Here is a 71,056-nt window from a genome sequence, read left to right as displayed (position 1 = left end):
GGTTTCTGCTCCACCGCTGCAATTTGGTGGCAGCTTGTTCGATATTTCCTCCAAATTCAGAGGAGCGAGGACATCATCTATTACAGCCCTAGCAAGGAAAAGAGCTAGTTCATTGGAAGCATCTAAAATGTCAAGTGCTGTATCTTCTGAAGATTCCAGTAGCATCACAAATCCATTCACTATGTCTTCAGTTGAAAAAATCTCAATATGAAGTGCAGAAAGCAAAACAGATGCCATTTCCTTTTCCTTGTTTTTCCTGTCCATGGCAAGGGTGATTAGCTTCTTCAGAAAAACGGGGTTAAACTCAGGTTGCCCCAAATCTTCCAAACTTTGGATTAGTTCTGGAATGTCATCCGAGAGAAAATATTCGTGGATTATGCTTACAATTTGTTTCTTGTATTGCTTCAATTTTTCATCATCTGGACCATTTGCTTGCCCATTTTCCCCTGTGGCTTTCAGAGAAGATGAATCAAGCCATCCCTCAGAGATTGCCTGAGGAACAATTGACTGGAATGACGTTTTTGCAGAAGGAATATCCAGAGAAAGATCATCGATACTCTCAGCCATCCTAGAAAATCCCTTCACCATTTGACTGGAACTTATAAGACCCTCTTCTGCGGCCTCCTTTAAGAGTTTCAGGATAAGTGGTTCAGCAGACTGCATCTCCATGGCTAAAACTAAAGCTCTCTTGACAACTTCATGATAGAAAAAAGGAACTTCCAACTGTCTTATGCATCTGCATGCCTCAACAGTATCTCCACTCTCAACATATTCCCTCAATAGATCAGCAATCCTTTTCTTGACCTTCTCAACAGTGAATTGGGTGCTTCCCCCCCAGCGCCTCTCGACAAGTTCTGCATGGTGTGGAGCTGAGAGATAGCGCTTCTCAGCAGTTTGCAACACCTGAAACCCCTTAGAGGATTTTGGTACCATTTTTCCGACTCTAGCGATAAAGGCTGGTGGAAGAATGTCATCAACCACAGCACGTGCGACGAATAAAGCAAGGATATCAACAGTATCTGGTATGTCCACTGCCAAGTCATCAGCAGACTCCACAAGCATGTAAAACCCCTGCCTGATCTGGGAAGGGTTGATGACATCGGCATAAAGAGCAGAAAGAAGAACTGAAGCCATTTCCTTCTCCTTGTCATGCCTATCCATGGCCATAGAAACAAGCCTCTTAATAATATATGGATGATACTCAGTCGAACCTAATTCCTTGAGATCAGACGCAGCCAGTTCCACGTTAGCAGTGCTGAAGTATTCCTCTATAATTGATACTACAGATTTCTTGTAATCATCTAATGGATCAGAGACAGCAGTTCCTACAAGCTCATATGGCTCCTGTTCATTTAGAGCAACGTGGAGACAGCATTAATATTAAACCCTGATAAAAAATTACTGAGCCAGTATCCTACTACACTAATTAATCTAGCAATTACAGGTAAAACAGACTAGATCGGGAATCAATCGGTTCAGGAAAAATGGAATTGCCAGATAGAAAAGTAAAAATTTCTTTAAAAAAGATATGTATTTTGTGTTCTCTTCCCTTCACATGGCATTATAACTCCAAGGATTTAAAGTCAAAATACTGTTCATAACCAGTAATATTCTTAGCCCATTTTACTTGTCACGGTGATGGATGAACTGACGTGGCATATCCATGGGGAGGTACTAGGAGATAAACGTAAGAACGAAGATATTCAACACAAGGTGGGACTGGCCTCTATGGTGGACAAGAAGAGGAAAGCAAGGTTGAGATGATTCGGACATGTGAAGAGAAGATTCAGAAATGCCCAGTGAAGAGGTGTGAAAGGTTGACCATGGTGGGTCTAAGGAGAGGTAGAGGTACGCCAAATAAATATTAGGGAGAGGTGATTAGACATGACAGACCTGCAGCTTAAGGCCGAGAATTAGGGAAGAAGGTTAGTAAGTAGTAGAGCGTTGTCTAGTTTCCTTACAAGTATTATTACATTACTCTCCTATTGTCTTATTCTTTGATAGTAATTATTACATGTGTTTCCTTTGTTTTGGTTATCATATTATTTGTTGTTGCTACTATTTTTTCTCCATTATTTGCATCATGGTTTATTCACTATTGTATTCCCTTTCCATATCTGCTTTGAAATGCTTCACTTGAGCCGGGAATTTATCGAAAACCTCACTACTTTCATAAGGTAGGGGGTAAAGTTTGCATACACACCATCCTATTCAAACTCTACTTGTGGAATTACACTGATACATTGCTGATATTGCCCACTGCTCACTACCATTAAAATTTAATTTAAACAGACAAAGAAAAATGTTGATTATATACTTCAAGGGAAATATTGGAGCCTTGGCCTAGCGGTCAAGTAGGTTCCTTAGTGGAAAATGTGTTTAGAGTCTTTAGGATTCACAATATTTTGGTATTTTACTTATCAGTAAAAAGCACATTTGAGAGCCACAAAAATCAGTAGTTGGGGAGACGGATGTATATAAACAGGAAAGAAAGCAAAAACAAATTAATAATGGTGCATTGGGTATATATTATGTAGCACTTGGAAAAATAACTCTGCGATCATGACATAAGACAAATTGTTTTTCCTTTGCATTATCTTTCTCATCGCCGATTCCCTTCCCTCCTTTTAAATTCCTTTCTAAAATTCTAATCCACAAGTGCATAGTGTATATATTCTGAATGGTTTTAGAACTTGAGGGATGGTTGTATTCTATTGTACAATTGTAATATTACCAAAAAGATATTTAAGTACTCCAATAAAGAAGGATGTCACGTGCAATTTAACCCAAGTAACTTTCATTACCTAAGAAGTATGTTTAAATTAAGTGGCAAGACTCACCTCACCACTATCATAGTTGGGATCATTTCTATCAAGATGAGATTCAACACCAGTATCGAGCAATTTTCCCCAAGTGCCTTTACCACCAGCACCATCTGTTTCTCACCATCAAATAAGGAGAAGCCTTCAGTATATGGACGAAGAAAAAAAAAGAAAAGAACATACAAGTTGCATACTTCCGCATTCAAGAACACTGATTAAGTATGCAAGAGAAATTAAAGACATTATATTAGTCAGTTTCCAGGCTTCCATTATTGTAAAATTAGTAAGGATTCCAGAGGATGAGGCAAGACAAGAGGGATTACCAAAACCTAGGCTAGTACCTCACAAGTCTCTCAGCGAGAGCTGCACACCTGTCAACAAACATGAGAGAGAGAGGGAGAGAGATTGGGGAACATGGAGAGAACCACAAAGAAAAACTCATGCACCTGAAAAACCTAATGTCAGAAAAATGTTTGTACTATCTCTCATGTGCCCTTGGGCAAGGATGTACTAACAAACTTCAGCTCTTATTAGCTGGATCTTTGCGTGATGAACATAAACAGTTTTTTGGCATCAACAGAACACACTGCTCACATATCCATGAAAATTCATAAGTGGTGTCTCCCACGCCCTCACCCAAAAGTATATACACTACTCCGTCTGCCCTACTTCATTTCAATGCCATTTGACTCAGCAAAGGTGATAGAGCTCTACTTCCCTTCTCCCTCCCTCATGTTCTGGGTATTCAACCCACTTACAAGTAATTAACTTGATGTGATTTATATTAGTAATAAAAGAAGTGAATGTTGAACGACTAACTGAGCCGAGGGTTTATCAGAAACAACCTCCCTCCCTCATGTTCTGGGTATTCCACCCACTTACAAGTAATTAACTTGATGTGTATTATATTAGTAATAAAAGAAGTGAATGTTGAACGACTAACACCCACCCCTCCCTAGAGGCTCAGACTCCACTTTGTGGGATTACACTGGATATATTGTTGTTGTTATTGAAGGACTAACTGAAAACTTGACAAGATAAGGAAAACATCACATTCAGTTCTAAAAATGACTTGTCAAATGAATTAAAATCCTTGAAACTAGTGAACATTATTGCTAGGGCAATGGTGTCAAAATAGATTGGAGATGTTTTGAACTTAGCCAAATAAGAAAAAAATACTCGGTATTTTTAAAGCTCGGCTTGAGTTTGAAGTACTTTGAGCCTTGATCTCCAAGTAATTTTCCACTTCATTGATCCCTGGGCCACAGTCTTTGAGCAAGTGAGTACTCTCCTGAATTATTGGTATTGTGTGGACTTTGGAGTACAAATATAGGTGTTCACCGAGAACAAAGGCAGAATTGAGCATGAGTTCAACTGAAGTCATACAACAGAACTTACAGGAGAGGGCAGAATGGAGCATGAGTTCAACTAAACTCAGCATTTTTGACATGCAATGAAAATGTACACCAAGTGAAAACTGAAAAGTACCAACATTTCAACAACTATTAGATTCAACGGGCTAAGTGGTAAAACCTTACAGGTTGAACTCATCAAAATTAAATCCTTAATCAACCTCTTACAGGGAAGTCTTGGAGTATTCAAGTGACATGAAAAATAAGTGTTGCGTTATGTGCAATTCACTGCACTGTGGCCTCTTTTCCAACTATAATAGCCTACCCCAAGTGTGATTAGTTCACACCTTAGAGCAAATTAAGTCCATTTTCAAAGTACATTAATCCAGAAATAATGTGAAAAAGTTCAAATTTGCCGTACGCCTGCCTTCAAAAAGGCATTTCTATTTCGATAATTCGATTACTAAGGGCAAATTTTAATCCGTTAGACACAATAAATTCTTTCATCTTAAGCTCAATAAGAAGCACATGATGTAGTCTATTGACTGGGTATTAAAAATTCATAGCCAGGATTCAATACAAAAACTTAAGAAACACTAAAACATCGTCATGATTGATCAATCCAAAAAGTAATACTACTCACCCTTCTTAACCCGTATATGTTTCCCTGAGTGCGTACGCCGCACATGTCGTACAGCAATCCCAGCCCCACCGCCTGGTGCCTTCACATGATGTTCCGACAAGAGAACGGAAGAAGATTTAGCACCTGGAGATTTCAACGTCGGAGACTTTGGAGAAGATGACAAAACCTCCACATTCACCGGTGCTATATCCAGCATCTCCCTCTGTTGTTCAGTCAAAAATCCCTCACTTGACTCCATTTCAATTCCCAAAACCTGCACATATCAAAACCATCAACTCTCCACTTAACAAAATCAACACAACTGTTTTGATTCTGATTCCTGTTTTTTTCACCTCTCAATTCCTCTGGCTCCTGATCGGTGAGCCAAGAGAGGAGGAGGATACAAAATCGAGAATCAGATCGTCAAAACAAGCTTCAAGTATATTGCTGAAACCCTAGATCAGTGAAGCAGAAGAATAAAAAATGTATATAAATTATATATGTATTAATAGATTTTGTGGATTTACAGATTGAGAAAGTGAGTTGAAATGGATGAGAATGTAAATAAAGAGTAGTATATAAATAGGGAGGAAGATTAAAGGTACACGTCAGCAACAAATGTCGCTATCCACGTGGCATTAGTCTTGTGTCGTTTCTGTTTGTGAAGCTCCATTTCATCGTGGTTCGGGTTAGGGTTTGGTTATTAGGAAGTTACATTGATTGCCCTAATTACTTGCGGACAAAAGTTTACGTGTTTAACTGGCTAATTGTTTTTTGGATTTGATTTGCACTATAACCACTTTTAGAAGAGTTGCTTTAGAAAAATACTTTCCAGTTGTTCTCTTGTCTTTTGATTAGGAAAGCGTCATATATTAAGGGTTTATTAATAATATAAGACTCTGCTAAGTGGTAATACGATGCATAGAGTTTGACACATGTCCGATGTTGAAAGATCGAAAATAGAAGTGTTATAATCTTTGAATGGAAGCCTCGATAAACGGCAATAGTAACCCTAACTGTCCTAAGGTAGCGAAATTTCATGTCGCATAATTATTGATCTGCACGAATGGTGCAATGGCTGCTCCGCTGTCTCCGACATGGACCTGGTGAAATTGAATTCTCCGTAAAGATGTGGGAAATCAACGGCTAGACGGTAAGACTTTTGTAAAGTATTTAGTAGGCATTTAGATTTTGAACATGCGATTTAGCCATTCATCGAAGCTTCGATCACTGACTTTTTTATTAAGTCAACAGTTTTCTTAACCTTACAACACTGGACAAGTGTCAACCCTTATACATGGTTTTACGACTTTGTGGAGACTAGGAGTGTGTATCAATCGGTTCGGTTTAGTTTTAGTATTATCGATTTAGTTTATTGGTTTTTGGTTTTTAAATATGCTAAATCGATGACCAAACCAATAAGATATTTGTTATTGGTTTTTGGTTTATCGGTTTTGATCTTTAACGGTTCGATTTTCGGTTTAACCAATAAGAAAATGATTTCAAAACAAATATATGACTTGTCCAACAATTTAACGCGAAATAAAAAAGAGAGAAATCTAATTACTCATTGAGTGCAAAAAATTCTGCTTAGTGTACTAGGTCGTTTGGTAGAATGTATTAGAGAATATAATGCATGCATTAGCTGTGTGTATTAGTAGTACCTTGTTTGGTACATTTTTTCATGCCATGTATAACTAATGCAAGCACTAGTTATACACTCTATTGTGTATTAACTTGTGTATTACTAATACCAAGGAATTCTAGGTATTAGTAATACATAACATTTTAACACTTACATTATATTAAATAATTACAAAACTACCCTTAAAGCCTTTTCATTTTCTTTGTTGTCTTAAGTTTTTGTTTTTATTTTGATTTGCTTTTCGGTATTTTTTAATTTTTTGGTGTCTTAATAGGCTTTATGACCCTTAAGTATCTTATTTTTTTTAAAAAAAAAACAATTTCAATATAATTTAATAAAAAAATTTACTATTGTGACGATAAATTTGATAAAAAAAATTATTTGCCAACTTTCCACAAAAATATTTTGACGCAATAGTACAACTATTTAATATTATTTTTGAAAAAAAAAAAGAGTTAATGATGTTTTAGCAGAGAATTTTTTTTGATGTTTTAGCAAAGAACTTTTTTGCAAAGGAAGTGTACAAATAAATAAAGTGTGAAGGGTATATTTGTAAACATATATTTTTTAATAGAAATTATGCAAGATTTGTTATTTCTAATACATCAAACCAAACAATGTATAAGAAATAATGCTTGCATAACTAATGCAAGCATTACTAATGCACTCTATTTTGCATTATTCTTATACACTCTACCAAACGACCCTAAGTATAGCAAATACTCATAATTCACAACCTTAGTTGTTGCCTAACCTTTGTCGTCGTCGTTCTTAGTTCTTTAGGTGTTTGACGTTGCGAACCTAAAGACTAAAGTAATACTAAAACCTAAAGGATAAATGCAGAGAGCAGAGTTAATTAAGTAATATTAATTATGTAGAGTCCTTATAGTTATAGTCTAATATAGTGATTATATTAATATTTTTTGTTTGATATTTATGTATGACTAAGAATTAAAATAGTAAATTATTATATTCTTAATGGGTTATCGATTAACTCAATAACCCAATATTAAAAAATCAATATTGAACCGATAATCCAATAATTTTTTTTTTTATAAAACCATTAAATAACTGTTAACCCAAAAACCCAATAACACTTTTTTCGGTTTGATTTATCAGTCGATTTGTTTTTTGCACACCCTTAGACTGGAGACCTATGACCCCTCTTATTTGAGATGAGAGCTTGATTAAAGTAAGAACAAAAAATTGCGGCTAAGTACTTTCTCCGTTCATTTTTACTTCTCCACTATACTAAAAATAAATATCCACTATTATTTATTCATTTAGAAAAATTAAGAAAATAATTCATTACTTAGTTCCTAATTTGTCTTTATTATTAATATAGTTACTTTTTAACATTGAATTTACTATATTCAAAGATGATATAGTATACTTACTGTTTTATTAATTATTTTTAGAAAAGTATGTTAAGTTAAATTATATGAACAAATAAAAATAAACGGAGGGTGTATAAATTTTTTGGTAAAAAAACAAATGGATGAGTTAAAGAAGAGGGAGGGTAAGATTTACGTGTGCTATATGGTATCTTACAACAGCTTTCTCCTGAGGACAATGTTCTTCTTCGTAGTTTGACAAGTCTCAGTCATTGTCCATGTTCCATTTTTTCTCTCATTCCTTGCTGTGGCAACTGAACTCAATTCTATGTATATTTTATCACAATGTCAACAGTCTTCTAGATTCGAACTCTCTAATCTAGCGTCATCATTAATATTTTAAACTTATTAAATCCAAATCCTGAGTATTGCTTTCTTCAGTTCACTAAAGCAATTCACTTTTATTTATTTATCCAACAGTAAAACATGAACTCATATTAGCACGCTCTTGATGCAAACACACATTTTCGAAAAAACATAACACTTATTCTTCCATAAGCATTTATGTTTAACAAAATAAATCGATTGAAAAAACTGTTGTCACTCAGACCTTCACTTCGTTTTTCACCTTCTACCATTTACTCAAGAAGCAAATGACATCATGCATCTTAATTACGTAATGACTCAACAACAAAAAATTAAGCTAGGATTATGTAAATGATATGTACAAACATAATTCTAGAAAACAGTAAAGATTATGATAATGCGGTTTGTGTTCACGGAACACGAGAGCACCAACTTTACATCAACATCCATCGTTTTAAAACTTCTAATGAAAGAGAACTCTGAAAGGATTGGGTCCATCTACTCCCAAGTAAAAAGGTACGAGCTACACTAGCAGAAGACAACAACGAACACCATACAGATGTATATGATTCTACTCCTCAAGATGCATCTGATGACCCAAAGGAAGGTAACAGCCAGCCATTCCCTTTGGCATGCTCCACATAGAATGTAAACTTATCCTTTGCATTCGGAATGTCAAGAGCCAGATCATCAAGCCCATCCTTGATCCTCCCAAAGCCTTTTGTCATTTGGTTAATGGTGATAAGCCCCTCATTGAAGCACTCTTGCAGCAAATCCAGCATCCTATCATTCTTCTTCTCCATTGCCATAACCAAAGCTTTCTTCACTACCTCATGATTGAAGAATGGCATCCCCATATCTCGTATGCATTGGCAAGCTTCACTGATAACACCACCACTTTCAAATTCCTCAAGAAGCTTTTGAATTTTATCCTTTGCATCCTCCACAGCCCAGCCAGTCCCACCACCCCAACACCTAAGGATCCTCTCACCAGCATGGCGTGCGGATAGAAGTGATTGAGCCATGCACACAGTCTCAGCACCACTGCTGCAATTTGGTGGCAACCTGTTCGTTATCTCCTCCAAATTCAGTGGAGCAAGGACATCATCTATTACAGCCCTAGCAACGAAAAGAGCTAGTTCATTGGAAGCATCCAAAACGTCAAGTGCTGTATCTTCTGCAGATTCCAGTAGCATCACAAATCCATTCACTATGTCTTCGGTGGAAAAAATCTCTATATGAAGTGCAGAAAGCAAAACAGATGCCATTTCCTTTTCCTTATTTTTCCTGTCCATAGCAAGGGTGATTAGCTTCTTCAGGAAAATGGGATTATACTCTGGGGCCCCCAAATCTTCCAAACTCCGGATTAGCTCCGGAATGTCATCAGACAGGAAATATTCATGGATTATATTAACGATCTGTTTTTTGTACTGCTTCACTTTTTCATCATCTGGACCATTTGCTGGTCCATCTTCACCTGAGGCTTTCAGGGAAGATGCATCAAGCCATCCCTCAGAGATTGCCCGAGGAACAATTAACTGGAATGACGTTTTTGCAGAAGGAATATCCAGAGAAAGATCATCGATACTCTCAGCCATCCTAGAAAAGCCCTTCACCATTTGACTGGAACTTATAAGACCCTCTTCTGCGGCCTCCTTTAAAAGTTTCAGAATAAGCGGTTCAGCAGACTGCATCTCCATGGCTAAAACTAAAGCTCTCTTGACAACTTCATGATAGAAAAAAGAAACTTCCAATTTTCTTATGCATCTACAGGCCTCAGCAGTGTCTCCACTCTCCACATACTCCCTCAATAGATCAGCAATTCTTTTCTTGACTTCCTCAACAGTGAAATGGGTGCTGCCACCCCAGCGCCTCTCAACAAGTTCTGCATGATGAGGAGCTGATAGATAGCTCTTCTCGGCAGTTTGCAGCACCTGTATCCCCTTGGAAGATTCTGGGAGCATTTTTCTGGCTCTTGCGATAAAAGCAGGTGGAAGAATGTCATCGACAACAGCCCGTGCGATGAACAAAGCGAGGATATCAACAGTATCTGGTATGTCCACTGCCAAGTCATCAGCAGACTCCACAAGCATGAAAAATCCCCGACTAATCTGGGTAGGGTTGATAACATTAGCATAAAGTGCAGAAAGAAGAACAGAAGTCATTTCCTTCTCCTTGTCATGCCTATCCATTGACATAGAAACAAGCCTCTTAATAAAATATGGGTGATACTCAGTTGAACCTAATTCCCTGAGATCAGACGTAGCCACTTCAACGTCACCAGTGCTGAAGTATTCCTCAATAATTGATGCTACAGATTTCTTGTAGTCGTCTAATGGATCAGAGACAGCAGTTCCAACAAGCTCATATGGCTCCTGTTCAGTCAAGGAGGAGGAAAACAACAATAATATAACAACTTTCATGAGAATTATTGAGGCAGTTTCCCCAATAAATCAAACAGCCATAAAATGAATCAATTAGTTCAGGAAAAATGGAGTTAGCATATGGAAACTCAGGGGGGTATGTATTTTGTGACATCCCTTCCTCCGTGTATCTCTATAATAATACCTAATTTTGAAGTCAAAATACTCCTCAAAACATTAATTTTGTTAACAACCACTGCTTAACCAATAAATTTGATTAGATATAATATGAAGATAAACGTGGACTACGACAAAGAAACAATTGTGGGCGCACTCCAGTAGGTTCCTTAGTGGAAAGGTTCATGTGTTCGAGTCTTAGTACAACTTCTTTGTTAAATTACTAAAAAAAGAAGAACAAAAAGACGTCATAACAAACTATTCGCTGAGGAGGCAGATGTAAGCTGACAGGAAAAAGAAAGCAAATAAAGCAACCATGGTGTAAAAATTAGACAACTAGGGAAAATAACTTTGCACTGCTTTCGGCAGAAATATAGGATTGTTGTGAACCTTCACATTGGCTCTTCCCTATACAATCATGATATTTAGATTGAACTTTAATCTTCCTTCACACTGTTTCTTTCTCACCAATGATTCCCTTAATCATTCTTTAAATTGCCTTTTCTCCGTTATAACCCACAATTGTGTAATGAAGGCATTATGGGAGCATTCTGGTGTATCATACAATGGTACATTGCCAATAAATGAATTTATTTGATCAATTATTCCAAAAGAGATATATGATGGACGATAGTACTCCAATAAAGAATAATGTAACGTGCAACATATAAGTATATAACCAAATCTAAAGTTATTTTATCACCAAGACCAGTCTAGTTTCTGTAGGACTCACCTCACCACTATCATAGTTGGGATCATTCTTATCGATCTGAGATTCACCATCAGTATCTAGCCATCTTCCCCAGGTGCCTTTACCACCAGCTCCATCTGTTTTAGACCATCAAATGCAGGAAAGCCTTCAGTATATGTGCAGAGAAAGAAATGAAAAGGAGAAAACATTTACAAGCTGCATGATACTTGCAATTGAGAACGCTGAAGGCAATATCAGAAGGAAGGAAGAAAGCAAAATTATACCAAGGAGGCAACTTGAACTACAAATAAAAAAAAACAAAAAACATGATACAGATGCATCTAGCTCTAATAAATGTAACTTCAGGCTTTAATAGAAAGGGGAAATAAACAAATCATACCCACGATCCTAACAGGCAAAACCAAATTAACACTACAGTTGCACCTGACAAATAAACTCAAGTTTTTGCATTCCCTGTATATTAGCACTGGTTTAGATTATCATTTGATGCTTCACAATGAGCTTCGACACTTCAACTTCTAATTAGTTAAAACAAAATTGGATATTTACTTGTTGGCTTCTATCTACCAACAACCATTGGATTTCCACGGCTCAAATGTTGATATACTTGTCAGACTAATCTTTACAACCTATAAAAGTGAAAAGAGATCTACCGAATACTTCTTCCTGAAAACATTCAGTGTTCAAGGCACACCTATTAAAGCTATAAAACAGCTATATCCTCTTAAATGTGTGTGAATAATTTGCACAGACAGCGTCACAAAAATTGTATGTAGCCCAAAAGCAGTGGTATTGGCATCAAAGTATAGAGCCACCAGATTCACAAGGATATCAAGACATTTCTAATTTAAAATGATAAAAAGTAACAACTATGCAGCAGTAAAGGATACATTGAAACATTTTGAAAGAATGTTGTAAATGGAGAACTCCTGCAGTCAATATGACTAGAACTAAAGTAGGAAGAGTTACTCTAGACATATTTCACTTATCATCCAGTTTTATGAAAAAACACTGACTTGAAGAAGTACTGACAAATAAATGAAAGCAAAAATATATCCGCAAATAAGGATTAATGTTTGATTAATATTCTCCTTTTCTAACAAAATACAAAAGAAAAGACCTAACCTACTTCTTGATATAGTCTACTTTATATATATGTGTGTGTGTGTGTGCGCGCGCGCGCGCACGCGCTTACCAAGAACTCTCAGAGCATCAAATTAAGATGAGAAAGAAGCATTGTTTTATACATAGTAAATGAGACCAAATCAATAAATTATGTAACATCATATGATAAAGCAACAAAATGCAAATAAAACACAAATTGTGTACATCATACTAACTCTTCTGATGAGTTTTGGTTTCTTAAAATGTATTCAAAATTAAATAACCTCATTAAAAGTGATAGGAAACAATTTTTCTAATAAAGGGTACCAAACGATTACTAAACAAGTCATTATTCATTAGATTCTGCAAATCGTTCTTAATCAATTTCATTGGAGAGTAAGAAGATGAAAGGATAGAAAAACAAACATAGCACAACAACTAATTAGGGAAAAGCCAGATCCTTCTCAATACATCCAAATAGATTTTGTCGCAAATTTTACTGATACGATTTTGGAGTAATTGGTTCAACATTTTGTTAAGTGTTGTCCACCAAGAGGTCAGCGGTTCAAACCTGGATGGTGTATCATTTTGTAGATTGAATCGCAAAAACTTTAAAACAATAATAAATGTGGCCACCACAATTAGAACTCGCAACATCTGTATCGGAAACTACGACACCAGACCACATGAGCTGTGTAGCTACTTGTGTCAAGGAGTGTCATTGTACTCAATATACCCTCTATTTTTCTCTCTCTTCATTATATATATACATATTCAGTAAAATATTCCGTCGAAGCAGTGCAACGTGACACTGCTTGCCTTAAGGTAAAGCTGCCCCTGGCTAGGACATTTCTTTTCTTTTCTTTTTTGGTCACTTTTAAAGCCTATCCCTTTGTCGCCAAAATTACTAATACGATTTTGGAGTACTTGGTTCAACATTTGGTTAAGCATTAACTACCAAGAGGCCAGCAGTTCGAACCTAAATGGTGTATCATTGTGTAGATTGAAGCGCAAAAACTTCAAAACAATAATAAATGTGGCCACCACCATTAGAACTCGCGACATCTATATTGAAAGCTACGGCGACAGACCATATGAGCTGTGTCGCTCCTTGTGTCAGGGAGTGTCATTTTACTCAATATACAGTGGCGGACCTATGCTATGTATTATGGATGCTTAAGCACCCATTGACTTTTGTGACAAACACTACTATTTATGTGCAAAATCTAGTATTTCATTGAAATAAATTAACTGAGCACCCACTCTATGTAGCAATTTCCAAATTAAAAATAGTTGAGCACCCGTGATACAATATTTCTGGATCTACCAATGTCAATATACCCTCTATTTTTTCTCTCTTAATTATATATACATATTCAGTAAAAAATTCTGTCGAAACAGTGCAACGTAACACCGCTTGCCTTAAGGTAAAGCCTCCCCTGGCTACAACATTTCTTTTTTTCTTCTTTTATGGTCATTATTAAAGCCTATCCCTTTGTTGACAAAATTACTGATATGATTTTGGAGTAATTGGTTCAACATTTTGTTAAGCATTAACTACCAAGAGGTCAGCAGTTCAAACCTGGATGGTGTATCATTTTGTAGATTGAAGCACAAAAACTTCAAAACAATAATAAATGTGGCCACCACGATTAGAACTCGCGACATCTATACTTAAAACTTAGGCACCTAACCATATGACTTGTGTGGCTCCTTGTGTCAAGGAGTGTTATTTTACATATTGTACCCTCTATTTTTGTTCTGTCTATAATTATATAGACATAATCCGTAAAAAAAGTCAATGAAGCAATGTCTCGTGACACAGCTTGGTCTAAGGTGAATCTGCCCCAGCTACAACATTTTTTTTATTTTTTTTTAAAACTTTTTGGGTCACTATTAAACCCTATCCATGACACGATTGTTTTGAAACTAAGTTCATCTAGAAAGTACAGCAATCCACATTCAAAGTATGAAGTAAGTAAATATTAGCCCACTGCCCCCCTTCATAAAGGATTTACAATGCCATTAGCGGTTCAACTACTCACACTAGATTAGAATCACTTCAACAATTAAATTACAATAAAAGTAGGTCATAATTCAGAACTTCAAACACCGAATTGAAACTTAAGAAGAACTACAATGTCATCACGATTCAGCATAGAACACTCACCCTTCTTAACACGGATATGCTTCCCTGAGTGCGTCCGGCGTACATGTCTCCCAGCAATCCCAGCTGTGGATGCCTTTCCACCGCCTGGTGCCTTGACGAGATGTTCCGTCAAGAGCACAGACGCAGACTTAGCAGCAGCACCTGGAGACTTCAGAGTCGGTGACTTTGGAGAAGATGACAAAACATCCTCATTCGGCGGTGCAAATTTCAGCATCTCCCTCTGTCCTTCAGTCAAAAATCCCTCATTCGACGCCATTCCACAGAACCTACACATATCAAAACAATCAGTAACAACACGAAACGGTTACAAAAAAAAAAATCACAAAATAAATCAAGTTGTGATTACCTCTCTGCACCGAGTGGCAACAGTGAAGAGAGAGATACCAGTTCGAAACGCTTGAAAATCTCCCTCTAGCAAATGAATTCCTCCGTCCTTGGCTCGGATCTCGAGCCAAGAGAGGATTAGAAAAATCGAGAATCGGATCCTCAAATAGTTGAAATCGATACAAACTCCAGTGAAACCCTAGATCAATGGAAGACGATGAGTATAAATATATGAATTTGTATGTATAGGTGTTATGGATTTATAGATTGAGATTTGCTTGAAACAAGCGTGAAGAGAGTGAGTGGAAATGGATGAGAACGAAGAGCATAAATAGGGAGGCTACGGTTACATTTACACGTCAGCGAACAACATGAGCCTATCCACGTGTCCTTCACATTTAAGCTGCGACTCTAGTCGTGGGGCTCCATTCAGAGTGCCCCGATTAGGGTTTTTCTTATTTTCGAAGTTACAATAATACCCCTCACTTGCATACTACTATTGCCAAACGTGACAAAAAAATCATGTCTAGCCAAATTCTTTTTTATTATCGGGGGTATTTCTGAACTAATAAGTAATAAAGAATAAAGATAATATTCGGATCAATTTAAGCGCTTTAATACTATTTGATAAAACATATATGTATAGAAATTAGTTACATGACGATTTTGTTTGTACTATAGTTTAACCTCTACTCTATCATGATTATCTGTTGTTAAATCACACCATTTAATTGGGAAAATGGTTTAAATAGATAGAATTTATTGTAACATATTTATAATTTACGGATATTCTATTAATCTTAGATATATTTTAAAGCATTATTTTGATATTTATCGGGTGATTAGGGTAAGAAACTAAACACATGTTCACAACGCGCGTATAACATTAATTGAAATTCTGTCCACAAATATGATTTATCCACGTGGGGGAAAATAATGGTAATTTTTCATTTTGTCTGAAATACATCATTCCTGACCTGGTATTTATCGAATAAGAAAATAACAAATCAGATCTTATTATTTTGTTTGCACACATACACTGAATGAAAAGTCTAAAAAAATATTGTCGTTATCAATATATTTCGCTTTGAAACGAACTAAAATTAAAACGCTATCCTTCACGCTCTTGAAACAACCTAAAAATTGAAACCCTATCCTTCGCACTCTTGAAGCAAACTAAAAATTGAAACTCTATCATTCGCGCTCTTGAGCCAAACTAAAAATTGAAACCCTATCATTTATTCTTCAACTTTTTTCATGAAAAATTTAGTTGAATATTTTCAAATTTAATCTCGTGAATTATTATATTCTTTCGCAAATGAGTTTTGAAGTGTGTTTCATAAGATTTTGGTTCAATTTTTTGAAAGATTTGAATAATTTCGTTGAAGCTTACCTCTTCAAAATAACTTCTAAACCCAGAATAGAAAGTGATTTTTTTTAGCTTCAATCTCGAAAAGGAAATGGATCTACAAATTAGAGACGATGTACTTAAAGAAAAAAATAGTGAAAAGTTGCAATTATTTCTCTTTTACATGACTAAAATACATTGTCAACACAATTCTAATTAATTCCTTACATGCTTTGTACACGTGTATTAAATTTCTTATCCTAGCTACTTTATAAATGTCAACAAAATATTTTAAAAATACATTCAATTGGTTATATAATTTGAATTTAAACGTTATTTTAGACACTCTCGCACCACCCTCCTTTGATTCACAAGCTTAAACGAGTATTTGAAGAAAAAAAAGACTTTAATCCTTATTGTATTAAGACAATAAATATATTGGACACCCGCACGCAGGGAAGATCCCCTCACTACAAACTCCATAAGCCCACAAGTGTTATACTGGTCACATATGTTCTTATTCAATGTCTTTACTTCCTCCCAGCAATTGATAGAATTAGTCCATCTCAAGAACTGTATTTTCTCTCTGGGTTCAGTAAAATTATCAAACTCAAGTTGTTCTTGGCTTTGAATATGAAATAAATTGTGTCCATACCGACATTGAATATTGGTTTGAATTCCTAGTTATCCATGAAGGCAGAACTACCACTGAATCTTTGTCCATCTCCACTGGTAAAGACGTGTTTGTGAAGAATGTTGATAGGTTTGAATACAAATTCCTTAACTCTCTTTAATTAGAATTTGAAATTGATGAAGTTAAGCATGATTTTGGGGAAATTAAACGATATGGGTGGAGAGTTTGAGGAATGTATCGGAGATTAATTAGGAGAGAGAGTGAGGGAAATAAGAATTTTTGTGATTTTTTTAAAGGGTAGGAAATTTTAGAAAATATGATAAATTAAATTGAGTATTTAAGTAATTTTTTCATAAATACATTGTCTTAAGATGGAGATACTAAATAATTAAGAACGCTTGCCCCCTCCTCCCCCTCCACTTTTTCATGACTATTCGTAATTAAATCACACCATTTAATTGGAGAAATGGTTAAAATAGATTGAATTTATAGTGACATATTTATAATTTACGAAAAATCTGTTAATCTTAGATATATTTTAAAGCATTCTTTTGATATTTATCGAGTGAATAGGGTAAGAAATTAAACGCACGTACTCAAAGCACATATAGTATTAGCTAAAACTCTGGCCCACCAATAACTAGTATGGTTTAGTCACATGGAAGAAAAATAATGGTAATTTTTATTTTACCTAAAGTACATTATTCCTAACTTGGTATTTATCAGGTGAGAAAATAACATATCATATCTTTTTCTTTTATTTGCACACGCACATTGAATAAAAAGTCAAAACGATATTGTCATAATCGGTCCATTTCGCTTTTGAGAAAAATAAAAATTGAAACTCTGTCCTTCACTCTTCAATTGTCTATGGAAAAATTAGTTGTATCTCTTCAAATTTTATTTCGTGAATCATAATATTATTTCACAAACATATTTTAACGCGTGTTGCATAAGATTTTGGTTAAATTTTTTCTAAAAAAAATTGAATAGTTTTGTTAGAGCTTACCTCTTCGAGACAACTGCTAAATTTAGAGTGAAAATAATTTTTTCAAACTTCAATCTGAATAAGGATTAAATTTACGAAATAAAAATATTGTACTAAAAGGAGAAAACGAAAAGTTACAATTATTACATTTAAATTACAATTATTTCTTTCTTTGTGTACATGTGTTCAATTTCTTGCCCTCTCATTCCATAAATGTCCAAAAAGTATTTCAAAAACATATTCAATAAGTTATATAATTTAAACGGCAAAGGGCCAAATATACCCCTGTACTATATGAAATAGTTTAAATATACCCCTAGTTATACTTTTGGGCCAAATGTACCCCTCACATTATACTTTCGGGATAAATATACCCTTATGACTAACATATGACACGTGGACGACTGAGATTAAGTGAACTATTCAATTTAAAATAAAGCAAATTCGGATATAACCCACCCTGCCCCAATAACTTGACCAGACCTAATATGTAAAATTAACCCACCCAATTTGTCTTTCAAACAAAAAAAACTAATGGGCGATTGAGTTCTTGCTCTCCAGCAACGTCTGCAACTTGGAGCCTTTTCATCGCAAAGATTTTTGCTCAAAGGTATGATTTCTTTTCTTCTTCAAACTTTATAGCCTAAGATTTTGAGTATGATTGAAACTTTATAGTCTAGGGTTGTTTTTTTTGTATAATTTCTTTCATTGTTTGAAGTTTCATAGTCTAGGATTTTGGGTATGATTTCTTTTCTTGCTTTAAATTTCATAGCCTAAGGTTTTGGATATGGTTTCTTTTCTTGCTTAAAGCTTCATATATAGCCTAGGTTTTTGGGTATTGATTCAAATTCGACATAACATGTTTATATATATTATGTTGGTTACTGTCTTGATTTGGTGTCGAATTTATTTGCACGAGTACTCTTGATTTGTAATCCCGGATAATTTAGAAATTATTTTTATTTGTGTATGAAAATATGTTAAATTTTTATCTTCTTTATTCTTCAACATTTAGTCACTTTCATATATTATATTCTTCTACAATCATGAAATGTGGTCCCTTTTGTATTTTTTTTATTCTTCATCAGTCATAAAATATGGTATTTTTTACGTTTTCTATTCTTTTACAATCACGAAATAGGTCCCTTTTTAATTTTTAATTCTATAATTTTAAAGTATCTTTTTTTTTAGGTCAGTTTCTTTAATCTGTTGTGGGGATGATTAAATATTAAGTATTTGCACTAGAGTCTGCTCTGTTGAAATGCTTTATACATAGCCATGAACTTTTGTGGTTTAATTTTACATAAAAATTTGACCTTTTCAGATGGTATATCAATATTATATCAGAAACTATTGTTCCTGTTGATGTTTGAACCAAAAAAAAATGCTTCCTACTTTTGTGTCTTAATTGAGGCTAAATATGTTAACTAAATACAAGTATTTATGAAATAACATTGGTTCTTTTTAGAGTGACAAAAGTTTGGATGTTTAAGAGTAATAGTTTATTCAAGACAAAGTGAGTTTGTGATTAAATTAATGCAAACAAGTTAATTATGGGACAGAAGTTGTACCATTATTAATTCCTATTGATTCCCCTAACTTCACAACTGTTCTCTTTCTTTTGAAAATTATGTTGCTTCTTTTGTTTTACCAAATATTTTCAGGCACTAAAATGGTTAATGTTGACATATATTTCAACTATGGAGGTGAATGGATTAGAGAGCCTATTGTCTTGTACAAGAAAAAGTCGTACAACCTATGGAGAGGGTATGATTCAGACCTTCCTTTTTTTATTGATATCGTCAATGAGTACACTACTCGATTTGAATTTGTAGGTGTGCAACAATTAATTGTAAAGGGTCCTTGTGGAAGATATTATGAAATAGAAGGAGACATTGGAATTGGGAGACTACTATCTCTTGTGTCCAATGAGTTCTTTATAATAAATATGTTTGATGTAATAGAGTGTGAACTATTTGTATTTGTTCCTAATATTGTTCAATATGGTGAATCACTTTTCTCATTAGTTACTAAAATTGGTACTGATTGTAGTGAGACTGAAAGTGAAGCTGTGAATGATTCTGAAGAATTAGAGGCTTTTGCTACTGAAAAAAAAAGAGATATATCTGAGGACTTGCATGATTATTTAGAGTTGTATAAGGGTATGTCCTTCAAGGATATACCAGAAGCAAGACAACGCATCAGACTTTATGCATTAGGCAAGAAGACAAAGTTAACAGTAGTTAAAAGTGACAGGTCCAAATTGAGGTTTACATGTAGTGAAGGGGCATGCCCATTTGTATGTCATATTTCTGGGGATGCTCATACTCCTGGGGTGAGAATTAAGACTCTAAATGATAATCATACATGTTGGCCAACATTTGATAATCATGTGGTTGATTACTCTATCATAGCTTAATATTTTAAGAAAAAATTACAAGAAAATCCAAAATTTAAGATCAAGGAAATGAGGGTTGGTTTGCACAATGCTTTTAAGTTAAAAGCTAGCCAATGAAAGTGCAAAAGAGCTAAAAGAATGGTTTTGGAAACGTTAGAAGGTGGTTTTACTAATGGTTATAACAAACTTGAGGCTTATGCCATTGAACTGAAAGAATCTAATACAGGAAGTGATGTTGTGATTAATTTATCTAAGGAAGCACTTGCTCAAGGCAAAAGAAAATTTCTTAGAAGGAATTTGCACTTGTAGGGCATGGGATCTTGAAGGAATTCCATGTCCTCATACAATTAAAGCCTTGTTGCATGAAAGAATCAATCCTTTAACTGAAATGAATTGGTATCACAGCAAGGAGGCATTTTTACTAACTTACAAGCATAAGTTGCAACCTGTGAGGGGAGAGTTTTTTTGAAAAATTGACCCTCTTCAAGCAATGGAGCCACCAAAGTTTGTCAAGCTTGCTGGCAGGCCTAGAACTAAGAGTGTTAGACAGAAAGATGAAACACTTAAGAGGCAAAGTGAGTGGGCTATGTCAAGAAAAGGTAGAGTAATGACATGTAGCAATTGAGGAGAGCCAAATCATAACGTTAAGGGTTGTGACAAGGTATTTTATTAAATAGTTTAATTAATAGTTGTATGGAGTATTTATATTTTTTAACTTTTTGCTTGTCACAGTCAAAAAATGAAAAAATGCTTGCTACGAAAAATGGAAAGAAAAAGCAACGTAAAAAAGGTTTAGTTGATAAGGGAGAACCTTCTCAAATTGAAGAGAGCATCAACCTAACAGCCCCTCAAGAAACACAAACAATCAAAGTAACATGTTCTCTGACTATGAATATGATGAAGATTCTTGTCTACATCCTACAATTATTTTTGAGACTCTTACTAGGCTTCAAATGAGACAACAACAATATATACCAGCAGGGAGAAGGGTAATAAGCTTCAAAGGTGATCACAATGGTATAAGTGATCCAACAAATCTTCCAATACAACTAAAAAGCTTAACTTGGAAAGGTAAAGATGCAATTACGACCAATCAACTGGAAGTTCAAAGTCAAAGAAAGAATTGCAAAGTTGAAGCCAAAAAAGGGACATTATCAGTTTGGTTAAGTTTTGTTAAGTTTGTGGACAATTTAATTTGATGATGTAACTACTGTTTAAACAGTACTTTTGGAAAAATAGCTTTAGCAAAGTTGGGAATGTCGCATCAGAACTTAGGTTGTATAAGTTTTTGGGGTTATATTGTGACATCTAAACGATATTTGATGATTTCATGTTATTATGTGTTGCATTGGCAGTTTAGTATGTTGAATATTATGTTAAATTTTCTAAAATTTTGATTGAAATCTACAGTATTTCGTGTTGAATCATGCAGTCTAATTTGTTGAAATATTATGTTTAGTTTTCTGAATTTTGGTCGAGATTGACAATTTGTGCAGTTTTACTTGATTTGTTATACTTGGCAGTTGCACTCTTATAAGAAATGTTGCTGCACTTTGAGGCTAATTGTTGTTGCATTTTGATGCCAGCATTGTTGCACTTTTGAGGCAAATCACTGCTACATCTTAAATCAAATTTGTGGCTATATTCTGAGACTAAATTTGTGACTATATTTTGAGATAGTGTGCTGCCACATATGGATGAAACTACATTTTTTTTTAGCCAAACTCTTGCTACATTTTTTACCATTTCTTGCTATATTTTGAGGTGAAATGTTGTTGTGCTAGTTAGTTAGCATATGGATGGAACTAAGCTGATATTTTTGGGCTAATGTGTGGCTTCATGTTGATGAAAATAGTTGCTGTACCTTAGCTATTAAACAAATGTTGCTAACTTAGCTGCTTCATGCTGATCAATATCTTCTTTAAAGGAAAATCGAGGTATTTTATTTGAAATTGTTATCATGAGATATAAAAATAATTAATATAGCAGCAACACAACTATATAGCAGCTATATAATTGAACTATTTGAACTCATATTATTGAGTTATAAAGACCAACTAACTAATATGTTTTCCTAATATGTTTTATATGAGTTGACAAGCTATAAAATGTTCTTACAGAAAATGACGATCTTTATGCTCTGAAAGCAGAAATCTTCAATACCAAGTTTCGAACTTTTCAAGTGGCACAAGCAGAGGAAATTTTGATGGAGTTAGTTGATCGAGTTAGGCTGATTTTAACATTGACCAGTGTATCTATTTTCACATATTATACCTTCTGGGTCATCATTCTGCCTCTTGTTGACAGCGATCATTTCGTGCATAAGTATTTTCTACCTTAAGAATACGCAATTCTCATTTCTGTATATGCTGCAGTGGCACTAATTTGCTTCTTGAGCATCTGTATTGGATACGTCATGCTCGAGTTCAAGAAGAAGAAGGCATGATAAAGCTATGGCAAGTCCTTTTTTTGCTCTATCGAATTCATGATAATTGATAATTTTTTCTTAATATCTTTTTAGTGCTTCTCGTTTTAAATATCCCATGTCATAGATCACATAGATTTTTCTATATTCTTGAGTTCCTATGAGTTTCCTAGCTGAAATTTTTTATAAAATTTTCAAAGAACACTTGGTGTACAGCAAGCTTGTCAATGATAATAATATTTTTGAAATTACATAACCAACATAACAGGGGAACATTACCATGAGTTGAGCTTGATTATCAACAAATATTACAAGAAAATCAAGAAAATTTCCATGAGTTGAGCTTGATTATCAACTGTACATTACAAAAAAAAATCAAGAGACTTAATCTAACATTACACAAGTTCACTCATTCATCACTTCATCACCCGCAAGGCAACATACCCAATAACAAGAGCACACAAAATCATAATTAACGTTTTCATCTTCTTCACTTTGTCTTCCAATAACCTTGATTTGTTTACTTCCAAATTGGTTGAAGCGTTCATTGCATCCACTTTTTCCTTCAAGTTATTTCTTTCAATCTTAATTGCGTCCAACGTCATGTTCAAGTATCAACTTTAATCGTAGCCGCATTCAATTGAGTCTTTAAATTATTTATTAGGACCACTGCTCTATCTGAAAACAAGCTGTCATGCCACTCCCAGTAGCCACATGAATTTTTCTGTGAAGCGTAATCAAAACAACTTCAATTTATCAGAAAAATAAAGCAAAGGTTTAAACTCAATAATTGAACTTACTTCAGGTTTAGGACATTGATAAAAATTTCAGATTTAGGACACTGATAAAGTTTGAATCATACTCAAGGCTATAAAGTTTGAAGAAGAAAATAAATCATACCTTTGAGCAAAAAATTTTGCGATGAAGAGGCTCCAAGTTATAGAAGTTGCTGGAGAGCAAGAACTCAATCACCCATTAGGTTTTTTCTTTTGAAAGACAAATTGGGTGGGTTAATTTTACATATTAGGTCGGGTCAAGGTATTGGGGCGGGGCGGGTTATATCTAAATTTGATTTATTTTAAATTGAATAGTTCACTTAATCTGAGTCGTCCACGTGTCATCTATTAGTCATAAGGATATATTTAGCCCGAAAGTATAACTAGGGATATATTTAAACTATTTCATATAGTACATGGGTATATTTAGCCCTTTGCCGTAATTTAAATGTAGGCGTCATTTTATACATTATCCCCACCTTTTATTTATAAAGATAGGAGATTGTATTAAGATGGAAATACTAAATAAACACCTTTTTCTTTAATATTTTAATATATAATTAATGATTTTATTTAAAAGTTAAAAACCATAAAAATAAAATAAATTACTAATATAACGTAATACATTACATCAATAGATATTTTTTAGAAAATTATGTAGCGATTGGTGGTGCTTATATGTGATGATTGAGATTATGTAGGTTGATGATGATAGTTGCAAGTAGTCGCTAGTAATGGTGGTAATTATAAATAGTGATTAACAATAGCTATAAATCATGGTAGTTGATGATAGGCTTAAGTCATTGATTGCCCTTTAAAGTTGTTCGCATAATTTACTTAGACACCTTAACTACGACTTGTACCTATTGAACACCTAAATTGTTCAACATGTACCTATTAAACATAAAACGTTGATATGACAAAAATTGTGTTTTGCACTTTCCTGAAGCGCGTTAAAAAATTCAAAATAGTATTTTTTTGATTTTTTTTTTCTTGTTTTATTGACACTTGGCACTATAATTAACTTATAAGAATTTTTTCTTTTTTCAAAAAAGAAAAGCACCCCACCCCTACTAATCATCTTCTTCATAATTTAGTTTGCAAAACTTTCTCCATTTTAGCTCCAACGTTGTTTTTCTTTTTTCTTTTTTCTTTTTTATAAAAAAATATATTATTTCTTTCAAAGCTGAAGATAAATGAAAATCAATTATGAAGAAACCATACGATTCAGATTTNCCCCCCCCCCCCCCCCCCCCCCTCCATTTTTTCATGACTATTCGTAATTAAATCACACCATTTAATTGAAGAAATGGTTAAAATAGATTGAATTTATAGTGACATAGTTATAATTTACGAAAAATCTATTAATCGTAGATATATTTTAAAGCATTCTTTTGATATTTATCGAGTGAATAGGGTAAGAAATTAAACGCACGTACTCAAAGCACATATAGTATTAGCTAAAACTCTGGCCCACCAATAACTAGTATGGTTTAGTCACATGGAAGAAAAATAATGGTAATTTTTATTTTACCTAAAGTACATTATTCCTAACTTGGTATTTATCAGGTGAGAAAATAACATATCATATCTTTTTCTTTTATTTGCACACGCACATTGAATAAAAAGTCAAAACGATATTGTCATAATCGGTCCATTTCGCTTTTGAGAAAAATAAAAATTGAAACTCTGTCCTTCACTCTTCAATTGTCTATGGAAAAATTAGTTGTATCTCTTCAAATTTTATTTCGTGAATCATAATATTATTTCACAAACATATTTTAACGCGTGTTGCATAAGATTTTGGTTAAATTTTTTCTAAAAAAAATTGAATAGTTTTGTTGGAGCTTACCTCTTCGAGACAACTGCTAAATTTAGAGTGAAAATAATTTTTTCAAACTTCAATCTGAATAAGGATTAAATTTACGAAATAAAAATATTTTACTAAAAGGAGAAAACAAAAAGTTGCAATTATTACATTTAAATTACAATTATTTCTTTCTTTGTGTACATGTGTTCAATTTCTTGCCCTACTCATTCCATAAATGTCCAAAAAGTATTTCAAAAACATATTCAATAAGTTATATAATTTAAATGGCAAAGGGCCAAATATACCCCTGTACTATATGAAATAGTTTAAATATACTCCTAGTTATACTTTTGGGCCAAATGTACCCCTCACGTTATACTTTTAGGATAAATATACCCTTATGACTAACATATGACACGTGGACAACTGAGATTAAGTGAACTATTCAATTTAAAATAAAGCAAATTCGGATATAACCCTCCCCGCCCCAATAACTTGACCCGACCTAATATGTAAAATTAACCCACCCAATTTGTCTTTCAAACAAAAAACCTAATGGGCGATTGAGTTCTTGCTCTCCAGCAACGTCTGCAACTTGGTGCCTCTTCATCGCAAAGATTTTTGCTCAAAGGTATGATTTCTTTTCTTCTTCAAACTTTATAGCCTAAGATTTTGAGTATGATTGAAACTTTATAGTCTAGGGTTGTTTTTTTTGTATAATTTCTTTCATTGTTTGGAGTTTCATAGTCTAGGATTTTGGGTATGATTTCTTTTCTTGCTTCAAATTTCATAGCCTAAGGTTTTGGATATGGTTTCTTTTCTTTCTTCAAGCTTCATATATAGCCTAGGTTTTTGGGTATTGATTCAAATTCAACATAATATGTTTATATATATTATGTTGGTTACTGTCTTGATTTGGTGTCGCATTTATTTGCACGAGTACTCTTGATTTGTGATCCCGAATAATTTAGAAATTATTTTTATTTGTGTATGAAAATATGTTAAATTTTTATCTTCTTTATTCTTCAACAGTTAGTCACTTTCATATATTATATTCTTCTACAATCATGAAATGTGGTCCCTTTTGTATTTTTTTATTCTTCATCAGTCATAAAATATGGTATCTTTCACGTTTTCTATTCTTTTACAATCACGAAATGGATCCCTTTTTAATTTTTAATTCTATAATTTTAAAGTATCTTTTTTTTTTTGTTTTTTAGTTAGTTTCTTTAATCTGTTGTGAGGATGATTAAATATTAAGTATTTACACCAGAGTCTGCTCTGTTGAAATGCTTTATACATAGCCATGAACCTTTGTGGTTTAATTTTACATAAAAATTTGACCTTTTCAGATGGTATATCAATATTATAGAAACTATTGTTCATGTTGATGTTTGAACCAAACTAAAATGCTTGCTACTTTTGTTTCTTAATTGAGGCTAAATATGTTAACTTAATACAAGTATTTATGAAATAACAGTGGTTCTTTTTAGAGTGAATAGAAATAGTGTCTACTGTTAAGTTTTAGTTGCAAAAGTTTGGATGTTTAAAAGTAATAGTTTATTCAAGACAAAGTGAGTTTGTGATTGAATTAATGCAAACAAGTTAATTATGGGACAGAAGTTGTACCATTATTAATTCCTATCGGTTCCCCTAACTTCACAACTGTTCTCTTTCTTTTGAAAATTATGTTGTTTATTTTGTTTTACCAAATATTTTCAGGCACTAAAATGGTTAATGTTGACATATATTTCAACTATGGAGGTGAATGGATTAAAGAGACTATTGTCTTGTACAAGAAGAAGTCGTACAACCTATGGAGAGGGTATGATTCAGACCTTCTTTCTTTTATTGATATCGTCAATGAGTACACTACTCGATTTGGATTTGTGGTGTGCAATAATTAATTGTAAAAGGTCTTTGGGGAAGATATTATGAAATAGAAGGAGATACTGGAATTAGGAAACTATTATCTCTTGTGCCCAATGAGTTCTTTATAATAAATATGTTTGTTGTAGAAAAGTGTGAACTATTTGTATTTGTTCCTAATATTGTTCAATATGGTGAATCACTTTTCTCATTAGTTACTAAAATTGGTACTGATTGTATTGAGACTGAAAGTGAAGCTGTGAATGATTCTTCAGAATATGATTCTGAAGAATTAGAGGCTTTTGCTACTAAAAAAAAAGATAGAGAAATATATGAGGACTTGCATGATTATTTAGAGTTGTATAAGGGTATGTCCTTCAAGGATATACCAGAAGCAAAACAATGCATCAGACTTTATGCATTAGGCAAGAAGATAAAGTTAACCGTAGTTAAAAGTGACAGATCCAAATTGAGGTTTACATGTAGTGAAGGGGCATGCCCATTTGTATGTCATATTTTTGGGGATGCTCATACTCCTGGGTGAGAATTAAGACTCTAAATGATAATCATACATGTTGGCCAACATTTGATAATCCCGTGGTTGATTACTCTATATTTTAAGAAAAAGTTACAAGAAAATTCAAAATTTAAGATAAAGGAAATAAAGGTTGGTTTGCACAATAAGTTAAAAGCTAGCCAAGGAAAGTGCAAAAGAGCTAAAAGAATGGTTTTGGAAACTTTAGAAGGTGGTTTTACTGATGGTTATAACAAACTTGAGGCTTATGCCATTGAACTGAAGGAATATAATCCAGAAAGTGATGTTGTGATTAATTTATCTAAGGATGCACTTGCTCAAGGCAAAAGAAAATTTCTTAGAAGGAATTTGCACTTGTAGGGCATGAGATCTTGAAGGAATTCCATGTCCTCATACAATTAAAGCCTTGTTGCATGAAAGAATCAATCCTTTAACTGAAATGAATTGGTATCACAACAATGAGGCATTTCTACTAACTTACAAGCATAAGTTGTAACCTATAAAGAGAATTTTTTTTTTGGAAAATTGACCCTCTTCAAGCAATGGAGCCACCAGAGTTTGTCAAGCTTGTTGGCAAACCTAGAACTAAGAGAGTTAGACAGAAAGATGAAGCACTTAAGAGGCAATGTGAGTGGGTTGTGTCAAGAAAATGTAGAGTAATGACATGTAGCAATTGTGGAGAGCCAAATCATAACGTTAGGGGATGTGACAAGGTATTTTATTAAATAGTTTAATTAACAGTTGTATGGAGTATTTATATTTTCTAACTTTTTGCTTGTCACAGTCAAAAAATGAAAAAAATGCTTGCTACTAAAAATGGAAAGAAAAAGCAGCGTAAAAGAGGTTTAGTTGATGAGGGAGAACCTTCTCAAACTGACGAGAACATCAACCAAACAGCCCCTCAAGAAACACAAAACAATCAAAGTAACATGTTCTCTGACTATGAATATGATGAAGATCCTTGTCTACATCCTACAATTATTTCAGAGCCTCTTACTAGGCTTCAAATGAGACAACAACAATATATACCAACAGGGAGAAGGGTAATAAGTTTCAAAGGTGATCACAATGGTATAAGTGATCCAACAAATCTTCCAATACAACTAAAAAGCTTAACTTGAAACGGTAAAGATGCAATTACGATCAATCAACTGGAAGTTCAAAGTCAAGAAAGAATTGCAAAGTTGAAGCCAAAAAAGGGACAATATCAGTTTGGTTAACTTTTGTTAAGTTTGTGGACAATTTAATTTGATGATGTAACTACTGTTTAAACAATACTTTTAGGAAAATAGCTTCTGCAAAGTTGGGAATGTTGCATCAGAACTTAGGTTGTATAAGTTTTTGGGGTTATATTGTGACATCCAAACGATATTTGATGATTTCATGTTATTTTGTGTTGCATTGGTAGTTTAGTATGCTGAATATTATGTTAAATTTTCTAAAATTTTGATTGAAATCTACAGTTTTTCGTGTTGAATCATGCAGTCTAGTTTGTTGAAATATTATGTTTAGTTTTCTGAATTTTGGTCGAGATCGACAGTTTGTGCAGTTTTACTTGATTTGTTATATTTGGCAGTTGCACTCTTATAAGAAATGTTGTTGCACTTTGAGGCTAATTGTTGTTGCATTTTGATGCCAGCATTGTTGCACTTTTGAGGCAAATCACTGCTACATCTTAAATCAAATTTGTGGCTATATTCTGAGACTAAATTTGTGACTATATTTTGAGATAGTGTGCTGCCACATATGGATGAAACTACATTTTTTTTTAGCCAAACTCTTGCTACATTTTTTACCATTTCTTGCTATATTTTGAGGTGAAATGTTGTTGTGCTAGTTAGTTAGCATATGGATGGAACTAAGCTAATATTTTTGGGCCAATGTGTGGCTTCATGTTGATGAAAATAGTTGTTGCACATTAGCTATTAAACAAATGTTGCTAACTTAGATGCTTCATGCTGATCAATATCTTCCTTAAAGGAAAATCGAGGTATTTTGTTTGAAATTGTTATCATGAGATAAAAAAATAATTAATATAGCAGCAACACAACTATATAACAGCTATATAATTGAACTATTTGAACTCATATTATTGAGATTATAAAGACCAACTAACTAATATGTTTTATATGAGTTGACAAGCTATATAATGTGCTTACAGAAAATGACGATCTTTATGCTCTGAAAGCAGAAATCTTCAACACCAAGTTCCGAACTTTTCAGGTGGCACAAGCAAAGGAATTTCGATGGAGTTAGTTGACCGAATTGGGCTGATTTTAACATTGACCAATTTATCCATTTTCACATATTATACCTTCTGGGTCATCATTCTGCCTTTTGTTGACAACGATCATTTCGTGCATAAGTATTTTCTACCTCAAGAATACGCAATTCTCATTTCTATATATGCTGCAGTAGCACTAATCTGCTTCTTGAGCATCTGTATTGGATACGTCATGCTCGAGTCCAAGAAGAAGAAGGCATGATAAGGCTATGGCAAGTCCTTTTTTTGCTCTATCGAATTCATGATAATTGATAATTTTTTCTTGATATCTTTTTAGCGCTTCTCGTTTTAAATAGCCCATGTCATAGATCACATAGAGTTTTTTGTATTCTTGAGTTCCTAGGAGTTTCCTAGCTGAAATTTTTTATAAAATTTTCAAAGAACACTTGGTGTTACAGCAAGCTTGTCAATGATAATAATGTTTTTGAAATTACATAACCAACATAACAGGGGAACATTACCATGAGTTGAGCTTGATTATCAACAAATATTACAAGAAAATCAAGAAAATTTTCATGAGTTGAGCTTGATTATCAACTGTGCATTACAAAAAAAATCAGGAGACTTAACCTAACATTACACAAGTTCATTCATTCATCGCTTCATCACCCGCAAGGCAACATACCCAATAACAAGAGCACACAAAATCATAATTAACGTCTTCATCTTCTTCACTTTATCTTCCAATAACCTTGATTTGTTTACTTCAAAATTGGTTGAAGCGTTCATTGCATCCATTTTTTCCTTCAAGTTATTTCTTTCAATCTTAATTGCGTCCAACATCATGTTCAAGTATCAACTTTAATCATAGCCGCATTCAATTGAGTCTTTAAATTATTTATTAGAACCACCGCTCTATCTGAAAACAAGTTGTCGTGCCACTCCCAATAGCCACATGAATTTTTCTGTGAAGTGTAATCAAAACAACTTCAATTTATCAGAAAGATAAAACAAAGGTTTAAACTCAACAATTGAACTTACTTCAGGTTTAGGACATTGATAGAAATTTCAGATTTAGGACACTGATAAAATTTGAATCATACTCAAGGCTATAGAGTTTGAAGAAGAAAAGAAATCATACTTTTGAGCAAAAAATTTTGTGATGAAGAGGCTCCAAGTTGCAGAAGTTGCTGGAGAGCAAGAACTCAATCACCCATTAGGTTTTTTCTTTTGAAAGACAAATTGTGTGGGTTAATTTTACATTTAGGTCGGGTCAAGTTATTGGAGCGGGGCGGGTTATATCCGAATTTGATTTATTTTAAATTGAATAGTTCACTTAATCTGAGTTGTCCACGTGTCATCTATTAGTCATAAGGGTATATTTAGTCCGAAAGTATAACTAGGGTCTAGGAATATATTTAAACTATTTCATATAGTACATGGGTATATTTGACCCTTTGCCGTAATTTAAATGTAGGCGTCATTTTATACATTATCTACCCACCTTTTATTTATAAAGATTGGAGATTGTATTAGGATGGAAATACTAAATAAACAACACCTTTTTCTTTAATATTTGAATATATAAAAATGATTTTATTTAAAAGTTAAAAAACATAAAAATCAAATAAATTACTAAAATAACGTAATACATTACATCAATAGCTATTTTTAAAAAAATTATGTAGCAATTGGTGGTGGCTATATGTGATGATTGAGATTATGTAGGTTGATGATGATAGTTACAAGTAGTCGCTAGTAATGCTGGTAATTATAAATAGTGATTAACAATAGCTATAAATCATGGTAGTTGATGATAGACTTAAGTCATCGATTGTCCCTTAAAGTTGTTCGCATAATTACTTAGACACTTTAACTAGGATTTATATCTATTGAACACCTAAATTGTTTAAAACATGTACCTATTAAACACAAAACGCAGATATGACAAAAAATTGTATTTTGCACTTTCCTGAAGTGCGTGAAAAAATTCAAAATAGTATTTTTTTGAATTTTTTTTTTCTTGTTTTATTGACACTTGGCACTATAATTAACTTATAAGAATTTTTTCTTTTTTCAAAAGAGAAAAGCACCTCACCCCTACTAATCATCTTCTTCATAATTTAGTTTGCAAAACTTTCTCCATTTTAGCTCCAACATTGTTTTCTTTTTTTATATATAAAAAAATATATTATTTCTTCCAAATCTGAAGATAAATGAAAATCAATTATGAAGAAACCATACGATTCAGATTTGAAAGAAAGACTTTCATATGATTTATTTTAAATCTCATAAAATAATGAAAAAAGAAGAAAGAAGATTAATGATTTTTACGTATAAAAAGTAAGCCGATATTTATTTATCACAATTTTCGAACAAATATTTTTACTCAAATTCAAATATAAATCCATTAAATTTATCAAAAATGATATTCGAAAATTTGATAGAAATAATTTTTGAGCTGTCAATTTCTTTTGTCATTGATGTAGAACGAAATAACCGCTGGTAAAATTTTCTTTTTCTTCACTCTTAGTATGAAAATATATATATTTTTAAAAAATTAATCTTCAAGTTATTTAAAAAAAGAAATTGTGTTTTGTGATTTGAGAAATAATGTGTTTTGGGAAGAAGATGAAGATGAAAGGGGTTGGATAGGGGTGGGGCTGGGTAGATAGGTTGACACTTCACATTTTCATTTTCATTTTTAATTAAAAAAATTAGATATAAAATGTGTTTGGAATAATTTTAAACAATTTTTTTTTTTTATAATTTTGGGGGGTCACTGCCACATGTTATTTTTTAATTAGCCATTTTGTCATTGTCAGCACAAGTGTATCACACACTCTTCATATTTTTTGCTGATTATCAAAAAATGTCTAATAGAAATAATTTTTGAATAGGTAAAAATGTTCAATAGATACTAGTCTTAATTTAATGTGTCCAAGTGAATTATGCGGATAATTTTAAGAAATCGTTGATGACTTAAGCCTTGATGATATTTAATAATTATGATAGATGATAATTGATAGTGTTAGTAAATAATGGTAACAATTGTAATATATAGATACGATTGATGATAGTGATTGACAAGTGTTTGGTGGTTATAGCAGCTACAATAACAATTTAAATAATAGTAATTAATAATAATAAAGATAAATTATGGTAATTGATAATAATGATTATGATTGAGAATGATAATTGTGGGGGGAGTGGTGGTAGATGTAATGATGGGGACAACACCGATTACTAGTGAATATACCATACCGATAAATTGTTATATTTGTAGAATTATTTGAATAAATATTTAACAATATTAATTTTTTTTTTTGTTTAATATTTTAGTAATTCAAATTTATTTAATGACTCTATTTGAGGTTATGGGATCAACCTTCTTCTTAAAAAGTCAATCCAAATTCCAGTGAAGCTCAGAAGCCATTTTTAATGGCGCTCAAACACTCCTTTATCCCGTCTTCTACTTCCTGTACATTACAGGCAAATCACTACTACTATGCCCTTTACCCTTTGAGAATTGGAAGAAATCCCATATCCTCAAGACCCTTCTCTCAATCATCCTCCCCTGTTTTTTCTAACTCTTCCATTCCTCGGTCTACACCTTCCTCCCTTTTCCTTTCTTTTCTTGAAGAAGACGAGGAAGAAGAAGTAGTAGACGAGGAAGAAGAAAGACTTATTCTTTCAGAAACCCAGGAGTTAAATCAACCAGACAATGACCCAATTCGCCGGTTCTTCCAGACTCGGACAGCAGACCAAGAATCTGACCCAGACCCAGGTAGTCTAGGCAAGTTATCTCTTCAAGAGAACCGTAAAACATCTTGGCACCTTGCTTCTATCACTGCTTCAACTGAAGACGATGACGACGAAGTCGAAGATATTCAGAAATCGCTACTCGATACACTCCCCCCAAGTCCTAGAGTTGAGGGGATTGTCAGTCAAATAGTGGAGAAGGCGAAGAGCTTACCGGAAAATGTGACCTTAGGTGAAGTATTAGGTGAATTTGAAGGGAGGGTTGGACAGGAAGACTGTGAGGAAGTGTTGGGTTTGCTGGGAAATGAAGGTTTGGCGATTGATTGCTTGTATTTTTTCGAATGGATGGGGCTTAATGAGCCGTCATTGGTTACACCTCGTGCATATACGGTTCTGTTCCTGATACTTGGGAGGGCTGGTATGAGCAAGGAGTTACTAGTTTTGTTTAAGAACTTGCCTAATCGAAAGGGGTTCAGGGATGTCCATGTTTATAATGCAGCTATTTCCGGGCTTTTATGCTGTAGAAGGTATGACTGAAAGCTTTTTACACTTGTTTGATTGCGAAGCTCGTTCGTTTTTTATGTTTATATTACTCAGATCAGATGGTTTGATATGTGTAGTGCCATGTTTTAGCATATGTTTGGTGGTAACTGTCAATTATTTGGAGGTCATTTTTGGTGTACCTCATTTGAGTTTCAAATTGGTTGCGCAAAGGAGCTGGCAACAGAAAATGCTCCTGCCTCCTAGTATATGTTGTCTTTTCACACATTTCATTTAAAATACTTGATATATAAGAAAGTCTTGCAATTTTGGTGTTCATTTGGTGTGTTTACATCCTGAGAGTAGTTCAGTTTTGTGTAAGCTTTTCGTTTATAACTTATGCTCCTTTTACCGGCTTAATTTGTTAAAGGTATGATGATGCTTGGGAAATTTATCAGTCCATGGAAACAAATTCTGTCCAACCAGACCATGTGACGAGTTCGATTATGATTACAATAATGAGGAAACGGGGCAGTAGTGCCAAAGAAGCTTGGGAGTTATTCGAAAAGATGAATAAAGAAGGTGTGAAGTGGAGCTTGGAAGTAGCAGGTGCTCTAATTAAATCCTTTTGTGATGAAGGCCTGAAGAAGGAAGCTTTAATTATCCAGTTGGAAATGGAGAAAAGGGGTTTATCTTCTAATGCCATTGTCTATAATACTCTGATGCATGCTTACTGTAAATCTAACCAAATTGAAGAAGCTGAAGGTCTCTTTGCTGAGATGAAGAAGAAAAGAATTGCACCTACCTCGGCTACTTATAATACTTTGATGGATGCATACAGTAGGAGACTCCAGCCTGATGTTGTTGAGAAGCTGCTACAGGAAATGGAAGATGCTGGTTTGGAGCCAAATGTGAAATCATATACATGCCTGATCAGTGCCTATGGAAGACTGAAGAAAATGAGTGACTTGGCTGCAAATGCATTCTTGAGGATGACAAAGGTTGGTATAAAACCAAATTCTTACTCGTATACAGCTCTTATTCATGCCTATTCAGTCAGTGGGTGGCATGATAAAGCTTACACAGCTTTTGAGAATATGCTAAGGGAGGGAATCAAACCCTCCATAGAAACTTATACTACTCTTCTTGATGCATTTAGACGAGCTGGTGATACCCAGACACTCATGAAAATTTGGAAAATGATGATCAGAGAGAAAATTGAAGGGACAAGGGTGACATTTAACATTCTACTGGATGGATTTGCTAAACAAGGTTGCTATGTCGAAGCAAGAGATGTAATTTGTGAGTTTGGGAAGCTTGGGTTACAACCAACAGTAATGACATACAACATGTTGATCAATGCATATGCGAGGGGAGGACAAGAATCAAGGTTGCCACAGCTTTTGAAGGAGATGTCAGCACTTAATCTAAAACCTGATTCTATTACATATTCCACAATGATATATGCCTTCATCCGCGTGCGAGATTATAAGAGAGCATTTTATTTTCACAAGCAGATGGTAAAAAACCGGCAAGTGCCTGATGCTGAATCATATGAGAAGCTCCGGGCAATTCTGGATGTAAAAGCTGCCATAAAGAACAGGAAGGATAAGAGTGCTTTAATGGGAATAGTTAAGAGCAGTATGGGCTTATTGAAAGAAAAGAAAAAGGGAAAGAAGGATGAATTCTGGAAAAATAGAAAAAAAGGATCAAGATTTCAAGGAGGACAGTAGTAGCTATATTTTTTTGTCTTGTCATTACTTAATGTTGTTTCAGTGAGTTAGCTTAGAATTTTCCTAGTATTTCTTTTGGTGGTTATCTGCTCTTTTGTACAGTTGTATTCTACCTTTTAGCATAAAAGAGGAGACATTGACTTAACTGCTTTAATACGTGAAACTCTACATCAGCTAGTCGATCATTTAAGTTAATTGCTTTAAGACTTGTGGAACCCTACATCAGCTAGAGAGTTGAATTACTAATAAAGTTCGTTCTGCTCGAAGGTAATGATTCTCATATGCAGTCAGAGAGACTCCTAATCAGATGCTTTTACGATTGATTCCTGCCTGTAATAGATTTATCCATTTCTTGTGCCAACTTTGTTTCTCTGATGTCTGGTTCTAGGAATTGTGTTTCAGTTGTCTCTTCTTTGTACTGATTTGATACATTGACATAACCATTAATTTGGTGGCACTCAGTTAGTGCTTGGAACCTTAGACAAAGTGTTGAGCCGGTGCAGAGCACAAGTAATCATTGTTAGTGTTGTTATATGCTGGAGTCTAGTTTACTGCCTATACTTCTTTGATCATTTGGTTGAGGATAACATGGCCTGGTGAAATGAAGAGTTTAGACATGGAAGTCGGACTAATGATTATGATTGTGTTACTTTGAAACAGTAATCAGTGTTGATTAAAACTCCCTTGATATAATAAGAGTCATTACTATTTGCTTTTCTACGCACAATCAGTAAGTTATTTATGGGATGTTTGTCTGAATATCAATTATTTATTCCTCAAATTATTTCTCACAACCAAGAACAAAACATCAATTAATAGATAAAATACTCGTTTTAAATATTATTATTTCTTAAGGCCTAAAGGACGTGTAAAATTCAAATTGAACAAGTAAAAGTTAACGGAAGGAGTATGTTGGAGTACCACATATGTCTCTGTAAAGCAAGCAACTAAGAGAAAGAATGTTGACAAATTGGAAGATAATTTCCAAGACAAACATTCAACTATCGCCGTTGATGTTAATTTTAACTGATAAATTTGAGAATACAATATTCTTTTAAGATAAATTATTACATAATTTGAACATAGGTAAAGATCATAAATGCTCAAGACTATTAAAAGCGTTTCATCAATTTTTCAAGGTTGACCCTCATGACCCAATTTTACAAGGTTTTATTTTCTTTCAGAATAATAGATTATTTTAGGATTTTTGCTAATTACAAATATAATTTTTCCCTTTCAAAACCAACCATCATTAATAAAATAGAAAATTATTAAGTCACCTGGAACTCGTAAGTTTCGGCTTGCTGCTCAGTTGAACGCCGGTAGACAAACTCCGAATTTCAGTCAATGGCTAGCGAAAACCAGGACCCGGCTATTCGGATCCTCTGCCGGAGGCTCCAGATTATCAAGAACGAATCGGGTATTCAATGGCTCATCGGTTCTCCATTCTTCCCTCGCTACACCGTTATCTCTACTTTCCGATGTATCCACACTACCTCCTCCAATCCTCTATCGCCGGATTTCTCTAAAGAATCAGGTAGTCAAAGCAGTCTAATTTCAGCTAGTTCAATTCCTTCGGCTTTTATCTGTGTATGATTTTAACTATTTATTATTTATTGAAAGATGATATAAGAACATTGCTCCCCAAGGGTTTTGAAGTTATTGGAGCTTTAATTGTCGGAAAAGACTCTACTTTTGACAAAATTGCGAAGGAGGCGATTAATGCAGCTTGTAATATGAGGAAAAGTTTGTCCAGTGATGCAAATTTGGGGAATCAGGAGCTGATCGGGGCTGTGGTGGATTTGAATAATGCTAAGGATGTTCGTTTTTTCGTGTCCAAGGATGGACAATTGGACAGTCTTGAGAGTGTTAGTTCAATTGTGTATGAAGACAATCCTGAAAAGTTTGTTTGGGAAAGAGGTTGTTTGCTCCATTGTGCTCTTCAAGTAAAGTTGCCTTTATATTATCAGCCAAGCAAACCTTATGGTGAGTGCTTTCTTAGTTTTTCTCCCTGCATAAATTCATAGTCCGTTCATCTCTCTATTTTGTTAACTCATCCATGCTTTTACTGGACACTATCAAATTCAATTTTTTATTCTAGCCCCTTCCTGGATAATTGTAGTATGTTTTCTACTGTGCTTTTCCTTTTTGCTCAAATTCAGAAGTCTGGAGTGAGTATTGGTAGTATACCAGTGTTGAACGTCTCCTGAATTGGCTGTTTATGGTCGTGAAAGTTGATTGTGTTAAATTAACAGTAGATGTATATAGAGCTGGATATTAATGCTAGTAGATTTTAGAAAATTGGAAAATTGCAAGATTCTCTTTTTAGTCTTAATCTGTTAACAATTCAAATTTGATCCTTCAGTGATACCTTAATGAGGGTGAATGAGAAGCATGTGGAAGAGCAATTATAGTAATCAAATCAAGAAAGAATTGTCCAAATACCATCCTTGAGTTTTCTTTTTTGTTGATGAATTAAGTACTAGAATGCTATCTGTGAGTGTTGATCCGAGTCACCAATTGAGCGAGGTGGGTAACTCCTAGGGAGGAAACAAAAGATATGTTTCTAGCTGAGAAATATCTAGAAAGATTAGGCAACCAAGACAGGTAATTTCTCTATCATCATTTTTGCAACTTTTTAGTTCCATTGCTTCGAGTTCTCAACCGAAGAATGTATGAATGAACATTATCTAAATGAAGAGATCTCTATTGTCTTTATGTGTTTCTTTGTATTGATTACAACTCTTCTAGGTAACTAAAATATATTTTTATGCATCAAAATGAAGTGATCTTTTTAGGCTTTGCTTTCCTACATATCAGAGGTAGTAGTGTGTAAGATGTGCATCCACAGCCTTGCAATTCCTAGTTGTTGACTATAGCTTGTTTTATTTAACAGATGTACATGAGATATATATGCGTGCAGCTGATGCTGTTGCTAGCAAATTCAGAGACCCACTAGTTACTTGCCTAATAGAAGCTTTAAATGAAACTTCTGGTGCTATTGTTCTTCGTGGTTCAGAACTGAGCACAGATAGTTCAAGTTCTTCCTCTGAACTTAAAGGTTCTGATACAAAAGCTTTGTTATGTTCACACTTCTCTTCAAGGAGCAAAGATATTACCTCATTTTCTTCAATAGAGGAGGTATATTTCACCTCAAAATTCAAATACTATTATAGTCAAAGTGCAAATGTGATTTCTTAAATCCTAGCTGGAAGTTATATTTAATTGAGTTTTTTAAAACTGGAAGTTATATTTGATTTACTTCAATTCGTTGCGGGCATGTATACAACTGTTTTAAAACATTTGCTGTTTAGAGTGCAGATAAAATCCAAGTAAGCTTTCTGCTGAACAAATCAATGAATTCTGTGAAACCTTCTGCACCTATTGCTGAATATTATCCAGGTAATGATACTTTAATAGATAACTTGGCTTGTCTTTGTTTTATTTATTCTGCTTTTGTGGGGATATATAGATGAGAATAACTTGGTCTAGTTTGTGGTCCCCTAATCAGTTGGTGAATTGTTTTCTTTCAGCCACCCAAGAAACTCAACTTCTGGTCGTAGGTCATAAACTAGAAGTGCTTTGTTATGCATCAAAAGATCTTTCGCTGGCTTATGGCATTTCAAAGTTGGTCATCCCTGCACTAGTTGACCAGTTACACTCCATGAGGAAAGTTAGTATTCCTGACCTTTTAAAAAGGCATCCAGAGGTGAGCACACTATGTCATTTCTCCAATTTGCTGGGTGCTCCAGCTTTAAAGTATCTTCTTCTTTTTATTAATTTGATGTTGAGGTTGCTTGGGATGTGAGCCAGTTTGGTTCATCACATCTTCTTCTTTTTATTAATTTGATGTTTAGTGTTAGCAGTAACATACTAGCATTTAACTAGGACAGGTCGTGTGTACAGAGCTACAAAATATGCAATCAAAGGAGATGTCTTGTAAAGTTGGACTTCCTTTAGATTGGTAAATAAATGAATTCCTGTAACGTCAGACTCTGACTCAAAGCTATACTGTGTGTTTGTCTTCTTGGAAATTTCTGTTGTCTAATCATTTTTCCATCGTTCAAACATTTCTTCAGTAAGAAGTTACAGTGTTTTAGAAATTCTATGATGAGTTGAATTTTAGATAAAGTTTTTCTGTGGCACTCTGGAATGTTAGTTGTGTATTTGTAATTTGAAATTTCTGAAATAGGAAAAGAGTGGTTCAATAGAGTAGGTTGGAAAAATATGAGGATAGTGTCGAGTATAGAAGAACATATACAGTTTACTGGGCGCTAATTCCATTAATTGCAACATAAACTGGTCAAAGAGAGAACATAAATAACAAAGAGTGGAAGGGGAAATGGTTTATCGATAGCAGCACTTACTTTTTTGGTTTTACTTCATCTGGTTTTATCCTTGTTATAATATTATGCATCTTCCTTGGCTCTTCGGAGTCCTTCACTTATCTTTTGACTTTAAGCAATGACTCTTCTTATTGGAAAATAATTTGTCATTCATTTGAACTTATGGATTTACTTGTACCTTCAAACAACTTTTCCTGTAACATTGTTAAACTAGCAACACTCCTGAATTTCCCAGAAGTTAACTGGTGCTGCTCTTAATTTTCTTGCAGTTGCATCCATATCACTTCCTTCCTCCAGGAATTTTACATCCGATTACAGTCTTATATGAACTTAGTTATGGTGAGACAGAACTGAAGCAAGGTAAAACCACTTGAAGCTTGGAATAACTGTGAGTGTTTAATTATCATTCAGCTAAAAATGTGGTTTGACAAGGCTTGTTTTATGGCAGTTGAAACAAGAAGATCCCTTCATTTGAGACTTGGTTTACCTTTTGATCGCCCTCTTCTAAGAATTTCAAATGCCATTGATATAGTAGGGAAGAAACATAGTAGCAACTTAGTCCAGAAAGGTGAGGTGTCAGTATTATATATACATATGTTTAACATGTCTGTTGACTCATGCTTAGAACGCTCTCCATCATGTCATGGCCTTATCAGGTTCTTCTTTTCTCAAGGATGTACATTTGACAATACCAAGTAGTGGTGGTGAGTAGTTATATTTGTTTCCTCTTTTGCCTACCCACTACGGAATTGTAATTGTTTTTATTTGTGCTAACAATGTCACACCCTCTGCAGTTTCCGGAGGTGTGGCTTCTCTGGTTCAAGGTTCTTATCAGTACTACCATTACCTCCACGAGGGACTTGATGACTCGGTAATATATTCTTTTTTGAAGGCCCCATAGGTGAAATCTTTTACTGTGCACCCTCATATGTTGAACATTGTCATACAATTTGGTTGCTGTACTTTTTGGTCAAGAAATCTCCTTTCTGTTCATTGTATGCAAACTTTCATATGTATGTACTTTTTAGTTTTAATTTTTATTTTGTTTCCTTGGTTCTTAAGCTTTTCTTTCACTTTCACTTCCACTTCTTGTTTTGGAATTTTTAAAAATCTAATTGTATGTTATTGCTTGATGAATCGATAAATTCTACTGTTGGATTACAGTATTACTTAGCTGGGTAGCTTATTTAATAGTCACCATTATATTTACACTAACATTATATACCTCACAGGGTTGGGGCTGTGCTTATCGCTCTCTGCAGACAATCATTTCATGGTTCAAGTTGCAAAATTACACTTCAATTGATGTCCCATCACACAGGTAGCATGAAGTTCCTTTAGTTACAGTGATTGAAGTGCCTTTTGTTGGTGTGATTAGTTTGTCTGAACGTATTTACATTTGATGCCTTAGGTCAGTACTAATTATACATGCATGTGATTCTTAGCTTGCTCAGTGTTTTTTTCCTTGGCTCACAGCTCTCTTTTCATAACAAGAAACTGCTAGATATAGATCTCAACACACTCCATTTGCATTCACTTCAAAATAACTAAACTAGTGCACTGAAATACGGCCTCATTGGTTTGATGAAAATTGTAATTAGGGTGATTCAAAGAGAACTAAAGGAGGAGCCCCAACGAAATCCATTTTACAGGGTATAGCCTCTTTCCACTTTACAAGCGAGTACAATGTGACTTATTATCTTGCAGATAGCATCACTGTTCTGACAAAAGCAGCCTATTTCTATTTTCATAAATAGTAGTCCCTATGTTCAATCTATGTTCTTTGTTTCCTTTTTTAGTCTTTTTATAAAGAATGTTCTTTAATGCTCCATCCGTCCCAATTCATGTGAAGGTGTTTGGCTAAGCATTGAGTTTAAGTGGGGAAAAAAGACATTTGGAACTTGTGGTCTAAATCAATCCACAAAAAAATTGCTATAGATCATCTTATTAAAGGGTAAATGAGTAGCTCAAAGTTAAATTGTTACTAAATATAGAAAAATGTCATTCTTTTTGGGACGGATTAAAAAGATAGTCTTTAGTTCCATCCCACACGACTTGTTTAAAACCACAAATTTCAAAGAGCACTTTTGTACATTATACATATCCTTAGTTTGAGAACAAGATTTTCAAAAATCTTTTCTACTTTCTTAAACTCCGTGCCTAGTCAAACCAAGACATAAAATGAAAAAGAGAGAGTACATATTAAGCTTGCATGTCCACCTTCACAACAAAGACATAGTGACTACTTTGCAGTGATTTAAACAGAGCACCAATTTAGCACCAACTAATCTTATAGTAATCACACTGCAATATGTGCTTATGTAGTCATAAATGAACATCAATATCTTCAGTAAAAATTTATTGTTCTGAAAGTGAATTGCACATTCTTTCAGGGAAATACAACAGGCACTTGTAGAGATTGGTGACAAAGATCCTTCATTTATAGGGTCACGTGAATGGATTGGAGCCATTGAACTGAGTTTTGTGTTGGATAAACTAATTGGAGTAAGTTTGAACCTATTTAGTTTTGTTTTAGATAAATTCTATGCTTTTGACTATCTTTTTCATTCTTTAGCTGTCAATTGTACTCCCCTTTAAACTTGTCAATTTCATTGCTTTACAAAACTTGTTTAACCTTTTATACACCCCAATTTCACGGGCCTATAGACACACTTGGTGAAATGTTTGGTGTGTAAAAGGTTCCCCATGAAACTGGGGTGTATTAAAGTGATTTAGCTACAAGGTCAGGGAGTAAACTATGTATTAAGCCTTTAATTTACTGTTGTGGATAGGCTAGTTGCAAAATCATAAATGTCAGATCTGGAGCCGAGCTTCCTGAAAAGTGTCGAGAGTTGGCATTGCATTTTGAGAATCAAGGAACTCCTATCATGATTGGTAGGTCATACAGTCATTGTAATATGCTTTTGGCTTTAAATGTAGTGGTTTTTGTGAGAGCTACTTTAGTATCAAATTGTTTTTGTTAAACAAAATCAGAAAACTTAGCATTTTAGCATGCCTGCAGGTGGTGGTGTTCTTGCCTACACTCTCCTGGGCGTGGATTACAATGATGCAAGCGGAGATTGTGCTTTCCTTATACTAGATCCTCATTATACCGGCAGTGATGATATCAAGAAAATAGTAAATGGTGGATGGTGTGGGTGGAAGAAAGCTGTTGATAGCAAAGGAAAGCACTTTTTCTTGCATGATAAGTTCTATAACCTTCTGCTCCCTCAACGACCTAATATGGTCTAGTTAATCTTGAATATACAAAAAGACCATGTTCAGATAGACAGACAGACAGAGCCAATCTCTCTGTGCAAGTGTGTTGGGGGTTGGCTGGACTTAATTTATCAACCTGTCTTTATTTTGTTGTCCTTAAATGAGAAGTTCCAATTTTGAGCTTTATGTTTTTAACTGGAAAGAGTGGACAAGGAATTAAAATATTCCCCACCAATGTATTTTGACATCCCACAACTTCGACATATCGCGTAGCCATTTGAAAACCTTCCTTGATGTAATTTAAAGCACAAATTTTGTCCTTTTGTGGGCTTGTGGTGGGATCCAAGTAAACATTTGACTAGGTTCACTAAATGCAGGACTGTGAGCTAATGTCGAAATTGGTGCACTGTTCAAGTTTGAAAGAGAGTACTGTATGCAATTTCAAGGCATCACTTCAGAAGAATTGACGGGACGGGACTATATTGTTTGGACAAACAGTCAATTTAACTGAATTTAGATCTAGATGTGAAGCTTTTTAAATGCGAACCAAAAGTGTAAGATATGAGTTCCTTTTTTTTTTTTTGTGTTATAAAAAGAAGTCTCATACAACTAATGTTAGTCGTGAAAGACACGTTACTCTCCATAATTGATACTGGAATTTTTTTGGGGACCCAACACCAGTACTGACCAGTAGGTGTCGTTTCTTTGAATTCAAGTGAAAGAAAATGGGAAGTGGGAAAATTGAATTTATCTTTTTAGTTTTGAGTGCAATTTCTGCTTGTAGATGCTATAATAGGAGAAAGTATAAGATGAATAAAAGCAAAACAAAGTGTGTTTTATTTTATGCTTGCTTCTTTAGTATTCAAACTCTTTAAGAAGTAGAAAAGTTTGAAAATATTGTTTGTCTCAACTTCAAATAAAATACATTATCTCTTTTGACAATGCTTCAAACTTAAAGATGGGTTATCTGCAGTATTTTGGAGTAAAAAAAAGCAGGAGAAAAGAAAAGGCAAGGGCAGGAAAGAAATATATTCCCCCTCATTTCTTTCTGTCACTTTTCTTTTTAATTCGTTTATGTGTTAGGTCAGCATTTAAGTGTGTAGAAAATAGAGAAATATGAAATTTAGGGGTAATAGGACACCCACAAAATTGGAGTGTGTAGTTGGATTTTGGGTATAGGTTGGGGGGGGGGGGGCCTTTAGACCATTTTCTCTTAAATTTAAGATTATAAAATTCAAAAGTCATAGTTACTTTTTTAAATTTCGTATTAAATTAAAATTAGATAAATAAATTAATACGGAGAAATAGAGTAAATTTTACGCACATATCAAGGTGAAAACACGTGAGTTGCGTCATGAACATTGTGTATCGATAACAAAGCACTTTTGTTCAAAGTGTTCAACAGTTACAAGTGAGTTCACATTCACATATCTAAGTTAATCCCTCATTCAATTTTATTTTGTGCACTTTAGATTTTACGGTTTTTTAAAAAATAAAATAATTAATATAAATATTTTATTGAATCAAAGGAATACTATAGTACTATATATTTAAAAAGTCGTCTTTGTATTTTGTCTAAATTTCTACACTTAGATGACGATATTAATTGCTAAAGCTTGCGTCATCCTTATATCTACCAAAAGAAAATAGAAGCAATCATTCACCAGTCAGTCAGCTTCTTCTTTTTAGAGATTAAAAAAGAATAGTTTTATTTTACTATATAAATATTTTGGTACCTTTTGTTTATGTTTATTAATTTTTATTTTTATGTCAAATCAAAATTCCTCAAAGGGAAAATTATGTTGAACAACAAATATTTAGCCTATATTAGGTATTATAGTTTCAGTTTAAGAAGATTATAATTCATGGCTATAGTTTTTCCATTTTTAACTATTCACATGATTAATATAAAATCAGAATTTGTATAATTCAATTCCTGATTGTATAAATTCAGAATTTTGTATATGCTTCACGGCTAGAGTTTCCCCATTTCTAATTGTATAAATTCAGAATTTTGTATATGTTTCACGGCTATAGTTTCCCCATTTCTAACCATTTGCCTGATGTATATAAAATCAGAATTTGTATAATTCGGTTTCTGATTGTATAAATTCAGAATTTTGTATATTCTTAACCCTAATTATTTGTATACGATTTATGAAAAAATCATAATAATTTACCTTATTTGTATATCGGCAATCGAAATATACAAACCGAGTTCTGAAATATATAAACGGGCCAAAATATACAAACTGCAGCCGCCATAACTGTTAAATTAGGGTCTTGTGCCTAACTCACACCCCAAAAGCTAGTTCAAGGGGAGGAGAATTGTTCAAGTCTTATACGGAGTCCACCCATCTCATTAACCACCAATATGAGACTTGTCATTCTTTAACAATAACAATAAAATTATAACTACGAAGCGCAATTATCAAAATAATAGCTTAAGTCTTATTATGTCTGTTTGTTATTTCTAGAATTTTCTTATTAAAAAGTGTGTGCGCTAACAAATTTGAAATTGCTGGCCCACACACAACTGTCAACTAGCGTCTAGTTTTTTTTGTAATATAAAACCTTCAATTAGGAGGGTTTCCTCTAATTGGATCCCTAAAATTAATCGAAGTTGAATTAAAAAAAGTCATATAAAGTCCATGAAGTGCATGTGATATAACACCTTGCAGTCGGACCAAATCCACCTCATCTAATATTAAAATATTATTAGTACTACCTCTCAAATATTCTTAGAATTCCAAGATGTAACCTTTTGAATTGCTAGTTGGCAAATATTAAACTAATAATGGATGTGTTAATCAACAGCCTTTTATACCAAAAGAATCACATGATTATTTTAAACAACTCACAAGGTCAAATTTCAATTTCCCAATCACTTCACTGAAATATTCAAATTCTCAACTAACCATCTGTAAAAATCATTCCACAAATTTTCTCAAAATAATAATTTCAAGAAGAAAAAAAAAATGAAATAAAATAAAAACACATAAAAGGCTCCCCCGCTAAGAATCTAATACAATTTACTTTAGGCTTTTCTGAGAATTTTTGACAAATCAAGCCATCCATTTTTATGATTAATTTCTTTTTATGGTGTAATACCATGAGGTGAACCTCTAGACTCCTGAGGTGTTTGGCCTTCGGAACCTTTAGAGGGATCGTCGGAGGATTGTCTAAGACCATCATCTGTATCACCACGATTCATTTCTTCGATCATCTTAACCACCTCAGTCATGGCAGGTCGTTGGTCTGGCATGGTAGCAACACATGCCATACCTATCTGAAGTAGTTGTACCATCTCTTCTTCCACATTATGGTATCGCATTAGCTCAACATCAAACACCTCCGCGGTCCATTCTTCTCTTACAACACTTTGGACCCATCTAGGCAAATCAATGCCTTCTTCACCTAGTGAAGCTTGGTTTGGAGCTTTCCCCGTTAAAAGCTCCAACATTAACACTCCAAAACTATACACATCGGATTTATATGTGACTTTTCGAGTTTCAAGAACCTCAGGTGCACGATATCCTGCAACACGGTGGTTAACTGGTGCTGAGGTAGAGAAAAGAGGGTTCAATCCATAGTCAGATACACATGCATCTTGGTTATCTTGTTTAAGGAGAACATTCGAAGCCTTGATGTTTCCATGGACAACTTTTCCTGAAATATGGAGGTACGCAATGCCTCTTGCTGCACCTAACACTATTCTCATTCGACTATCCCAGTCAAGTGGCGTACGCCCTGATCCTCTACTACCTACAAGAATTAACCAAAAGTAAACATTTTAATTAGACAACCAAACCAATGACAACCAAAGGTAAGGATAAGGTCTGTGTACATCCTACCCTACTCAAAAGTCAAACCTCACTCGTAAACTAATGTCAATGCAAATTAATAAGTTGGATTCAAATTCAAAGCAGTTGAACTACTCAAGATTCAAGAGGACACATTGTATTATTAGCTTTTCTTTTGCACTTTACTTCACCAAAAAAGAAGAAAATGGGTGACAGCAAGAATCAATGGACAATAGAGTAAAGCAGCACGTTATTTCAACAAAAGAAGAAAAATGGGGGACAGCAAGAAACAATGATGAATAAAGTAAAGCAAAAGAATCAACAAGATTAGATGAATAATAATCAGACAGTTATAACCACCAAATAGCTTAAAGCCAAAGTAATATAAGCTTTTTAAGTATATAAGTATTGTTTAGGCTTACAGCAATTACTACTAATTAAATCATGATTTGAAAATTGTGGGGTTAGAAAACCAAAGATTAATATTTAATTAATATATTTGATATCACCAAACTCCACAACACTTTGTTATTCCCTCCCTCATTTCCCCTATGTATAATAAATATTTTAAAATATATATAACTACAATAATACAAGTTATTTGTTGATAAATAGACGCAAGCAATGTAGCAAAATAAAAGGTAAATCTTTGAACAAGAAAGAAGCCTTCTTTTTCCACTTTTTAAACTCATTTCATCATTTATAAAGGAAGGTATATTGACGATCATGGTGGTCTGTTGCATTGTTACGTTCGTTTCATAAAAAAAAAAGAGTAAAAGTGTAATCTAACAAGTGTGTCTGTTAAGATAGAGAGATTGTATTCGATATGCTCTCGATTCGAATAAAACATAATAAAAATGTCATTGTTCCATTTCTCTCAAAAAAGAATGTTCTGTAGCTTAAGGAATTATAGAAACAAAATGCGCAATTTGCGGTTGAATTGACAATAAATGTACTAAAGAAGTAATACCAAACTTCAATAATTGAGTGAAACAATAATGCAATGCCAGTTCAGAAGGGCTGTAAAACTATGGCTACAATGTGTACATGATCTGCACGTGTATTAGATTGAAGCCCCATCTATTCTTCCAAAAAAAGAAACAAAATAAAAAATCAATCTTTTTCATACCTATAACCCACCTAACCCCCTTCAAGAATCAGAACAAAGTCACTAAAATCTAGCAAGAATTGAATGCTACTATCTTTATTGCCATTAAAGTTTTAAAACATTGGTGCAAAAATGGAACTTAAGTGTTGAGAGCAAATTTTAGACACAGAATTGCAGTAACATATAATAGAGCAAATTATACACTAAAACGAACAAGTTTGAGTTAGTTTTAACTAAAAATAATAAGAGCAGCGTACCATGGAGAAGAGCTGATAAACTTCCAGCAGGCATATAATCAGATACCAACAATTTCTCATCTTTAGAATAGTAAAATGCTCTCAAAGGTAGCACATTTTCATGTTTCATCTTCCCCATTACTTCCAATTGTTGCTCGAATTCTTTTCTGGGCACAACGACATCTTTAAGCCTTTTAACAACAACTGTAGTACCTTCTTCAAGAACAGCTTTATAGCTTGTTCCAACACTCCCTTTTCCAAGAACCTCAGCAGAAGCTCTTAACAAATCTTCAAGATCAAAACTATACCCACCCCCATCAAAGAACACAAGTTTATTCCTTTCCCCTTCACCTGAACCACCGGTTAAATCGTCTTTAGACGACGATGTCCCTGCCTCAGCCGCTGCCCCTGTTACTGCCCCGATAGCTCTTGATGCTACCGGAGGTTTTTCTACCTTTGATGTGTCGTTTTTTCTTCGTTTTAAACAGAAGAAAAGGAGTAACAAGAGTAGGAGAACCCCAATTATTGAACCTATAACTATTCCAACAATGGCAGCCGTTGAAAGCTTCTTGGATTTCTTAATTGACGGAGGGGTTTTTGGTTCTGTTTCAGGGGAAGGTGAAGGAGAAGGAAAAAATGGGGTACATGGGGGTAATGGGCCGCCACATAAATCAATGTTACCAGCAAAAGAGGAAGCTGGGAATTTGGAAAGTGCAGTAGGAATTGACCCATTTAGCTGATTATTCGAAACACTGAAATCCACTAAACCAGGCGGATTAATGCTAGGAAGAGTACCAGTAAAGCTATTGTTCTGCAATAAAAGTCCAGTCAAATGGGTCAGATTATTGATAGAGAAAGGGATAGTACCAGTGAAGTTATTCGACGAAAGATCCAGCCTGTTTAACCGGGTCAACCCGGGAATACTCTCCGGGAACTCGCCGGAAAATTCATTGTTTTGAAGATAGAGACTACGAAGAAGCTTAAGGTTAGAAAAATCCGAAGGAATTGAACCAGATAGACGATTGGCGTGAAGACTAAGAACTCGAAGTTGACTCAGCCGGCCCAAACTGTTAGAAGGAATTTTCCCGACGAGACCAACAGCAGGAAGTCTTAGTGAATAAACGAAAGAGTTATTCGGGTCACATTCAACTCCGAACCAAGTACAAACAGAAGCAGAAGAATTCCATTGGACCCGATTCGCATGTCGGATCTGAGAGAAAAAAGCAAGGAGAGCTTGCTTATCCTGTGTAGGCTCTGAAAAAACCCGGTAACGACTCAATCCGAGTAAAGCAAAGAATAAAACACAAAAAACAAACCTTAAAAACACCGCCATTTATAAACACCCTTTGTTTTCTTGTTCCGACCCTTTTAAAGAAGAATGCGAATCAAGAATGTGGTTCCCGACGGGAATTCTTGATTTTCCGGCGAGAAGCCATGAAAGAAGATGAAATTTTAGAGAGAGAAAAAACAGTCACTGTCTTTATGTAAATGCATGACTGTTTAAAGGGGAAGGAAAGAGTGAGTGTGGAATGTGGGGACCAAGGTGTCATAAAAAAAGCCACTAGATTCCTTCAAGGTGAATTTTTTTTACATATTATTAAAATAATAATCAAACTATATTCTAAGACGATATTTTTTAAACTATTATATTCCTTATCAGTTCAATGTGAGTAGCCTCCAGTTCATATATATTAAAAAAACTTAGTATTAAACTTTAAAGCCATTTGGCAGGAATGTTTTTTCCTTATTAGAAGAAGAATATATAATGAAAATAGTAAGAGAATCTCATGGGAAGCATTCAATCCAAAATATTAATATTTGTTGTATTTAACGTAATCATACTTTCCATGTATGAAAAAGTCTTTAGTTTTAGTTTGCATCGACATAATTTTACTCCTTCCGTCTCATATTACTTGCACAAATACATTAGGTAAAGTTGACAAATAATAGAGTATAACTTTTTACAAAATGGCTTATGTTGTACCGTGTCTAACAAGGTATAAACCTGGTCCCTATATATGTAATCACTATATCAATTTTTTTTATTTTACTTCACGCTTTTTATTTCATTAAACAAATATATAAAAAACTTGTCGCCCTTAGATATTTGGAAACTCTTTAAAATTGACGTAAAACATACTCTCTTTTTGGGCTTTCCATATGGTGTCTGGGTCCCCAACTAAATTTAAATCGCACACTGCACACTTATTTGGATGTGGCGGTCCCAACAAAAAATTTTCATACCCATGACTCGAACCCGACACCTCTGATTAAGGGTGACACAGTCCCACCAAAAGAATAATACAACTAAAAAGTGGGTCTCATATTGTCTTCACGTGAATTAGTTGTACTTGTAGTTTGTAACTAGTTGAAAAACCAAAAATAACACACAAAAAAGATTTACAACAAAGATAAATGGACCACTCATTTGATTTTTCTAATGGATTTCAATCCACAATTTTTTGGCCCAATAGAAGAAAAGACTTGAAATGAGCCAAAAAAACAAAGACATTAGCTTATAGGCCACATAAACCACAGCTTAAATTTGATACATATGTAGGAGGAGACCAAGATATACTCAGGCTGTATATACACAAAGTTAACTAAACAGTTATTCTGGATTAGGACTTCTGTTAGTGCTAACTGTAACAAAAAATGCTTACTTAAATCATGAAAATGGATGAAAGTTATGTTGCAGCATCAGTTGTTTTCACTGTTTATGTTATATTTCCAATGGCTAATTTGCAGCAGAATAAGGTAGAATCCATTCTTGAGGTGGATTTTCATGCGGATGTCTCAGCTGCAAAGCCTGCATTATCGAACATTATTGGTTAGTAGTATGAACTTTTGGATGTATGGAGATGATTTTACAGATACTACTAAATTATGATTTCAATCAGCAATGTAAATAGCAAAGGAATCAAAATGATTAAGCCAAAATGTATGTGGGAGGGAATATGTTCCTTTCATAAGGCACAATTAGGTGCAAGCTTGCATCTATAGAAGGATAAATAATAAGGTACCGCAGTTACCTTCCTGAAGGGTAACAGAGCAGTTCTCCAATAATGTGACCTTGACTCCTTGGAACTGTTGAACAAAAGAAAGACATTCTATATTTATATTTAATGTTGGGAAACAAGAACATAATACTGGTGATACATAGCTATCTTGAAAAACAAGCAGTTCAACTTATAGAAAGATTCATGTAATGATTAGGTAGTCGGGAATGGTTTGTAAATCAGGCATTGCTGCAGATAACTCTTTCATTGAACAGGAACTCTGCAACCATGAACTAAATCAGACGTTTCACTTCAGGATTTCGGAAAACAAATTACCCAACAAGGCATCTAGCAGTTCAAGATCCAGCCATATCTTGTGGTGTCCATTATTTTACCGGTCCATTACCAATTGCATATTGAGATTTCGGTTATAATACCAATAAAAATTTGGTAACATTTGTTGTGGGTTTCACGGATGTAAAAGCTAACCAAAAATTGAGATCACAAATAGGATTATAGCACAGAACTTGTAATAAGAAGAAATATGGGAAAAATTATTCTGAGATATAAAATACTTACATATCTAGATTCCCAGAAGAGTGATTATTTAAACTGCTGCAAGGAATGTGGCTTTGACAAGGTGTCTTGCTGGGAATAGATAGAACCAAATTGCTTTGTGGTTGGGTAATCGAAAAAGTCATATGAGAAGCATTTGATGACCTTGATCTCTTTAGAAGTCCTACTGTTCTAGGAAAACAGCTTGTTTTTTTCTCTGACTCTATAGTAAATAAATCCCGGCATCTACAAGTACTTCTCTCTTTCAAACTATCAGATTCTAACTGATGTGTTTGCAGGGAACCATCTGTCAATAATATCTGGGGTGTATCTGATCCAATGCTTAGTGCATTTCCATCACTGTTTCTTATGGTCATAATTTCTGTAACAGGACAACATATCTGAGAGTTTTGTGATAAACACTCAGAGGAACATGTTTCAACAACTTTATCCACCATTATGACTCTTTTAGAAGCAGAATCGGAGATTTCTGATGCATTACTTATACGTTCCATCTTGGAATGTGCTCTACCAAGCGAACAATTAAAAAGTCTATAAGAAAACCTTTTCATTCTAGAATACTTTTTGGGGAACCAGCCGGGTACAAGATTGATTCTGATCTCCACATTGCAACATAGTGTTCGTTGAAGTGCATTTGCAATGGGTTTCCACAATTTCTCAGCCTTTGATATGTCTTTCGGGCAGTAGAACTCCAGCTCAGCAATTGCCAAACCTGAACCATGGATTGGAACATATTCATGACAGAAGGAAAAGTTGAACTGTGTAAGGCAACATTCGATAGATTAAGAAGGCATACTGTTTGCTTGTAACAAGTATTTTGACATCATGAAGTTGGAGAAACAATCAAAGAGGAACAAAACATTGAACTCAAACTATGTTTTAGTCCGAATACATTCCTATTGTCCTTTCCTTGGACTCAAGATTTATCAGAGGATTTACATAAAAATATAGATTGAGGTGAGTAGGAGGTTTAAAGGTGTCAAGAGCTTGATAATGTTGTTAAAAGGATAAATGAAAACAGAAAAGCAATAGGGATCATTACCCATGGAAAGCACATTTGGTGCCTTAAAGAGTGTATCCAAGTGGGAGTAAATGAGGAGGATAGAAGGATAAAATTGATCTAATTCTTAGGGTTTGTTTGGTTGGGAACAAGTTATCCCAAGATTAATTATCATGGGATAACTTATCCCACCATGTATATGGGCTAACTTTAACCATCACTATGGTATAAATGGTGGGATAAGTTATCCCAAACATGGCCACCAAACAAGACACAAAAATTTTATCCTAGGACTTTTTTTTTTTTATCCCAAGACTATTTATTCTTATCCCTCACACCAAACGACCCCTTAATGATATAAAATTCTAGCTTCATTTCATTACAGGAAATCATCATGGAGTTCTAACTCAAGAGTTGTTCCCTACTTCAACTTCTTTAGATTAAAGGAGCTTTGAAGCATCAACATTTACAAAAAATAGGATACCTGTGTGCCTAACGTTATACACCGGATTGAAGAAAAGAATGTAATCATGTAACGGTATTCACAGAGATGGCAAAGCTGAAGATATATATGATGCAATAAGCATGTAAAGCAAGGGAACTGCTACCTTGCTTAAGGCAAATTGATGACAACCTCCCTCTTCTCAAAAAGTTCGCAAGGGAATTGGATCCGCACATTTCAGTAGCTCTACACCATATAGAAGCCAGAGTTTCTTTATCATCCTGCATTCCCCTTTTGCAAGACTCCATACTTTCACAAGCGCAACTTGTACGGTGCTTCAAACTCTCACTTGTTGATGATGTACTACACAGATGACCATCAGGATCTGACACAACATAAACAAAATTCCACTGCAATGAACTTGATGAACATAAAAATTAGCCTTGTCCCAAACAACAAGAAGTATAGGAGAGTGTCACGCAAATCATCCCCACCTTGTTCATATACCGTTCTCAAGCATGAACTTCCATCTTTGGCATCGACTGAAGAACTCACTGAGCTTAATTGTAGAAGCGCAGCAGTCAGCCATGTTGTTTGATTTTTCGACATCCTCAATTGTTTTTCAGTCTCAGAGAGTACTTTAAGTGCATGACTAAGTTGCTGTTTCTCAGCATCAGCTATGATATACAGTAATAAAATGCAATCTTTTAGATATAACAGTCTTCCAAGACAACGAAAAAGTGGAGCACCACCATAGAGATTTAGAACACAATCTTAAAATAATTCTCGGAACAAAAAAGTCGAGTTGATTAGTTTGATTTTTTTGTTTCATACCTATCAAGCATAATTAGTTCTAGACTTCTCATTAAAGAACATCATCACATAATGTGTAGATGAGCAAGAGCAAAGAATTATCAGATAATAGGGAATAATAAAGATGAATCAAACAGCAAAACAAAGATTAGAATTCTGAATTATAATGAAAAAGGATAGAATTAAGCAGATATTTGTTATACTCTCACTTATTCAATAACTTTATCTGCTAAATTCCCTAAAGTAGTATTAAGGTGGCACGCGGTACACCAAAAAGGATTTTAGTCCAGAAGTACATACTCTGGTCACTATTATAATTTGCAGAATGGGATAGAATGTATGCTTGAACACTCGAAAATATTCCTCATCAACAGTCTATATGACCACACTATTTGCCAGATGATTTTGGATGGAAACACTAATTTAACACTGAATGAATATGGCATTTGCAAGATAAATGTCCATTTTCATCACAGAATTTGTAAACTGAAGTAGGTACTAAAACCTAATCTCAACCGAACTAATCAAGCTACAAGCAACCTTAAAGATGATTTGGAGCTAGTACACCCCATCAGTGGCCCCTGATCCCAGCTGATACAACTGGAGTAATCAGTCATCATCCAAGAAAGAAACTTGATTTGAGACGTGCAGAATATGCTTAGCAACATATAAAAGGACAAATAACAATAGAACCTTATACTTACAAATGTGTCCGCTGAATAGCCGGTCTTTGACTTCACAAGCACTTCTCTGACATTTTCCAGCGAGAATGTCCATTATTAGATTTGCCAGCTGTGACACCAATTGCATGGGATCTATTCTCGACCTCATCAGCTCTCTGGCTCTTTTAACTGTATTTGAAGTGTCAGATGACAATGCCAGATGCAGCAACTCCAGCAATTCATCATCAGAGACGGCACCAATCTGCAGGGAAGATGAATAGACAACATTACTTCTTGTTACTTTTATAAAACGAGGATATAGAAAAGGAAACACAGGGAAGTCACAAATGAACACTCACTAGCTCATAGACTAATGGCATTGTTATTCTTTTACCAAGCAAACTTAGCTGCTCAAGCATTATCTCTCCATCTCGAAGTGAACCATTTGATTTACAAGCAATGAAATCCAAAGCATCTTGATTAAAATCAATTCCTTCATCCTCACAAATTTCATGTAATCTGTTTGAAATATCGACTTCTTTTATTTTGGAAAAATGATATTTCTGGGACCGTGACACTGCACTACGAGGCAGCTTATCAAGGTCAGGGGTGATCATTATGAAGATCACATGCCGAGACAATTCTTCCAAGTGATTTAAAATGCTTGTCCATGTTTCCTCTCGCAATAAGTGGCACTCATCAACTATAAAAATCTTAAATTTGGATGAAACTGGAGGTGTCACTGCATTCTTGACAAGTAATCTAACTCTCTCCATTTTATTGATTTTCAAGGAATCTACTTCTTTAACATCCCTGCTTCTTCCTGAAAAATAGAGAACACAATCCCTGCAGAGGCCACATGGTTTCTCGGCATCAGGAGAAAGACAATTTAATGCAGCTGCAAATATTCTTGATGCGCATGTTTTCCCCGTACCACGAGGACCATGAAACAGGTAGAATGGATTTATCCGCCCACTAGAGATAGCATTCAACAGAGACCTTGATACCACATTCTGTCCAACCATTTCACTGAATGATTTTGGCCTGCACTTTTGACTGAGATTTCTAGGACTTACTGAATGTGAAGCAAATCCATTGTTATCTCGTGTCAAACTTCGTCTCTGTAGGGCTAAGAGTGTCTCACCTATTCCTGCAGACAAAAGTGGTCGCTCTTCCATATGTGTAAGAGGACTTGATCCCCTAAACTTGGGGGTGCCTAACCAGCAGGAGCTAATTCCACATCCACCATTATCAGATTCCAAATTGTCAATATCTTCATTACCATACAGTGAAATGACATGGTTTGAGCTTTCGATTGGAGCATCACTTACAGAAAAGTACGGACTACCTGCACGACTCAAGATATCACCAGCTGCAGTTCTAGATGATCTATTATGTTTTTTATGTTTGCAATTCTTTTTTGTTGCATAATAAACATCTTTTGCCGGCACTGCACCTTCATTTGATTCTTTACTGGAACCATTGCCCTCCTCCCAGGCGTTGGAAGGTGTCATACCAGTCATTGCCATTCCTTGATCCCTGTAAAAATTACCTAATCTTTTACTTGATAATTTATTTCCTCTTTCTATCTCATTTGGTTGGCGTATGTTAGACATTTCGACATTCCCATTCCAACGTTCCATTCGAGTCGAACCCAACTGCGATTTGCCATTCCCCTTATTGCAGTTAAGTTCCTGATCCCCTGCATATTCCTCCCGGTTAGCATTCAAAACAAAGCCATTTCCCCCCAGGGCACTGCTATCCTCATTGTAGCCTACTTCTTGCCTATTCTCAAATCCTAAAGTAATAGCATTACTTGAATGTGTTTCCCAATTCAACTTATCAACCATTCCAGAAAACTTGCTAATCGAATTCGTAGTTGGATCCCTAAGTGACTTCACTCTTCTTAGTGCAACCAGCGTTTTCGATATGGGAACATCAACTGAATGCCGTCTCCCATCCATCACTCAAAAATTATCAATACAACTGAAGATTTTCAAATAGCCCATAAAACAATGCTGTAGTTTTTACCTAGAATTCAACAAGAACAAAAAAAAAGTAAAAATAAAACTTCAGTCTTTTCTAATTGCTTCACAATGAACTAAAGAATCAAACTTTCCCGTAAGCAATAGTGTAAAGTCCTAAAAGGGTATTCAAAATTGATGAAAACCGCATCTTTCAAACATCTACACACAACTAAAAAGGGGATAAGATGCATTCCAATACCCAAAAGAAAAATATTTTTCGTATGATCTCAACCCCAGCAACTACATTCACAAAATGTAGTACCCTTCAACTATAACAAAGAGCTCAAACAAAACAAAAAACTCAAAACCCCATTTCCCATTTTCACCTAAAAACACTAAAACAACAAAAAAAATGAGAAAACATACCTTTGTATATACAGAAAAATGAAGCAACAGTCAACATGAGCACATTCCCATACATATACATCGAAATACTCATATACCCTTTGTAAAGTATAAACTCTATCGCTCAGCCCAAAACAATACTACTTTTTAATACTACACACGAATCTTTCAGTTCAAATTAAATTAGTAAACAAATACTTTTTCACATTAGAAAAACTCAAAAAACGACAAAATTTGAAAGAAAACAGACACATGAAAGCACAGAAAACCTGTGGATTGAAGAAGAAGCAAAAAAAATAACAAAATGCACATCGAAGTTCACGAGTTTTGACTCATCGAAAAACAAGTTACTATAACTACTTGTTGTTGTAGGCTAGATAAGGAGGTGAGTGGCAAAGTAGTAAATGTAGTTAATGTATAGGGGTGAAGATGATAAAACACGCCATCACATTGAATAGAGGAGAGGAAAGAGTGTACAGTGGCATGTCAAATAATTTTTCAGAAATTCTACTGTTACTTGCAGTGCAGTGTGTGTTTTGAGTTTTGCAGAGAAAGAAGGTGCTGAAAGGGTACTTTGGGTATTTTAGTTTCTGACGGTTTCAGTTAGTTTGGGGCTTGATGGCTGAAAGCTGTTGCTAGTATTACTGTAGATGCTGCGTGGGGCAACTTTTTTTGGTTTTACTCATGTCCCCGACTCTTCCGTTCAATTTTATTTGTCTATTTTAAATTTAAATTATACTAATTAAAAAGGTCATTGTAGTATTTAAATTTTATTTATGAATTGTAAATTATAATTTATGGGAAATTAATTATTTGTATCATTATTAATAGTTGTAATTATTGTTTTTAAAGATTACAAACAACTTAATTAATAAAGATAATTAGTTGTCATATTATGTTTTCGAGAGATTGTTTGACTGACTTTTAAAGTTAAATTACATTATATTAATTTTAAATTTTAAATTTTAAATTAAAAAATAAAATATTTAAAAATTATGCAAAAAGTACTATAAATTATACTTTTTCCATATTAATATGATAAAATAAATCCATTTTAAAATATTTGGCAAAACCTACATTATTTGATTCTTGGAAAGAAAATTGTGACTAGTCAACAATAATGAAAGGGAATATATCTTAATACATGTATAAGAGTAAAGATAGTTTTAAAAAATTCTCCTAACAAATACTTTCTTTCGTCTACTTTTATTTGTTATATTGCTTTTCGAAAGATAATTCGACTAATTTTTAAAGTTAAATTATATTACATTAATTTGATATTTTAAACAAAAAATTTAGATATTCAAAAACTATACGATAAGTACTATAAATTGCAACTTTTAGCATATCAATATGATGAAAAAATACATTGTAAAATGTTAGTCAAATTTTTTTAGTTTGACTTTAAAGTAGGAAATTATGACAATTAAAGTTGAAAGAAGATAGTATTTTATAGGGTTATGTAAAACACAAATACTAGTACGACAAATAATTTGAGATTATTGACGTCTTTAACTCTTTGGAACTAGAAGTACTCAATATTTAAAACGTCAATAATGGGATAATTTATATCCAAATTAAAGTGCACTTTGTTAGGTGTGTTATTGGTTAATCCATTCATCTTGGTTTATGCATAGTTTGATTGAAAATAGAGTTCAAAATTAAATGATTGTTTTTTAAATTAATGATTTATTATGGGAAAAAAATAAACTATTCTTTCGGTTTATTTTTACTTGTTACATTTGACTTGGCACATTCATTAACAAAATAATTAATGATATCAGTGTTTTATCAAACTATCCCTTATTAAATGATATTTTGAAAAATAATTTCGAAAACAAGTATTTAATGCTGAGGGTAAAACATGAAAAAAATCATTGTTTTTTCTTGATATGTTAAAAGTGACCGGTGAAAATAAAATTTTATTTTAAGAATAAGTGCAAATAGAAGTAAATGGAGGGAGTAAAAATAATGTTACTAAAATAAAAAAAAAATGTTATTCTTTTTAAAATCAATTAGAAATTTTAATAAGGAAAAAAAACTGGGCAAAATTTGGCGTATTTTACCTTTTTGAACATTTTTACCCTATTAACTTTAGTACCTTTTAACTAAAAATGGAAAAAAAAATTAATTTATTTTAAAATAAAAAATATATTACAAACTTTTAAATTTTCTAGCTAAATTCTGGCCAAATTTTCTGGTCATTTAGCATTACCTTTTTAAAAAATATCTAACATATATTTGCCTGGAGTAATTTACATTTACATCCTAATTAAAGATTTAAAGTGCACTTTTTGATTTCTTGATTTCACAAATAGATACAATTAGTTGGATTCTGATTTTAGATTTTAAAAAATTGAACCATGAAATTGAACCTATAACCTTACTGTAATTATTTATATACTATAGACTTGCTTTACTGCCAAAAGCTTACACAACCTAAAACAAAATAATTTTTGAATGCTTGGTATATATATAGCTAGATAGGATTCACTTTTGTAGTAAATATTTATTTGCAGGATATCACATTTTAATGAATTGATGTTTTACTTTTATTGTTTCCACTTTCTTTTTTATAACAATGATGTTATTTTAACACTAAACTATCTTTTTTTATAATAAGGTTTTTAACTACTTTTAGTCTCAAATAATGTCTATATTTATTTTGAAAAGGATCAAAAGAATTATATTGACAAAATATCCTTTGATTAGTATCTTTTTTTTAAAATGTATCACACTTGTAATAATTCATTTATATTGGTCTAGAGAGTATATTATTAAGCTAGCGTTAGGCCATGGATTTCCAAATATTTTTGGTAAATATTATTATAGTAAAAATTTGAATGAACTTTATCATGTGTTTGGTCATAGTATTTGGAAACATATTTCATTTTTTTTAAGAAATATGATTTATATCCATAAGTTTTATAAACTATCATTATTTCCACAACAAGTCTATTAGATCTTCGTTGCAACAAATAACAAGTAGTGTTTATGACACTGGAGTAATGCGGTAGTTTGGAGTGAGTGCAACAAGCATCATTCCATATATTGTGAAGTTGACGAAGCACACGACTTTGTTTTCTTGAACCGATTGTCCATCATTTTCATCAACAATCATATCATCACTTTCCTATTCACTGAATATTTCATCATTGTTTAGGTGTTCATGTAAAAAATTATTTAATATAACTAGGGGTGTTCACGGGTTGGTTTGGATCGGTTACTGGTCAAAATCAAAACCAAACCAACTTAATCGGTTTTAAAATTATCAAAACCAAACCAAACCAATTATAATATTTATTTATCGGTTTGGTTGTTATCGATTTAGGTTCGGTTTGGTTCGGTTATTCAGTTATTAACCATAGACAAAAATAAAAATAAAAACAATTCATTCAAACACATGAAAAAATTGACAACAATCAATTCAAAACGAAAACAAATAGAATGACTGGCATTATAACTTTCAATTATTGAATGTATTATGAATAAAACTTCAAAAATTCATTATTTTGGCCTAGAAGGAAGAGACAGTGACATTTTCAATCTCATAAAGAATTGTCATAGACACTCAGATATGTGAAACCAATAAGATAAATATTCTCACCTTGGCATTTTTGCTTTCATAAATAAATTATAAATAAATTTTGATGAAAACACACATATTATCTTTAAAATTGTTTATAAAAATAATATATTATGTATGTATAATAATAAAATATATGTATATAATTTGTCAGTTCGATTTGGTTATTTCTTCGGGTTTTTTGAACAAAACCATAACCAACCCAAATAATATCAATTTTAAAAAATCTAAAACCAAACCACACCTAACCCAAAAAAATCAGTTTATTTAATCGGTTTGGTTCAGTTTTTCAGTTTGGATCGATTTTTATCCAAACCGTGAACACCCTTAAATATAACGCAAACAACTACTATAGAGAATGTTTTGCAAAAGATAAAAGTTTGGTAGAATTTGAATTTTTAAAAGCTCTCAAAATAATAAGATTTCGCCCAAATATTATTTTTTCCTAGTATTGAGAGTTTGGATTATTTGTCAAATAATGACAAGTTGCACGAACAAACACTATTTACCAAAACTTTTCCCAAATTTTATTTGGGCAATCTATGACCAAACAGGTTGTAAAAGATTATAGTAATATGACGATAACTCAATTTTACCAAAATAAGTTGAAACGCGAAGAAGATGAAGTTTAAGAGAATGTTTGGACATATAATATAAAATCGTAATTTAAAATTATAATATGAAACTAGAGTTCTATTTGAATATGCAATTTCAATTTTTAAAGGTGTTGCACTATTTTTTTTATAAATAAGTTTTCAGGATTGAAATTAATATTTTGTATCTTATGAAGAAAAAAAAAAACTATATTTCGAATCCCTCTAATTAAAGGAACAAAAACGCAAAAGTGCAAGAGACATATTTAGGCTATTATTCCATGAACTTTATGAACACCATGTGCAATGATAGAAATTAGAAAACATGAAATCCCAATTTGACGAACAAATCTTATCAACGTCAATTATCATCAACATTATTATTGTCAACAATAGGCTTAATTAGTAGTAATTGATGGACCAACCATCATTAACAGTAATTGTCATTGTCCCGTTTATGAAAAAACGACAAACATTATCCAATCAGGACAAATCTTGCTTTGTGAATTATACAATATAATAAAAAAGTCTTCATATACCCCTTAATTCATGTATGCGTCTATTTTTATAAAACTGACTCGTATATATTTTTATCGTTACAAAACTGATTTACATATATTCCTTACTGTAACAAAAACGGCTCATATATACATCTACTGTTACAAATTGATTACATTAATTTTAAATAGATAAGTGTCAATAACGCACCTAAGCTATTCATTTTTTTAGTTTCATACCTAAACTATCACTTATTAATTGAGAAACACATCACTGGTGTGTATAATACACTCTCTTTTATTTGCAAAAACTTTGCCACACTCATTGCACAAGGATAAAATATTTCACCTTGACAAAAATTAAATAAACTATTAATATTAGTTAAAAACTAAAGATTAAAGTACTACTATCCAATTTTGTTTTTTGAAAAAATAATTATTTCTGTATAAAATAAAATTTAAAATATTTTTCTCACCCCACTCTACTATCCCCCCCCCCCAATCCGCCATCTTTTTATTTTTTAAAATTCTCTTATAAAATTTTAAAAAAATTCAAACCACACACCCTCCTCACTCCTTCTTTTAAAAAATTGATATTATTTAAAAAAAAAACATATAATTTTTACCTCCCTCCCCCATTAAACACTTCGCTCCTAATTTATTTTTAATTTTTTTTATATATTTTTCTCGTTTTGTAATAGATGTGTACATATATTTTAAAGAAAATATTGCATACCGAATATAACAGAAATACAAATTTTATTTTTTAAAAAAAGTCTTGCGACAAGTAAAAAATTACGTTTATATATATACTTCTATTAAAAAAAGGTATATATTATTTACTTATATAACAATAAAGATATATATGAATCACCTCATTACAAATGAATCTATTAATTATAAATGACAAAATCAAAGAATAACGAATGAATCCATCGATTATAAATGACAAAATCAAAGAATATATGAGACCTTTTCATGAGACTTTGATGATGGATTAATAAAGCTAAATAATACAACCAATATTATATATTTTCATATTATCTTTTAAACATAACATTAAATTATTTAATTTTGATATAAATATGTAAAGGCATTCAAAATCGATAGCAAAATGTTTGTTTGGACAAGTGTAGGTGTCTAAAATTTAGTCAAAGCTAAGTATAGATATTTTTTGACTATATTTTTTTAATGCCTTTTTGTTGGTTTCTCTGTCCATGATGTTATTTTTTCGAAGTATTTCTGACTTGAGATTTAAAGTCTAACCCCTCCTAGAGTAGCCTCGGGAATCGTCCTGCTTTTTCCATTTATTTTTTTTGGTTTTCTTATTCACAAAGATGTCAAATAGGGATGGTTAGGATTGCGTATAGATCGATTCGATATAAATTTTATTAGTTGGGTATATATCGATTTGATTCAATCGTATTTATTATTAATGTTTAAATATGTTACTCCTAAAATATTGATTAATTAATTATTAATTTATCAATTAGGTTAGAAAATTAACTGTTGATATTATACTTGAAAAAAATTTTGGTTTAAAAATCACTTACAAAAGATGTGACATACCTAATTTAATAGGATATTTTAGAAATTATTAAGTAATTTGTGCCTAAAATTAAATTACATTAATTGAATAGAATCTATCAGTTTAAAATAAGTATTAGACGTACATGATGTTAGAAGTATTACTCCCTCTATCGTTTGCATCCTTCTTAAAAAATTATAAATAAAAGAATAATTTTACTATATAACCCTTTGAATATAATAAATATAATATTTTGAAAAATGTAAAATGAAAATTATTATAATTAATGATAAGGGTAAATTAGGAATTAAGTATAAAGTTATTCCTTAATTTTATAAAGTGGACAAGTATTATTGGACATATCAAAATAGTGTAGTAAACAACTATCGTAGAACGGATGAAGTAATTACAAGTAGAAAATAACAAGTATAACATTTAATACAAAATGAATCAATTGATTTTACATAACGTGACTCAATATATTTACAGTGGAGTTTGAATGTACTGTAAATGCCAACTGAGAAATAGAAAGAAAAAGACATTACACTATGCATAGACTCATAGAGTATACCATATACTAATAATATTAATGTAGATGAAATTAATTTTGAGCGGCCTGTGGAGTGTGACAATTCGAATTACACTAATTCAGCGGTTGATGAGATTTTAATGACAAAGGTGCTTTCATTGCGCTGTATTTATCTAGCGCACCCTTGGATGTCCTTTCATCATCGGTGTTCGATATTCGTTTTAAAATTAATGTTGATTTATATAAATGTAAGTTATATTCTATTTAATAGTCTCTCTACTTTTATGAGATAACGATATTATTTCTGTACGTTCTACTATCTCCTTACCTCACTTGTGTGATTTCACATGTATGTTGTTGTTCAGTCGTATAATTTATTAAAGAGAAAAACATTTCTTATGACGGATTTTGAGCGTTTGATTTCAAATCAGTGTTTTGTTTATGAGTTCTACACAAAATTTCAACTTCAACTTCAAATCATAATATTAAATCCCAAATTTTCTAAAATGTTGGATTTCAAATGTTTTTAAATATAAAACTTGACTCATAAACTTAGATTTTTTTCTTTAAAAAAAACTACGTAAAACCTTATGCTGCGTTTTATTTAAGAATAGTAGTTAGTATTACTATTGTAGCTTTATTGGACTAGTGAATATTTGTAAAACTATGCATATTTAAATATTAATAATAACATATAATCATAAATATTTATTCATTAAAGAAAATATTAAAATATGTAATCTATTTATTCAGCGCGTTAGAACTTCAAATCATTTATAAAAGGAGCATGTAACGAATGTTTTTTTTAAGAAATTCAAATCATATTTTTCAATAAAAATTCAATATCAAATCAACCTGATTTCAAATCACTTCATATCAAACATATTTATTTCCAAAGATCAAATCCGATATCTTTAATTAAAAAAAATAAAGCTTTTTATTCATTCCATCATGACAATCTATTAAAATGTGTAAGTGCTCTTTTATTATGGTATGTACGATGGTTGGTGGTGAATGAGTACTATTAGGATTACCAATAATGAAGAAAACGTTAAGTATGAACCAATTGTACACTACTCATCAAAACAAACATGCATGATGCATCTATATAGTCCCACATAATTTTATTATAATTTTAACTATAGTGCCAACTATATATGTACTAGGAAAACAAAAGTGAAAAAAGACAATGGCATAACCGTTGAACATAAAAGGCAAAGTTTTGCCTTCTAGTTTTAGCTTCAAATTATACATTGACGATGTATCGCCTCCATTCCGCCTCCTTCTTTGCTTTCTTTGATGTATTGTCTGTCAGTGAACAATTAGTCGTTGGTAGGTTCGACACCATTATTGTAATTACAGTCTATGAGCTAAGCAAAATTCAATAGCTTAGATTTGAACAATGTATTTATATTTTCAGAATTTATTTAACTTATATATATAGATAATTAATACATGACTCACTAAGTAAATATAATTATGGGTCGGGTCGATTTCAAAAGCATTAGCCCAAAGTTCAAGCCCAATAATTCTTTTACAAACGCAACTGCTGGTCTGGGCCTTCCTTTTTTACAGGCTCAGTATGAACTGCAGTTCAAAGCCCAAGTTTAAATGGGCCAGTTCTTGATGAGGTCTTAATACAAAAGAGTATGGGAGCCCAATAATCAAAATAGTCTCGTCACATTAGTGATTAGTGTCCTCCTTGAGAACTGATATTTACTCTTAAGAGCAACTTTCACATATAACAAATACAAAATTCATATTTGTATACTATAGCAAAGTTTGCATAATTGTCTTCCATAGCAAACATATATAAGTATAATTTGCTATACATATACAAAAAAAACAGTTGTATAATTCGCTATACATATACAAAGAAAGCAGTTGTATACGAAAAATTAATTGTATAATTTGTGTATGTATACAACGAGAAAGAGAGAAAAGCAAAAAAACTGGGCAGGAAAATATTTGTATTATATAATTACAAGTGTATAGAACGAAGATATATGTATTTGCATGTGTATATACAATTTTCTCTCGCTTTATACAAACAGAAGTGCAATTTATACATTTCGTTTCTGTTTGTATAAAGTGAGAGAGGCGAGTGAGCGAGCGAGATCTGGGAGAGGGGAGAGAAAATATATGTATATATACAATTTTCTCTCGCTTTATACAAACACAAACGCATTTTATACATTTGCGTTTTTGTATAAAATGAGAGAGGCGAGCAAGACTGCCACCAAACAAAAGTGGCAAGCGAGATTCCACCAAGGAGAGTGGCGAAAATAGCAATAGTTTGCTATAGGGTACAATTAAATCAACGTATATTTATAATATTTCATTTGAATTAATAGTTTGCTATTATATACAATTTTCTCTACTTTTAACCTCATCAAGAAAAGCAAGTACAATCACAATAATACATTCAATGAAATTTTACCAAGTAGAATTTGGAAAGGGTAGAATGTACGCATAATTTATCACTATCCGTGGAGATAGAGAAGTTGTTTATGGGAGACCCTGAGCTTAACTGCTCAAGTGTATCAAACCCAATTTTCAACACCATTTAAAATGGAAATATTTTGTGGAAAATCATATCATATCATATATATATATATATATATATATATATATATATATATAAAGCTAGATAAAAAAGAAGTGATGTGGCACCTCTCTATGGCCTAGAAAGCTATTTATTTATTTTTTGAATCTTCTTCTTTCATTTTTTGCATTAATTATTTGTTTAATAATTTTAAAATTTATTATATTTATTATATTCAATTATAATTCATGGGTTACAAAAAACCTCCCTCTTTTTGCATTCTCCACTTAAATAACTTGTCTTCTCAACTTCCTTCTATCTAATTCTTATGACTCAAACAATCTATAAATAACAATCATCTATGGAGCTGTTTGATATTCATTTTCATGTTTTCCTTCTTTTTTATTAATATATATTTTTTCTCTTTTGTTTGCTTTCTCTTCATTGATCATGTATTTAATAGCTACTAAAAGAGAGAACATAGAAAAAGTGATGCGGAAATATGCATGGCCACCATGTTCATAAAGATTGTAGATATGTTATACATAATTTCTTTTTGTGTCAGAATAGCCACGCACAAGGTCATCAAGGTGAAGACATTTTTTTATGATAATGTCAGATTAGTTTTGTACAAATTTGGCAATATGAAGAAAAAATTTAGTGGCGGTGGAAGTTTCATCAAGAGAGATGATCAGATTAGTTTGATAAAATTGAAGTTTGAATGATTTAGAATATATAGAGATACACTTATTGTTACTTATTTTTAACAATTTCAATTAGTTATTTTTCAAATATAAGGTATGTATTCTCCAAGAACAATATTGTCTGATAAAGTTTGAGTGCTACATATATAACTTCTTCTTCTTCTAAAACAATGTGTTGATTTTTTCTGGGAAAAAATGGTGATTCTTAAAAGTCTATCTATCTATATAATAATTGTTGGACTAGAATAGTGTGTTTTTTTCTCTCTTTACTTTGGTGATTTTTTCTTTCTTTTTCATCCTACTTATTATTGAACTTATTATAAAAATAAATGTCTCAATAACATTNACCATTGTTCATGAAGATCATAGATATGTTTTACATAATTTCTTTTTGTGTCATAGTAACCACGCACGAGATCATCAAGGTGAAGACATTTTTTTATGACAGTGTCAAATTAATTTTGTACAAGTTTGGCAATATGAAGAAAAAAGTTAGTGGCGGTGGAAGTTTCATCAAGAGAGATGATCAGATTAGTTTGATAGAATTGAAGTTTGAATGATTTAGAATATATAGAGATACACTTATTGTTGCTTATTTTTAACAATTTCAATTAGTTATTTTTCAAATATAAGGTATGTATTCGCCAAGAACAATATTGTCTGATAAAGTTTGGAGTGTTACATATATAATTCTTTTTTATATAGAGTAAATGTTAACTTCTTCTTCTTCTAAAACAATGTGTTGATTTTTCTGGGAAAAAATGGTGATTCTTAAAAGTCTATCTATCTATATAATAATTGTTGGACTAGAATAGTGTGGAATTTTCTGTCTTTACTTTGGTGATTTTTTCTTTCTTTGTCATCCTACTTATTATTGAACTTAATATAAAATAAATATCTCAATAACATTATTTCTGATTGTCTTATCATTTTCTATGATTAGTATTCATTATTTTGTGTCATAATGTACAAATGTCAAAGTCACATTCTGAATCCTCTTAATTACAATGACTCTTCATTCTTAGAAATTTGTATATTGAATGTAGTATTTATTTAAAATATGAAATATACTCTTTAATATTTTTGCATATAAGCTAAGCAGAACTAGAAGAATTAGGAATTTGTGCATGCCATTTTTTCAATTTTTCCTGCATAGCTAATCCTCCTTTTTTTTTTTTTGTGTGTATTTTTAAATGTATTTTCTTTCTTACCTTATTTTGTTTTCTAATTTTAATTTAATTTTATTTTTTAGTGATTTTGATATGATAATTCTTTAGGTTGGTGAACAGGCGATTACTAAAAAGTAAATAGTGATGAAGTTATAACAAAGAGGAGAAAGAAGTCCGAATTAAAAAAATATTAATGTAAAAAACTAATAATTTCAATTAAAGAGTATGTACCTTATAGATAACTTGGAATGACAATTGTTACAAAATATAGATATATTTAATTGATTTTTCATAGCTTATCTTTTATGATTTATTAAAGTAAATTAATTGTATCAATATAAAATTTTATTTTAATTCTTTACATAACCGCGCAAAGCGCTTCTAAGTACACTACTAGTAGAATAAGTAGAAAGAATGGTCTGGCCTAGGCTCATGATCTTACATCAAAAAGCAAAAATATTACAAAACACTACTAAAAAATTAATACTATTTTTTCACTGAAAAATATTCAATGGTTTTTTCTTGAATTGGTGCAAAAAAGAAAAATAGTCTATTTATCATATGGAAAAAAATAGAAAGTTTCTAACTATTGAGTGAAAATCTATTTTCCATAATTTTCTTACTAATTCACGATGGAAAAACCTTTTCAACCATGGTTAATGGTGCTTAGGTTATCTTTAACACTGAGCTCTTTTACAGCACAACAAATTTGACTTTTGAGCTCTCTTAACAACACTGATTTATCACAGTACGTAAAATTGAGGTTTAGGAGAGAGCTGTTAAATGAAATCATTCACATTAGAACTAAACCATATGACAAATAATGATTATTATGTATTTTTATTTTTTTTTGCTCTTAGTGGAAAAAAGATTTTGAAATCATGTCATTATATTACTGTCGTCTACCCCTTAATTACTCTAGAAAAGTAACTCAAAGTACAATGAGTCATGCATCCAATTAGGGGCTAGTAGGCACTATAAATTCTCTTTCTTTTTTCTTCAACTCGATGTTTGTTATTCACACTAAAGTGCGATTTAATCTAATTTATCCCATAAAATCTCATATTTGGAGTAAAATACTTTATAATAAAAGCGATTCCGTATTCGAAAACATAATATGAAAAAGTACTTACCATTCCATCAAAATTCTTATTGATATATAGTTTCTCTTACTCATATACTTCAAGGGTTAAAAAGAAGAATGCTGGCCCATTGTTTGATATCACTTGATTTTTTTTTATAAGAGTGAAAATGTCCAAATTTATTCTTGAAATATACAAAATGATTTAATTTTGTCCTTTCATAGTTAGGGTAAAATTAATTTTATGTACATCTTTCTCCTTACCTCTTGAAAATATGTATCTATCGGGTGGATTCCACCTATAAAGGATGTTAATTAGTTCGTTAGGTGCATTAGCTCATATTTCTCCTATATAAACTATAGCCTATAGTATAAAAATACACTATTATGAATGTTGAAAGAACGGGAATTTTCCACATTAATTAACGACTAGGACTAAAAATACAGAAAAATACTTCTTCTTTTCCATGGAGCATGTCTTTTTATTTAATAAAAACGAATTGGATACAATTAAGAGACTCTTCAAATTATTTTTTATTTTCTGGTATTTATTTCAAATGTCACTAAATAAATGTCGTTATAGCTCTACTTTACTGTAGTGTGAGTAGAGGAACATCAAAGTAAACTGTCTTGTAAAAAAAAAATATTTCACCCAATCATTTAACGACATATAACTAGCAAAACAATACTATATGTCCAAACAAAAATTAACGAATTTTAACTAGACTTTGTGAATCGGCCGTCAGATTAATTTTTAAAACATGTAGCTAGCTATCACAATATGATAGAAACAATCTTTTCATTTTCATTATTTAATTTATATTACTATTATGGGTCTATAAACAGAAACAAGATATAGAGGAAAAAGGCAAATTAATTAAAAATCTATTAGTAGGACTTTGTCTTTTGGTTATGAAATACTATATAATAAGAAGAAAAGGCTATCTCAAATAATGGAGCTATAATCTCTAGAACAAGTTTCTCCACTTGCACATTTAATTAATTTAAAGCTAACTGTGTCAAGCACATGGGCTTAGAGGAATTAAATACATTCCATTAAGATTTTTGAAAAGCATCCCATGATTCCACCAAATATATTTCCAGCCAATGAATCATGACTTCTTGGAAATTAGATTTGGAAAATTTAGGCTACCTTCATAACACACTAGAACTACAACCAATTGATAAAAACTGAATTTGAGCTTAACTCAATCTCAAAAACTTATTAAAAAAGAAGATAACTCGATGTAGGATTATTAACGCTCTCGATACGCT

The 71,056-nt window shown here is 32.9% G+C and overlaps 7 protein-coding genes, 1 long non-coding RNA gene and 1 pseudogene across 10 annotated transcripts in view; 5 read left to right on the top strand and 4 right to left on the bottom strand.

Moving 5' to 3' along the window:
• LOC125860650 (MA3 DOMAIN-CONTAINING TRANSLATION REGULATORY FACTOR 1-like) overlaps window positions 1-5,348 on the bottom strand; it is a 6,119-nt gene extending 771 nt beyond the window's left edge. Inside the window, exons 1-4 of one of the 2 annotated variants that reach the window (XM_049540649.1) lie at window positions 5,150-5,347; window positions 4,818-5,070; window positions 2,841-2,935; window positions 1-1,344 (exon numbers count right to left, since the gene is read on the bottom strand). The exon at window positions 1-1,344 is cut by the window's left edge and continues 769 nt beyond it. In XM_049540649.1, coding sequence (XP_049396606.1) covers window positions 1-1,344; window positions 2,841-2,935; window positions 4,818-5,055 — 1,677 coding nt within the window. In that variant the 5' untranslated portion in view covers window positions 5,056-5,070; window positions 5,150-5,347. Of the gene's footprint in view, window positions 1,345-2,840; window positions 2,936-4,817; window positions 5,071-5,149 lie in introns of both variants that reach the window. The other variant, XM_049540650.1, reaches the window with a different exon arrangement.
• Window positions 5,349-8,511: 3,163 nt separating this feature from the next.
• Window positions 8,512-15,295, bottom strand: LOC125860651 (MA3 DOMAIN-CONTAINING TRANSLATION REGULATORY FACTOR 1-like). Its single transcript, XM_049540651.1, has 4 exons — window positions 15,014-15,295; window positions 14,668-14,933; window positions 11,415-11,509; window positions 8,512-10,516 (listed from the first exon to the last, which is right to left on the bottom strand). The coding sequence occupies exons 2-4, from the start codon at window positions 14,921-14,923 to the stop codon at window positions 8,720-8,722; spliced, it is 2,148 nt and encodes a 715-aa protein (XP_049396608.1). The 5' UTR covers window positions 14,924-14,933; window positions 15,014-15,295; the 3' UTR covers window positions 8,512-8,719.
• Window positions 15,296-21,552: 6,257 nt separating this feature from the next.
• Window positions 21,553-29,196, top strand: LOC125859934 (uncharacterized). Its single transcript, XR_007445797.1, has 2 exons — window positions 21,553-21,634; window positions 29,103-29,196. It is a non-coding gene; the product is annotated as an uncharacterized LOC125859934 (long non-coding RNA).
• Window positions 22,566-22,805, top strand: LOC125859933 (dolichol-phosphate mannose synthase subunit 2-like; annotated as a pseudogene).
• An 824-nt stretch (window positions 29,197-30,020) lies between the features above and the next one.
• LOC125860612 (dolichol-phosphate mannose synthase subunit 2-like) lies at window positions 30,021-30,260 on the top strand. Its single transcript, XM_049540608.1, has one exon. The coding sequence runs from the start codon at window positions 30,021-30,023 to the stop codon at window positions 30,258-30,260; it is 240 nt and encodes a 79-aa protein (XP_049396565.1).
• Window positions 30,261-33,389: 3,129 nt separating this feature from the next.
• On the top strand, window positions 33,390-36,193 carry LOC125859766 (pentatricopeptide repeat-containing protein At5g50280, chloroplastic). The gene is made up of 2 exons (XM_049539582.1): window positions 33,390-34,287; window positions 34,671-36,193. The coding sequence occupies exons 1-2, from the start codon at window positions 33,440-33,442 to the stop codon at window positions 35,971-35,973; spliced, it is 2,151 nt and encodes a 716-aa protein (XP_049395539.1). The 5' UTR covers window positions 33,390-33,439; the 3' UTR covers window positions 35,974-36,193.
• Window positions 36,194-37,217: 1,024 nt separating this feature from the next.
• On the top strand, window positions 37,218-43,817 carry LOC125859976 (probable Ufm1-specific protease). Its single transcript, XM_049539835.1, has 13 exons — window positions 37,218-37,510; window positions 37,597-37,959; window positions 38,870-39,114; window positions 39,288-39,375; window positions 39,507-39,682; window positions 40,589-40,679; window positions 40,768-40,887; window positions 40,976-41,023; window positions 41,114-41,190; window positions 41,552-41,640; window positions 42,713-42,824; window positions 43,112-43,214; window positions 43,342-43,817. The coding sequence occupies exons 1-13, from the start codon at window positions 37,321-37,323 to the stop codon at window positions 43,569-43,571; spliced, it is 1,932 nt and encodes a 643-aa protein (XP_049395792.1). The 5' UTR covers window positions 37,218-37,320; the 3' UTR covers window positions 43,572-43,817.
• Window positions 43,818-46,429: 2,612 nt separating this feature from the next.
• On the bottom strand, window positions 46,430-50,197 carry LOC125858274 (probable inactive receptor kinase At2g26730). The gene is made up of 2 exons (XM_049537995.1): window positions 48,707-50,197; window positions 46,430-47,303 (listed from the first exon to the last, which is right to left on the bottom strand). Exons 1-2 carry the CDS (start codon window positions 50,016-50,018, stop codon window positions 46,636-46,638), a joined length of 1,980 nt encoding a protein of 659 aa, XP_049393952.1. The 5' UTR covers window positions 50,019-50,197; the 3' UTR covers window positions 46,430-46,635.
• A 911-nt stretch (window positions 50,198-51,108) lies between these two features.
• LOC125860409 (protein STICHEL-like 2) lies at window positions 51,109-57,868 on the bottom strand. 2 transcript variants are annotated; one of them, XM_049540362.1, is made up of 8 exons: window positions 57,571-57,868; window positions 55,537-57,208; window positions 55,220-55,439; window positions 54,197-54,379; window positions 53,869-54,087; window positions 52,264-52,972; window positions 51,718-51,772; window positions 51,109-51,494 (listed from the first exon to the last, which is right to left on the bottom strand). In XM_049540362.1, the coding sequence occupies exons 2-8, from the start codon at window positions 57,139-57,141 to the stop codon at window positions 51,423-51,425; spliced, it is 3,063 nt and encodes a 1,020-aa protein (XP_049396319.1). In that variant the 5' UTR covers window positions 57,142-57,208; window positions 57,571-57,868; the 3' UTR covers window positions 51,109-51,422. The 2 variants fall into 2 exon arrangements, with proteins under 2 accessions (XP_049396319.1, XP_049396321.1); XM_049540364.1 differs by having other exon boundaries at window positions 57,800-57,856.
• Between the last annotated feature and the right edge of the window lie 13,188 nt (window positions 57,869-71,056).

Source organism: Solanum stenotomum, chromosome 3, assembly GCF_019186545.1.
Source record: "Solanum stenotomum isolate F172 chromosome 3, ASM1918654v1, whole genome shotgun sequence".
NCBI lineage: Eukaryota > Viridiplantae > Streptophyta > Magnoliopsida > Solanales > Solanaceae > Solanum > Solanum stenotomum.
The sequence above is the reverse complement of the archived record's forward strand: the minus strand, read 5'-3'. Positions and strand labels throughout refer to the sequence as shown.

What these genes read in the sequence shown, in the direction of transcription:
- LOC125859976 (XM_049539835.1), top strand. Translation starts at nt 37,321, where the DNA reads ATGGCTAGCGAAAACCAGGACCCGGCTATTCGGATCCTCTGCCGGAGG. An exon ending in ATTGATGTCCCATCACACAG is followed by an intron (nt 41,641 to 42,712) that starts GTAGCATGAAGT and finishes ACATTCTTTCAG; the next exon opens with GGAAATACAACAGGCACTTG. An exon ending in AGGAACTCCTATCATGATTG is followed by an intron (nt 43,215 to 43,341) that starts GTAGGTCATACA and finishes GCATGCCTGCAG; the next exon opens with GTGGTGGTGTTCTTGCCTAC.
- LOC125859766 (XM_049539582.1), top strand. Translation starts at nt 33,440, where the DNA reads ATGGCGCTCAAACACTCCTTTATCCCGTCTTCTACTTCCTGTACATTA. An exon ending in GGGCTTTTATGCTGTAGAAG is followed by an intron (nt 34,288 to 34,670) that starts GTATGACTGAAA and finishes AATTTGTTAAAG; the next exon opens with GTATGATGATGCTTGGGAAA.
- LOC125860612 (XM_049540608.1), top strand. Translation starts at nt 30,021, where the DNA reads ATGGAGTTAGTTGACCGAATTGGGCTGATTTTAACATTGACCAATTTA.
- LOC125858274 (XM_049537995.1), bottom strand. Translation starts at nt 50,018, where the DNA reads ATGGCGGTGTTTTTAAGGTTTGTTTTTTGTGTTTTATTCTTTGCTTTA. An exon ending in TTTATCAGCTCTTCTCCATG is followed by an intron (nt 47,304 to 48,706) that starts GTACGCTGCTCT and finishes TAATTCTTGTAG; the next exon opens with GTAGTAGAGGATCAGGGCGT.
- LOC125860651 (XM_049540651.1), bottom strand. Translation starts at nt 14,923, where the DNA reads ATGGCGTCGAATGAGGGATTTTTGACTGAAGGACAGAGGGAGATGCTG. An exon ending in GCATATCCGTGTTAAGAAGG is followed by an intron (nt 11,510 to 14,667) that starts GTGAGTGTTCTA and finishes GGTCTAAAACAG; the next exon opens with ATGGAGCTGGTGGTAAAGGC. An exon ending in CCAACTATGATAGTGGTGAG is followed by an intron (nt 10,517 to 11,414) that starts GTGAGTCCTACA and finishes TTGACTGAACAG; the next exon opens with GAGCCATATGAGCTTGTTGG.
- LOC125860409 (XM_049540362.1), bottom strand. Translation starts at nt 57,141, where the DNA reads ATGGATGGGAGACGGCATTCAGTTGATGTTCCCATATCGAAAACGCTG. An exon ending in ATCAATTTGCCTTAAGCAAG is followed by an intron (nt 52,973 to 53,868) that starts GTAGCAGTTCCC and finishes TCCATGGTTCAG; the next exon opens with GTTTGGCAATTGCTGAGCTG. An exon ending in TCTTCTGGGAATCTAGATAT is followed by an intron (nt 51,773 to 52,263) that starts GTAAGTATTTTA and finishes TTTGTTCAACAG; the next exon opens with TTCCAAGGAGTCAAGGTCAC.